This window comes from Musca autumnalis, unplaced genomic scaffold (assembly GCF_047663935.1).
Source record: "Musca autumnalis isolate F117 unplaced genomic scaffold, ASM4766393v1 scaffold_1, whole genome shotgun sequence".
In the NCBI taxonomy this organism is placed as follows: domain Eukaryota; kingdom Metazoa; phylum Arthropoda; class Insecta; order Diptera; family Muscidae; genus Musca; species Musca autumnalis.
In genome coordinates, this window is record NW_027411644.1 from 241,583,248 (window position 1) to 241,655,336 (window position 72,089).

The 72,089-nt window shown below is 35.0% G+C and overlaps 1 protein-coding gene across 1 annotated transcript; it reads left to right on the forward strand.

Annotated features, from left to right (window-relative positions):
• The first annotated feature begins 31,406 nt into the window (after nt 1–31,406).
• LOC141391136 (uncharacterized) lies at nt 31,407–41,820 on the forward strand. Its single transcript, XM_073964054.1, has 6 exons — nt 31,407–31,756; nt 31,814–32,042; nt 39,926–40,843; nt 40,898–41,122; nt 41,255–41,465; nt 41,529–41,820. The coding sequence occupies exons 1-6, from the start codon at nt 31,548–31,550 to the stop codon at nt 41,765–41,767; spliced, it is 2,031 nt and encodes a 676-aa protein (XP_073820155.1). The 5' UTR covers nt 31,407–31,547; the 3' UTR covers nt 41,768–41,820.
• The last annotated feature ends 30,269 nt before the right edge of the window (nt 41,821–72,089 follow it).

Genomic DNA, 72,089 nt, shown 5'->3' on the forward strand with positions numbered 1-72,089 from the left:
GTTTTGGCTCAATTACGCTCGGGATATTGCAGTCACCTAAATTCCAAGTGGGCGGGAATCGATCGCACCGTGCAAGGCATCTGCCCAGTATGCGGCATGAGCCCGCACGGTACTAAGCACCTATTCAACTGCTCCGCCAAACCTACTCATCTAACTCCAGTGGATCTATGGTTACATCCAATCGAAGTAGCCACTTTCCTGGAGCTGGAGATAGACTCAGAGCCAGATTGAACAGGAGAACGAACATACAAACATAAAAATAAAACACTGTTACAACAACAACAACTGACGTGGAGTGTATGTACCTAAAATGATTGATGTAGAATGAAAAAAATTTTGAGTTTTTTAAAATGGAAACCTCGATTAAAAAAAAATGTTCCCATAATAACAATAATTTTATTTGAAAATTTTGCCTATTAGGCGAAGGTCATTTTTTTATTAATTTTTAATTAATTTCTCGTTAGAGACGAGCTTACTGACCAAGATGCTTTTTGAAAAAGGAAAGCCGACGATACGAACCCACACAATCACCACTGTGTGACATGCATGTTTCGCCTTTGGTTTAGGAAGGCTCCTCAGACACATCGACTGTGGGGTGGCTTCGCTATCCTCTAACTTATTTCCTCTTTCAAATGTAAGTTGTTTTTTTACAAAGTTGAATTTTTTGTTCAAATCTTTCAGAACCAAACTCATAACTTTCAAAGGCTACGCTAAGCGTTTGTCATGAAAGCCATACAAAGATTTGAACAAAGAATTCAACTTTGTAAAAAAACAACTTACATTTGAAAGAGGAAATAAGTTAGAGGATAGCGAAGCCGCCCCACAGTCGATGTGTCTGAGGAGCCTTCCTAAACCAAAGGCGAAACATGCATGTCACACAGTGGTGATTGTGTGGGTTCGTATCGTCGGCTTTCCTTTTTCAAAAAGCATCTTTGTCAGTAAGCTCGTCTCTAACGAGAAATTAATTATAAACAATAACTTTATTTTAAAAACCATCCATCAATTTAAGCTTAATTGTTATGCCTCGTATCATAGCAACAAAATACACATGCATATGTATGTACATATGAATATCCAAACTATGGTGACAGAAATGTAAATACCTAAAATCAATTGGTTTGCGTGTCGTATGACAATGAGCATTCAATATTTACTATAGATAAAAATTTTATATCGAAAACGTTTTCCCTTAAAATCCACATAGAAAAAAATTTGCATTTGGTAATTCCTACTAACCATAAACCGAATTAATATGAATAAATATGTATATTTGGGTGTGTGTGTAAAACAATTTTTAGTTGTGGTCTACTAACATACATATATGTATACTAAATGTCAGACCATTAGTAAACTCTTGGTACCTTCCCCAAATTGGATGGATTCAAACAATCAGCTGGGTGGGTTGGTGTGTAGTCCGGTTGGATGGTTCATTGGATGCTTTGGGTATCCAGCAAACATGATTTTTACTCTGTGGTTTGACATGGATGATTGGATTTCAACTGGATTGCGGTTTTGCACTACAACATACGAAATGAACGGACGAATAATACCGCTTTGGTTGTCCAATGATGGTGCATCATGTACGATGGGTGCAATTTCATTAGTTTTGTGGTATTTGCGGCATTGGTCATGCCATCAACGGAGCATTCAACACCAAAAAAAGTGAAAAAACACATTTGAAAAAATCGAATCATAATAAAACACAGCAAATGGAATACATGAAACATAGAATTGTATAACCTAACACTTGTGCAATTAGATACGGGAATATGTTATACTCCATCCACCAACCCGCCAACGAGGTAGTTTTCACTACACTCCCACAGCTTGGCTTTCGAATGTTTGGTAACAGTGATGCTGCTTTTGCCTTTTGTATTGATGATAACCAAGTTCATATGTTTGAGATTTGAATCAATCATTCGCTACGTGGAGCCTTACCTCACCACCTATAATGTTTCTACTATGAATTAGTAATCGAATCTATGCACTTGATTTGATCTCAGGGTTTTTACGTATAGTTCCGTGTAGTTCTTTTTCGTTGTATTTCCAATTAAAAAACATATTGTATTGCACTTCATGACAGCAACGAGAACCAATTAGTTGGAGTTCTTTTTTTCGAACATATACCCGATTCGCATGAATGAAATTGAAGGCAACATCAATGTTGCTGGTAATAAGATTGATGAACTGAAATCAGATTGCAATTTTCATCTAAACAAGAGCAACAACTAATAGCTAATTGAAAATCTTATTCAATTATAGAATTCTATGTGTGGCATACTTGATGAGTTTGGCATTGGATGTGATATCAAATATTGGGTTTGGCAAATTGAGGTTGTGAGAATGTATTCACAAATATACAGAGTGAACAAATTTTGGCGTTTTTTGTCTGTGAAGACGACTTATACTTTTCTAATATCAGGCTTAATCCCAGTGTAGGGCCACTAGAAGTACCTTCGGTAAAATTTTCCAAAGGATCCTTGAACAGGCCTTTAATAGCACAAAAGTTTTGAACATCTATGTAGGTGGTACCCCAAGGAGTGGACCGATAGGACCCACTTTTGAGCTAAACTAAGTTTGGATAAAATATTGCGAGATCCAAGTGTGGACCTACCCAGTATTCGGTTAGAGAGTTGTCGTGCGCATCAGCCACTACACATGTTGGCCGTAGGGGTTTTTTACAGCTTCGGTTCATTTTCTCAAGAAATATTGACTTGCCATTAAAAAAACTTGAACCATCGTAAAAGGGGCTTTGAGCGCAACATATAATTGTTCCACAAACATCCCATAAGGGACAAGGGAGACTTCTCTCATATTAATGAGTGCACCCGATTCATATTCGCTTAATGATATGGGACCTACCGTTTATCGCCGAGTCCGAACGGCGTGTCTAAGACACCACTTTTGTAGAGAAAATTTACATGGCTGAAATACTCAGGAAATGTCGCCAGCATTACTGAGGGGTATTCTGCCACCATTGGAAAATGTTTTGATGTTGCCTGGCCGGGGAATCGAACCCACGACCTTGTGTGTGCACGGCGGATGTGTATACCATTGCACCACGGTGGCACCCACTTGCGCAATATGCTGCAAGAAAAACAAAACCGATTCGGGAGGAGGTGCTAAACTGCACTTTTCCGAAATTTTGTGTGGGAGGTACCCGAAAGAGTAGACATACATAGTGCGTATTCTAACCGGATCTATGCCTTGCAGAAATATCGATTACTGCCTTCGAGACTTATCACGTGCACAATTTTAGCGAAAAGTTTTGAACTTTTGTGAGGGAGGTACCCAAACGATTGGACCGATATGGCCCATCTTAGATCCTGTTTTAATTATTACGACTAACAAATTTTGGACCGAATCGGTTTATGCGTTTGAGAGTTATCGTGCGATCCACACACTACACGTGGTGCCGTAGCATAAACAGCTTTCAGTTCATTTTCTCAGGAAGTATGGGCTGGCCGCTGAAAAAAAACTTGTACTGTCGTAAAGGGGTGACGTGTACAAGTTGATACAACAAAAATCAAATCGATTCAAGAGGTCTTAAAGTACACTTTTTCGAAAATTTGTGTGATGGGTACCCCAAGCAGTGGACCAATATAGTCCATATTCGAACTTGATCTATTTCTGGTAGAATATTACGATGTCAAAGTATGGATCAAATCGGCAAGGCCCTTCTAGAGTTATGGTGCGCATAAATATTGCGAAAAAATTTGAACTTTGGTGGGCGTGGTACCCTAGGGCCCATCTTCGATATGATTTGATTCGATACAATTTGTTGAGCTACTTTAACAACATATAACGTTTTTTTCTCCAAATAATTTTTGTTTTTGGAAATTTCAACAATGTACCGAAAATTTACTTTATTAAAAAGTTGTCTATAGACAACTTTCTTATAAGAAATATGTAATGACCTGTTTTACTAAGACGACAAAGACATAAATACAACAAGATAAGACATTTTTTTGCTATCATTCTTCAGTGAATGGCTTTTGAATTTAACATAATGTTATATTACGATATGGTGATATAACATTTTTTTCTTTTATAAATTTTTACGTATTTAACCGAATTTACTGATCAAATTGACATAGAATTATTCTTGAATAGATCCTTGAATTCATAAATTTCGTTTCTGATACCATTACATGAAAGGTTCCTCCTTGGTTGCGATTTTGAATTAACTGCAACCTGTTAAGGGTAATGTTTCCATACAAAGCTTCGTAAACATTTTTTGTTGCATGCATTTTGTCTAGTCTTATTTGTATTTATGTCTTTGAAGACGACTGGAATTCAAATTCGTTTGAAGTACTACCAAACTTCTTTTTTGAAAAATATTTGATTCGTTTTTTTTTGTCAAACAAACAAACATATTCTACAACAAAAGGGTTGTCTTTTTAATTACAAAATGTTGCTGAAACATTTTTTTCGGCTACTTTTCCTTTATACAACTGTCAAAATCTGCAACATTAGTAATAATTACAAAGACATAAATACAAATAAGACTAGACAAAATGCATGCAACAAAAAAATGTTTACGAAACTTTGTATAGAAACATTACCCTTAACAGGTTGCAGTTAATTCAAAATCGCAACCAAGGAGGAACCTTTCATGTAATGGTATCAGAAACGAAATTTATGAATTCAAAGATCTATTCAAGAATAATTCTATGTCAATTTGATCAGTAAATTCGGTTAAATACGTAAAAATTTATAAAAGAAAAAAATGTTATATCACCATATCGTAATATAACATTATGTTAAATTCAAAAGCCATTCACTGAAGAATGATAGCAAAAAAATGTCTTATCTTGTTGTATTTATGTCTTTGATAATTATTACAAATTATAGGTTTGTCCTTTTACGTACTGAACTTTACTGAACATTGTTTCTTCAGTAATGTTTAGCAACATTTCAATTATACAATTGTCAAAACTTTACTGAAGAAAAAATGTTCAGTAAAGTTCAGTACGTAAAAAGACAAACCATATCACGTAAAAAGACACAGCTAATAGAGAGAAACTTCCAGTAAATTGAATTACTTCCTTATCTCATGTAATTTCATTATCAAATAATAAAGAGTTTTTGGAACACTGTAATGAATATAAAAATCTTGAGGCTTTAAACTCATTTAAAAAAGTTACATGTTCAGTATTGGGCGAATTAGAAGTGCAAGAAATGAAATGTCTATTGGACAAAATGTACGACATATGAAGAGTTTTGCATGGAGCCTATCTCAAAAACCAATTAGAAATTTGTTTTAATCGCTTTAATAAACATTTTGTATTCCTAGTTTAGATAAAATTTTTTTCTAAAAAAGTTGCGCACAATAACTCTCGAAGGTCAAAATCGATTTTTTTTATACCCTACACCACTATGTGGAAAGGGTTTTATAAGTTTGTTTTGGGAAAAATTCATGTAACACCGCGAAATATCGGTCGTAGACCCCCAATGTGGTATACCAATCTTCATATCTCGACGAAATAAAGCGGTTTTGAGATGTGTGTCCGTCCGTCTGTCCATATAAATTGTAATCAAACTCCAGGCCGCAATTATGGTCCGATCGTCACAAAATTTTGCATGGAGGTGGGGTTCAGACCAGAATAGACACCTTTTGTTATTGGTGATGATCGTGAAATATTTAGCGCGTGAAATGGACCAAATACATAATTTTTATCCGATTTTGTAGCTGGTCTGTAGGTCTCAAAAATGGTCCGATTGCCTCGAAATTTTAACTAAGGTAAGAGTATATGACAAAGAAGAAGCTTGCAAGGTGAGATAGTGATTAGATAATAGTTAGCGGGTTAAATGGACCACAACTTTTGTGTGAAAATTGTGAAAATTTTTAATATACAGCTTACATATATACATTCCTGGAAGATACATTCCGCCCTCGTAGATAAAATTAGAAAGGCCATTTCTTGACCTTTCCATTGATGCCAATTATGTTGATTTACGTGTTCAGATAACAGAGTTACTGCCTAATATATCCAATCATTTGTTTGTAGTGTAATCAGTAGTGTTGGGCAATCTCGTTCATTGAGCGGATCGATCTTTTTCATTCCGCTCACCAAAAAGATCCGGGTCGTTTACTTCGTTCGTTGGCTCTTTTTCGTTTAACAATACATTTGACTGTATTATTTTCTTTTGAAGTCGTTCGTTCTCTGCTGCATATGACTCCGTCGTTCTTTTCACCGAATCGTTCTTTTGAAAATGTTCGTTCACGAATGACACATTGTGTGCTAATGGGGGTGGTTTTTGTTTCTGAACGTAGTGGTGGTGGTTTTGATATGAAAGAACCAGATGAACGAATGATGCAAAAGAAAGATATGATCGAGATGTGTTACTGAATGAGGTGAGTTACTGAGCGAGAGTAGCTCTCTGAATCATTGTTTGCTGCTTGCGCTAAGCAGCGCTTGTTTAGAGTTTGACTGCAAAACCAATGCTGTTAATTTTGTAAGCAGCAATGACTCGTCCATCGGGGATCTAATGAACGATATAAAAGAATGAGCTGGATACGAATCCGTTCGTTCTTTTCACGGAATCGTTCCTTTGAGCCGGTTCGTTCATGAACGACGCAACTCTAGTAATCAGAAGCACGTTAGAGGTCGCAGTTATAAATCAATAGTCACGAGATTTTGCACGATGTAAGAGTTTAGGTCGAAGAACATACCTACAATTTTGGATGATGATCTCATATTATCTAGTGGGTTAAATGGACCATTACTTTTGCATGAAAAACATAAAAGTTTAAGATTTGGTCCATATTTTACTTCCTGGAGGGCATGTACCAGCAAAGTAGCCTACATATGGAAAATTAACTACTGACCTTTCTCCTGATGCAAATTGCAATAATGTGTCTCCTGGGTAACTAACGGGCCTACTGCCTAATATATAATAGGTTTTGTGTAGAATACAACATTTTCTTCCCATGCTACAATTTGTCTCTACCATGATAGATAAATTCCCAGCATCGCCGAGTCCAAACGACGTGTCCTAAGACACCTCATGTAGAGAAGTTTTTCATGGATGAAATACTCAGAAAATGTCACCATCATTACTGAGAGGTATTTTGTCACCATTGAAAATTTCATGTGGCCTGGCCTAGGAACTGAAACCGGGCATTCATCGTGAAAGCGGGTGTGCATGCCTTTGCACCACTGTTGCACCCTATTAGATATGTCAAAAAATGTTTTGATTTTTCAAAAATAGACTTCGGAGACATTTAACTTCACATCAGCCTTGTACACAGATTGTCGTCTGTTCGATTCCTCGGCGAGGTAACATCAAACTTTCAACGGTGGCAAAATACACCTCAGTAATGTTGGCGACATTTTCTGAGTATTTCAGCCATATAAAACTTCTCTAAAAGTGGTGTCTTAGGACACGCCCCTCGGATAAACTGTAGGTCCCAAGCTTAATGTGATAAGGTGGCAGAATCCAAAAAAAGTATTTCTTACAATAAGCTTATTAGTTCCATAAACGTTTGATTTACTGAAAGCTAATTCCCAGGGACTGTGGTGTAGGGTATCACATGGTCGGCGCCGTCCCACTATAACCTTTGCTTACTTGTTTAGACATAGTTATGGTTCGAATATGGATTACATCGATTCATTACTTCAGGTACCTCCCACACAACATTTTATTTATCCGATTTGACCAAAACTTTGAACATCCTAAAATTACTTCCAGACGTACATATATCAAGTACCAAGAGGTTCTATAGGGGACAACATCTTCGGATACATCCCTCACAAAAGTTCAACATAAGTGTAGTTTAAGGGCTGTTCGAGGAGCCATTCCACATTTTGACCATGGTTCACCTTGCGGCCTTGTGGTATTAGATATTTTCGATATTTCATTTCAAAAAACCGATTGCTATCGACATTTTCGTTAATCGTTATTACCATTAATTTGGAAATTAAAATGGCGGAGATTTCTATGCTTTTGTTGACATTTTGCACAAGTAGTTCACGGAAATATAAATGAGAAAGAACAGTTGCTATTATTCAATAAAAATACAGTTTACTTTTCCGAAAAAATTGTACATGTGAATACGGACTTATTTTCTCACATCCACCAAACCGAAAATCCACAATGAATTTTATGTTAGGCTTTTTTAGTCCGATAATAACAATAGACAAAACTATCTATCGATATTGAATTTTTTAATTGACAGCGATATTTTTTGTTGACGGCGATATTCTCTTTTTTTTTGGATATTAATCGCAACCCTGTCGGCAAACTCGACTGATACTTTTTTACTTGTTTTCCAGAAAACAAAATTTATGAATTTTCATAAGTTTGCCTCTGTTGTGACGACAGAAGTGATTAGTCTTTGGGCATAGTCCTTGGAAAGTTTTTAATGTCTTCGAGTCCATAAACATCTGCTCGTACAATTAAGGTATCATATGGAGTTTTTCGACTTAATCTATATTTTCAGGACTTAACTAAAATTTTGCCGAGCTTTTTTAGAGGTATTTTTTCGTAGTCTCAAACAGTACTGGATTTAGAGTTTATGAGTCGTAGTTTGTATCAACTGACAAAAATGTTTTCATTTTTTCCAAATGTAATTTTTTGAATCTTAATTTCGCTTTCACGTCTGCTAAAAAAGTAAAGATTTGGTGTTTTTATGACATAAAATAACATTATTTTCTTACAATGCAACAACCATGCAACCAGTTTTGAAAAAAATGAGGCCATGACAATTTTTTATTGGAAATCTGCACCCTCGGATTCGAGTTATTCTTCTTTATACCCTCAGCATTTATGCTAACGGGGGTATATACACTTTCATACGGGCAAAATGTGCCTCATCGAAATAATGGTTTTAGACCCCAAGTATGTTTGGACGAAATGTGTTTCAGACAATTTGGAGTCGATTGAGCAATGTCCGACCGTCCGTCTGTCTGGCTGGAGCGCACGATGTTCGGAAAGTTTGCGCACGATAACTCTTAAAGGGAGTAACCGATTTGGTCCATACTTTGCACGTCGTAAAATTTGTACCAGACTTAGATAAGGTTTCAATATGGATTCAATCGGTCCACTCCTTCGGGTACCTCCCACACAAAATTTCGGAAAAGTTCTGTTTAGGGCCATATCTCGAATCGCTTTGGTTTTTGTTTTAGCAACTTGTATTCACTGCCCCCATACGACGGTACAAGTTTCATTAGCGGCAAGTCCATACTTCCTGAGAAAATAGCATGAAAGTTGCAAAAAAAAAACCCCTATGACACCGTGTGAGGTGGTTGGAGTGCAAGATAACTCTAGAACGGATCTGCCGATTCGGTCCAAAATTTGGTCTTAGTGATATTTTGTCCAAACATAGTATAAGTTCGAAGATAAGCCATATCGGTCCACTCCTTCTGGAACCTCCTCCACAAAAGATCAAAAATGTTCGGAAAAATTGTTCGTACCGTAACTCTTGAAGGGAGTGGCCGAATTGGTCCATACTTTACACATCCTAATATATCCACCAGATATAGATCAAGTTTAAATATGGACTATATTTGTCCACTCCATCCGGTACCTCCCACACAAAATTTCGGGTAAGTTCACTCTAAGGCCTGATATAGAATCACTTTGATTTTTGTTGAAGCAACTTGCATTCGCTGCCTCAATTACGATGGTAAAAGTTTTTTCAGGGCAAGTCCATACTTCTTGAGCAAACAGCCCGAAGGGTGTGGCACCATAAAGTCAATATCGATCCATTCCTTTTAGTATCTCTTCCGCAAAACTTTTGTTCTTTAATCCTAATCAACATTTTTGTCGGTTCAAATGCCCAAAATTCTTAAAACCCCCTAAATACATACGTTTTTTTGGGATATAATTGTTTCAATATATACAGGCTGAGGGTATATCTCTGTCGGCCAAGCCGACTGATAATTTTTTACTTGTTTTGTATGTATTTATTTCAAATAATTAATTAATGGTATACAAATAACATTAAAGTTTTTTGAGATAGATCTTCTTATCAGGATCAGTTCTCGTGGTCAAAAATGCGTTCAACTGAAAACCTAGTAACGCAAAAATAATACAAAACTTTTTTAATGGGTCTGAAGTTAGTGTGTGATATCTGGTTATGTACTTTAAAGAAGAAAATGTGTTATGTTCGGACCGAACTGTTTATATAATCCACCACATTAAAATACTGTTTATCTCTATTCGACATATTCAAGAATGCAAAAACGAGGATCTACACTGCCCGTCACTTGAATAGGACACCCTACCAATTTTCTTTCAACCTTAATTTTTTCCGGAATTATACAAAATATGAAGTGTTGAAGATTTTGTAGATTTAGTTTTAAGTGTTTGAAGTAAACTTAGTCATTCATTTGTATTCATATCTGATTTATATAAGAATTTTACGACGAAAGCAAAATAAAGTCAAAAAATAGATATATAGTTATGCAATTGTTTACTCGATGAGGAGAGTCCTTAATAATTATGAAGGACTTTGGCTTCAATTCTATTCACCTTAAATGCGTACGATATCTTACAAAGGAATTCTAAAAAAGTCTTTTCCAGTAGTGGAAAGCATTTTCGGATGTCCGGAGCGGAAATTTCATCACGATATTGGTCCATTTTAAACACTTCGAGCAGCGAATACTAGGATTTCTCAGAAGAAATTCGGATATCCTGAAGGGACCGCCATATTTTGTAGTGGTAAATATTCTCTAAAATGTATAGGAAAGACTTCTGTGTAAAATCTACGACTCTGACAGACAGTACGCTTCCAAAAATAAACTTATTGAAGGAATAGTGCAAGCATTGTTAGACATACACGTGATTATGAAAGGAAATTGTGCGATTCCTTGCCAAAGCAGGATATAGGGGTGTATCCTTAATCTGGAGGGATATACTTTTACTGAATATTACTGAAATTATTTCGTTTTTAATATAGAGTGAATGTGCATCGATATTCTACTACAATCTTTATGTATACCCAAGTTTTCAAGGGGGGTCCTATTCAAATGACGCAATTTTTTTACATGAATTTTTGACTTTATTTTGCTTTCGTCGTAAAATTCTTATATAAATCAGATATGAATACAAATGAATGACTAAGTTTACTCCAAACACTTAAAACTAAATATACAAAATCTTCAACACTTCATATTTTGCATAATTCCGGAAAAAATTAAGGTTGAAAAAAAATTGGTAGGGTGTCCTATTCAAGTGACGGGCAGTGTATTTTCACCACTTCCTGCATGGAGTTTTCCCACCAAAAGGATTTTCAAAATCCATATTTCAGACATATTTTTACAAATTATGCTAAAAGCTTGTGGTTGAAAATTCTGGCATACACCAAAACGTAAACCTATATGGGTTATATTCATTTGAAAGATTTTTTAGCTATAGCTTCAATTCCGTTGAACGTGATCTGATAAGGTTCATTTTCAATTCTAAACTTCCAAGAAATAATGTATTATACTCTGTTCCAAATTTCAAACTTGTCTCTAAAATATTGTGGTCTCTGTTGCTATGCATGCTGTGAAGGCTCAGATAGACAGACCTATTAATGTTTTTATATATTTATCAGTCCAAATATAATACTAACGGTCACGGTACATGACAGTAAGTAAAATTAAAGCTAATTGTGAATAATTTAATATTGACCCCAAAAAACAAGACAGAAAATTAAAATTCCTTTCGGGAATTGAATTAATCTTCGATATATAAGTGAAGCACAAATGTGACAACAGCGTCAAATTGCATTACAAATATTTATATATGTACATACATTCATCAACATCTATTCCCTACATTTAGGAAACGACTTCCCTGTACATCATCCACGCATTCGTTGCCGTCGCCGTTGCTGTCCTTCCCTATGTCATATTATGTCAACCTTGTGTTCCAACATTCCAACACTGTTGAGATGAGATTAAATGGATTGCACCACAAAGGGAAAAGTGTTAGGATTTATGTACTTTTGTGTGCAGTGATTTAATAATAATTCTGACAGCTGTGCATTCCGCACATTACAGCTAGCTGAATGATGATGGTATGAAGTAAACTTCAGAAACAAAAATATACACTACAAATGAAAAATGTGAAGTTCAAGAATGATTCATGTAATTTGCTATTTGGGGTTGACAGTTTGTTGCATGCCCCGCTATCACCGACGCAACATCATTATCATCAGCGGCAGCAGCATAAACGTCATCGTCATCATCGTTATCATTCCCTGTGATATATACATACATACATATTTTGTATGTGAGTTCATGTGTTTGATTCCATGGTGATAAGTGCATTCAGACTACTGACGATTGGACAGGCAGCGAGCATGAGTACTTGCATGTTGGGAATTTATAATCTACGCCATCCTCTACGTTGTCATCTATTATGTTGAATGAGGGGTCGTTCATTACATTTTTTCTTCCCTGCATTATACGAGGACACTTCTAATGGAGAAATGTAATTAATTTTGACATTTATGGTATTTAAGCTGCTTTAAGCCACTCAAATTCTACGGTTAAAGCATTTCTTTGCCAGCCCTTTTAACATGAGATTAGATAATAAATTGAATGTTTATGAGAAGATGATGGTGGTGGTGAATGAGTGCATGTAAATGATTTTAATTAAGATTCTTAAAAAGATTTAACTTGTGACATGTTAGAAAATATGAATGTGGTAGAGTTTGAATTACCTAACTTGTGCAGGGGTGAAACGGTGCAGTTTTTATACCCTCAGCCTTTTTGCTATACACTTCGATAAGGACAACAATGTGCCTCATCGAACTAATGGATTTAGACCCCAAGTATATTTGGACGAAGTATCCCAGCAAAATGTTCGATGCCAAACATGACATTCAATCATGGGTGCAAGTGATCTAGCATGTCATCTTTTTAGCATCTTCATCGATGAATTTTATATGAGCGTACGAGCTAAGCATGCCATGTTAACCAATGCGATGACATGTCATTTCCACCAATGCTTTGGCATGTCATTTCCACCAATGATTTGACATGTCATTTTCACCAATGCTTTGACACGTCATTTTCACCCATGCTTTGACATGTCATTTTAACCAATGCTTTGGCATGTCATTTTCACCAACCCCTTGGCATGAAATTTTCATGTATTGTTTGGAAAATGGAAATGCTGTATTGAAATATGGTTTTCATGTAAAACAAAACTCCTTATTAATTCAAACGAATTCATGAAATAACTACAATTAATTTATCAGTTTAGTTTTTCAAAAGTTTACATCCAAAATTGCCATGTAATCACCACCGCTGCAACGCAAAAGATTACTTCCTCCGTTCTCCGCAACTGATATTCTTTCATCTTACAAAAGGTTTTTTCAATTATCTTCCCATCACCAGTTCAGATTTCGACATGGACTCCAAATGCACTCCTTTAAGTATTTTTATTTCGTAAATTACTTTTATTTTATAATTTTGTTATTTTATAACAATATTTTGGTAATTTATACTCTTTTGTTTAGTGACGAAAATATGTAGGGATCTACAACCCGGCAAAGACGTATAGCAATAAAGACTCGAACAAATGCATTTTCCAAAAACATATGAAAATAGTTCCACATTTTGGTTTCAGATGGCTACACAACTCACTGGAATTGATAACAGCAATGCCAATCGTTTTTGATTCCCATTTCTCGCGGCAGAAAACATTAACGTTGTGTTTTGTGGCTAAAATTTGTTTCTTCGCTATTTTTTATTTTTTATTTAATAAAAAAACAAAAGTCAACGCCGTAAAATTTGAGTTTTAATGTTTTTCTTGTCAATATTCCAATGAGTAACATTTTTCGTTTAACAGAATGTTGCTATGATATCGTAGCAACAGAGGTTAACTCCCTCTACAGTTAATTTTTAACAATTGACTTTTCCTATCTTATAATATTGACATCTTTAAACCCGGCTTGCTTAGGGATCTCTAAGAACAAAATGTAACGAACGGGGAGGAGAGACTTTTTATGGAAAATACCATTTATGCTTAATTAATTTATTTTTAATTGTTTCTTTCCAAAAGTAGTTTCTTCTTTATTTTCAGATTCTTGTTCCTTTTCGTTTCGTACTTTTTTTCAAATTCCAAGAAGCGAGATTTGATTGATTTCATTCTATGTCAGATTTAGAACAGACAAGGGAACTTTTAAAATAGCAATGTGTGCAGTCCGATTCTATTTTTAGCTCGATGGTTGGGACTTCATATAATACCAATTGTTTAGAAGTTTTAGTTGTTTGATATGCAGGAAATGTAAGACAACATCACGACGACAGTTCTAACAACTTTGGTCTGTTCCAGAAACTGCAAGAATCTACTTATTTTTACTACGATAACAATTTTTCCTTTATGTTATCGGAAAAAATAAAAAAAATTAGTAGATTTTTGCAGTACTGGAACATACCAAAATGAAAATAAACAGGTGTGTAAATAAAAAACACTAACATCATCTCTATTGGATCGATGGAATGGGTACAAATGCTGATGAAAAGATCGGATCTTTCACGACTTCCTTTGCATTGGTTCAAATCCTAATGAAAAGATCGGATCTTCCACGACTTCCTTCGAACCAATGCAAAAGATGACATGAAATCACGTCATCGCAAAGAACCCCTTCCGTCAAATTTTGCTGGTATTATATAGCTGAAATACTTAGAAAATGTCGCCAGCATTACTGAGGTGTATTTTGCCACCGTTGAAAGTTTGATGTTACCTCGCCGAGGAATCGAACCCACAACATTCTGCGTACAAGGCGGATGTGAAATTGAAATATAGCTCCACTCTATGGAATAATATTAGAAACGAAGATACGTATTAAATGTATCCGAAGTCTATTCTTCAAAAATCAAAATATTTAAAATTTCCACGTTTTGACATATCTAATAGGTGCCACCGTGGTGCAATGGTATGCACACCCGCCTTCTACGCTGTTTACCCTGGTTCGGTTCCTAGGCCAGGCCAAATGCAATTTTCAACGGTGGCTAAATACCCCTTAGTAATGATGGTGACATTTCCGGAGTATTTCAGCCATGAAGAAACTAATCATTGAGCTAGTACGAATCGGGGTGCACTCATTCATATGAGAGAAGCCTTCCTTGTCCCAAATGGCATGTTTGTGGAACAATTATGTATATCATTATACATTTCTAATAAAAGTTCCAAAATTGGAAAATTGACATATACATTTTCTTTGAATATTAGGTTCCTTTTTGGAATACACCTAATAAAATATATAAGCCGCTGCAAATATACACAATTACAATGCAATTTGCCATTTCTGACCATGCAATTTTAGACAGACGGACACTGCACCTATTTTATTGAACTCTACAAATGCTATATACAAATTTTCAAAGGGAACATTGTGAGTTTATTGAAGATCTATCATCCAAAAAATTTCACATGTACCATACATATGCTTGGAAATGCTTGCGATTTTTTGCTTTTTAGGTTATTTCGAAAATAGTTCATTGTGGATATAAATTGTGATATCAAAAATATATTTTAACCGGTAAAAAACAACTAATAATGAGTAGAAATTCAAATAATTTCCATGCAAACATTTTATTTCAACAAAACTTTAACGGTAGCGACACAGAGTGCATTCTGCAATATACATATAAATAAACCAGTAAGGAAAGGATCAAAGTCGGGCGGGGCCGACTATATAATACCCTACACCACTGTGAATATGTAAAATATATATGGGAGCTAAATCCAAATCAGAACAGATTTTGATATAATTGTTCACATATATTTGTAGACCAAATTTCATCAAAATTGGACATATGTATATAGCGTGTTTTGTGCATCAAATACCTCAAATCGGTCGAAAATATATATGGGAGTTATATCCAAATTTTAACCGATTTCTATATAATTTGGCACACTTATTTCTAGACTAAATACCGTCGCACGATCCAAATTTAATTGAAATCGGACATATATAGCGGGTTTAGTGCACAAAATAGCTTAAATCGGGCGAAAATATATATGGGGGCTATATCCAAATCTGAACCGATTTCTATATAATTTGGCACACTTATTTCTAGACTAAATTGAGTCGCACATTCCAAATTTCATTGAAATCGGACATATATAGCGTGTTTCGTGTACTAAATGCCTTATGTCGGGCGAAAATATATATGGGGGCTATATCCAAATCTGAACCGATTTTTACCAAAGTAAATAGCGTTCGTCCTTTGACCAAAAAAAACTATCCTCCCCAATTTCATGCGACTCGGACAATAAATGCGACCAGTACTTTGTTTACAAAAATACGTGGACAGACGGTCAGACAGACGGACATGCGTAAATCGGCTCAGAAAGTGATTCTATGTATATCCCTAAAAGGAACTATGGGTCTATCTCGTTTCCTTTTGCATGTTACAAACTAATGCACAAAGACATAATACCCCTTACCACAAGGTGGTGTAGGGTATACGAGTAAAAATTCAGTTGGACAATTAATATGCTAGGGCTCCACGTAATTTGCAATAATGCTGGGAATTTCTCTATCATAATAGAGACAAACTGTAGCATGGGAGGAAAATGTTGTATTCTACACAAAACCTATTATATATTAGGCAGTAGGCCCGTTAGTTACCCAGGAGAAATATTATTGCAATTTGCATCAGGGGAAAGGTCAATAGTTCTTTTTCTATATGTAGGCTACTTTGCTGGTATATGCTGCTGGAAGTAAAATATGGACCAAATTTTAAATTTGTATAATTTTCATACAAAAGTAATGGTCCATTTAACCCACTAGGTAATATGAGATCATCATCCAAAATTGTAGGCATGTTCTTCGACCTAAACTGTTTCATCGTGCAAAATCTCGTGACTATTGATCAATAATTGCGACCTCTAGCGTGCTTCTGATTACACTACAAACAAATAACTCTGTTATCTGAGCACGTAAATCAACGTAATTGGCATCAATGGAAAGGTCAAGCGTTCCTCTTCCATGTATATCTTACTTGCCCGGAATGTCTCTTCCAAGAATAAAGATATAAGCAGTATATTAAAAATTTTCACAATTTTCACACAAAAGTTGTGGTCCATTTAACCCTCTAAATATTATCTGATCGTCATATCAAATTGAAAGCTTCTTCTTTGTCACATACTCTTACCTTATTTAAAATGTAGTGTTGATCGAACTATTATTTCAACCTACAGAGCCGCTACAAAATTGGATAAATATTATGTTTTTGGTTTATTATGTTTTCACCCGCTAAATATTTTATAGCATCACCAATTAAAATATGGATCTATTCTGGTCTGAACCCGACCTCCATAAAAAATTTCGTGACGATCGGACAGACGGACACACATCTCAAAATCGCTTTATCTCGTCGAGGTATAAAGATTGGTATACCACATTCAGGTCTCCGACGAATATTTCGCGGTGTTACATGAATTTTTAACAAAACAAACTTATAATTATTATAATATAATTATTATTATTAAAAGTTGCAAAATCGACTTTTTGCCTCAAAAACTGGGCAAAATACCTATAGTGCATAGTGGTGTAGGTTATAAAAAGAAGCGTATAAATATTTTGAAATATGTATTTGTTTTAGATCTCACATATTTTTAAACTACATCTCCCGTATTTTCCTCAGGCCGTCATTCTCGTTTTCTATAAAATGAAATATTGCAATCCTTTAACTAAGATGCCTTCTACATAATTCCTACTTGTATTTTATAGAAGAGGATCAGCTGGTTTTCTATGAAAAGAGCTACTGTCTTTCTACATACCTCCATCCATTATCCTATCCAATTTTTATACCCTCAGCATTTATGCTAACGAGGGTATATACACTTTCATACGGGCAAATGTGCCTTATCGAAATAATGGTTTTAGACCCCAAGTGTGTTTGGACGAAATGTGTTTCAGACAATTTGGAGTTGATTTAGCCATGTCCGTCCGTCTGTCTGGCTGGAGCGCACGATAACTCTCGAACGGATCAACCGATTCGGTCCAAAATTTGGCTTTCGTAATATTTTGTCCAAACTTAGTTTAAGTTCGAAGACGGCTTATATCGGTCCACTCCTTCCGGTACATCCCTCACAAAAGTTTGAAAATGTTCGGAAAATTTTTGCGCACGATAACTCTTGAAGTGAGTAAAGGATTTAGTCCATACTTTGCACATTCTGAAATTTCTACCAAACTTAGATGAGGTTCCAATATGGACTCAATCGGTCCACTTCTTCCGGTAACTCCCACACAAATTTTCGGATAAGTTCAGTTTACGACTTGCTCTCGAATCGCTTCGATATTTGTTGTTGCAACTTGTATTCACTGCCCGCCATACGTCGGTACAAGTTTCATCAGGGGCAAGTCCATACTTCCTGAGAAAATATCCTGAAAGGTGCACAAAAACCCTATGACACCGTCTGTAGTGGTTGAAGCGCAAGATAACTCTCGAACGGATCTGCCGATTCTGTCAAAATTTTGGCTTTCGTAATATTTTGCCAAAACTTAGTTTAAGTTCGAAGATAAGCCATATCGGTCCACTCCTTCAGTTACTTCCCCCATAAAAATTCAGAAATGTTCTTGATAAAACAGTCCGAAAGGTGTAATAAATACCTATGGCACCATACGTAGGTAAATACTCGAAATCGGGGTACCCATGTATGGGGGCTATAAGAAAGCGTGGACCTACGTTCACAAATGTTTGCAAGGATATTTTATACTCATTGAGGACTCACTGTGCCAATTTACAGCCAATTTGGTTGTAAAATGTGGCTAATAGATGAAAAATACCTTAAATCGGGAGGTACGGCTATATGGGGGTTATATCAAAACATGGGCCCAGAGACCCCATGTTCAGTACCAGAAGTTCTTTTGATATAAGAAAGATTTATGCCAAGTTTTGTCAGCTTACGTCAAGTGGTTCGGCAGTTAAAGAGTTTTTACCCAAAATGTGGGTAAATACTCGAAATCGGGGTACCCTTATATGGGGGCTACTAGAAAACGTGGACGTATGTTGACAAATTTTTGCAAGGATATTTTCTACATATTGAGAACTCACTGTGCCAAATTTCAGCCACTATGATTGTACCATGAGGCAAATAGACAAAAAATACCTTAAATCGGGAGGTACGGTTATATGGGGGCTATATCAAAACATGGACCCAGAGACCCCATTTTCAATGCTAGATATTCTCGTGACATAAGAAAGATGTAATCCAAATTTTGTCAGCCTACGTCAAGTGGTTCGGCAGTTAATGAGTTTTTACCCAACACTTGGGTAAATACTCGGGTATTTTCCCAAGTATTTACCCACTAGTTTAAAGTATTGTAAAACTATCCATTTTGAAACGAATTTACAACCTAAACCCAGGAATAGGGTTAAAATGTTGTATTTGCCATTCAATATAGTAAATACCCAAATAAATACCCACAAATGGGTATTTAACCGGTATTTACCCACCGTGTGGGTATTTACCGGGTAAATACCCGGTAAATACCATCTCTAGGACGGACAGACATGCATAGATCGACTAAGAATTTTATCATGAATATATACTTTATGATTAGTTCAATGCGCTACAAACGTAAAAACCAACCTTATATACCTTCTATACTGTGGTGGAGGGTATATTTTATTAAAAGATAACGTTTTTTAATTTAGCATTATTTTTTGGCATTTTAATATTTATTTTAGCATTTTTTAGCATTATTTTAATGCTGATTTAGCTGCAACACTTTTTCAAATCTGGTCACACTGGCACTGAGTTGCTTTACATATAGCACGATATATTTGAAAAACAGAAAAACAAATAAGAAACTTTGGATATTCCAATATTTCCGTTTAACGTTGTCTTTCCTTTTGAGTACTAAGACCACATTAAGGCAGCCTTATTTTGGGTTTCCGATTAAAGCCTTTCAATAGTGTGTCCAAATAGTGTATCAAATAGATAAAACTAAATAAGTTTTCTAAAAACACAAAATCAGCATAACCATCCTCAATGGTATACGCTCTTAAAATGTCAAATAGTGTCTAATTTATGCATCATACATTTATGTTTTTCTATTGGTTTTGCCTACAACTGGCATACAAATTAACAATTCAATGGAAGTAATGCTTAGTTGGCATATTTTCTTTTCGCCTATAGAAAACTTATGGTAATTTTCTAACTGTCCCATTGCGTGTCTGGCTGTATCTTTGTAATTTTTCTAATGGCAAAAGAATTTAAATGGAAATACAAAATAACGATTGTTTGCCATTTATTCTGTAGCCTCCCACTACTCTATTCATTTTATTGATTGGAAATTGTATCAAATGAATTATTAAAATATTTTGTCTACAGTATAAAATCTGCTTTGATTGTAAAAATAATTTTTCCACAAACAGATTACAGATTGTTCATATTTGAATATTTTATAGCAACGGAACTTATCATTTGTTGTCCACTTTTAAGTTTATTTTTATTTATTTACTTATTCTTATTTATTTATGTATTTTTTTTTATTAAATGTTAGAAATGTTCGGTATTTTTTCTAAGTCATTGCTTTACATTAAAAATGGCATTTACCTACACGGTGAATAAACACCGTGTAAATAATTATTTTTTTGTATTTATTTGGCTCTTTACTATTTGTTTAAGACGTTTGGTTAACAAATTTGTGCTACATTTTCTAATACATATCGCAAATTAAAAGAACGATCTTAATACCTAAGGAAATAGGTAAAAAAAAATAATATTTACCCAAATTTTAAGTTACGTACTTACTTATTTACTTAGTTAGCCTTCTGCAGAACATTTCGCTCATTTACTCAAAGAGTGACACATTTCAAAAAAACAAGTTTCGACAAAAACGCGTTTTAAGTTGTCGTTTGAAATTTGACTTCCCAACTTAAAAAGATTATTACACAAAAACTAAAAAAACTTTTTGGACCATATTTTGCAGAGAACTAGCCATATATCAGTGCTAAATTTTTGTGTAAGATCAAGCATGATTTGAAGTGTTTTAGTGCTTCATAAATGCAAAAAACTTTGTTTATGATTTATGCCAAACTCCTAGAAAATAAGCTGTAACTCGTTGAGTTTTAGAGATATCAACATGAAAATTTGACACAAGATAAAGTAGAATTCGTAGAAAAAATAGAAATTGCTAACTCAAAAACCCCATTTTTTGAGTTATGCCACTCTTTGAGTAAATGAGCGATTTGTTCTATAAGCCGAACTGGAAAAAATCCATACATCTCAATTTGTTGCTTTACTTTTCCAATTTCGAATAGCATATATTTCGATCTCGTTTTCTACTACTTTACTCCATCGAAGCCTTGGCCTTCCAGTTCTGCGTGTACCACCTTGCGGTTCGCATTTATAAGCCTTTTTTAGATTCTCATTCTTAGGACATGACCTAGCCAACGCAATCGTTATTTAACGATACGTTTAACTACACTGTAGTGGGATTCTGTAACGCATTTTTGCTTTTATCGATAATTGTCGGTAAAATTAAAATGCTTATAATTTCGATAATTAATGAAATTTTTCGGTAAGTTAACGATGAATAAAATGTAGTCGCTAGCCTCTACCGACACAAACAGTGACGCCTAATATTCTTTATGTTTTTAGTCATAATTTTGCGATTTAATTTTACCGATTTTTGTCGGTAGCAGCAAAAATGAGTTACAGAATCCCACTACTGATGTCGTTGTATAGCCGATACGTGGTCCATACGATGTCGATATTCGCCTTCTATGCTTATTGCCCCGTCGATCTTTCTGAGAATTTTTCTATCAAACACACCGAGCACTGCCTTATCTGCTTGCGCATGGCACTTTACTATTTTTGTTCGAGGGGTGTGAATTTGTTTTTAAACTCACTACTTAAGCACTCATACGGGCAAAATGTGCCTCATCGAAATAATGGTTTTAGACCCCAAGTATGTTTGGACGAAATCCGTTTCAGAAAACTTGGATTCGATTTGGCAATGTCCGTCTGTCTGGCTGGCTAGAGCGCACGATAACTCTCGAACGGATGAAAGCGGTTTGGTCCATAGTTTGGCCTTCGTAGTACTTTTCCCAAACTTAGTTTAAGTTCGATCATGAGACATATACGTCCACTATACCAGGTACCCCCCACCAAAAAATAAAAAATGTGCCGGAAAATGTTGTGCACGATAATTCTCGAAGACTGTAACCGAATTTACACATCGTGAAATTTACAGCGATATTATGTTTTTCATGGGCAAGTCCATGCTTCCTGACGTAGTAGTCCAAAACGTTTAAGTTATACGGTGACCAGCTGAAGTGTCTGAAGGGCGCGCTATCTATCGAAACGAAATGACTACCAAAATAAAATTTACTTCCAAAATGTGTCATGTTAAGTTGGTTTTTCGGTTTGTAACGCATTGAAATACTTATTTGCAACCCTATAAAGTATACATATTTTTGATCTTTTTTGTTTTTTCAAAATAGTCTGGCTTAATCCCATTGTTGTTGTTTTAATATTTTAAAACAACTATTTTATTATACATACTTCGAGCTGACGATTGATGTTTGGGTATAAAAAGTTTCTTGTTGAAGAAGTTATTGAAAAATAACTTCGGTGGAGAATATCCACAAACAAGAAACAAGGGAACTGATGAGATCCAGTGGCGTGGATCGAAACTATAGTATTCCCTGCCTTACCCCTTGGCGAACAATGCCAAATCTTTTCCACTAATAAAATAGTTGTTTTAAAATATTAAAACAACAACAATGGGATTAAGCCAGACTATTTTGAAAAAACAAAATTGCAAACGCTATCCCAATAAAAAAAACGCCACAATGCTTCATATTTTTGATCAGTATAAAACTCTGAGTCCATATAGTCATGTCAGTCAGTCTGTCGAAATCAAGATACAGCTTTAAATTTTTAAGATAGAGCTTTATAATTTGGTGTGGAAGTTTTTATTATATCGGTCCAAACTTAATTTAAGTTCGAAGAGGTCCACCTCATAATTATTTGTGATGTCAAAATGTGTTGTGCCGGTTTTAAATAGATATTTTGGTTTAATAGGTTTTATTCAATAAGGCATAGATGATGTACATATGTTTGGACGATCGATGCCTCGTAGAAATATTACGGGTCCAGAGTTGTCGTGCGTGGCATTTTAGCGAAAAGTTTTGAATATTTATTGGGGAGGTTACTGAAGGAGGGGACCAAATATGGCTAATCTTCGAACTTAAAATAGATGTAGATAAAATCTTGAAAATAACTGAAATCGGGCGGTACCGTTATATGGGGGCTATACTTACATATCGACGCCTCCAAACAATAGTATGCTAAGTCGACTTAGCATGTTTTCAAGTTCTTTACATTTTTATATTTAACGTCCTTTAACTTATATTCCGTCAAATTTTGGTAATGATCGGACAATCCGAACCGAAGTTATAAACAAATATTTACTTAGCATAGTACTGAAGGTCAAAGAAATTTCCAAACTTTTAGAGATTGTCCTGCAAAACTCGCTTTTCAGAATAGACAAACTATTATTTGGAGGTGTCGAACGTCCTTTAACTTAAATTCTGTCTAATTTTGGTAATGATCGAAGAAGTTATAAACAAATATTGACTTAGCATAGTACTGAAGTTCAAAAAAATTTTCAAACTTTGAGAGCTTCTCCTGCAAAACTCACTTTTTAGACTTAGCATACTATTATTTGGAGGTGTCGATATGTCCATAATTTTTGGTGCAGATTTGGTCACCACAAATGCCAAATAATAGTTAATTCGGTCTTTCCAAAACTTCAGTGTCCTTTCTCAATTTTTGTGGATGATCAATTTGACCATAGTATAGAGAGTGAAATGGAAACTGTTTTCGAAATTTCGAACACTGGCGCGAACACTATATGTGTAGAAGTAAAAAAATGATTTATGTGCTTATATTGATTTATTTTATCATTTTTGAACGAAAAAAATGTTTAAAGAGTGGTATTGAGTCTTTTGTGGGCCTACAAAACTTTTTCCCGGAAATGTGTCAGTACTGGTCCACGTTTGGATTACCCCCATAGAACGGTGCCGCCCGATTTTCGGGGTTTTTCAGAGATTTAGCTGCATTATCCTATAGAAATGGTTGTAATTTAAATACGTAGTTAGTCTTCTATGGGGCTACTAAACTTCCCTCCGGAAATTTGTCAGCACTGGTCCATGTTTTATATAGCCCAAGTAGAACGTTACGGTACGGGGTTTCAGGTTTTTAGCCGTACTATTCTATAGAAATAGCTGAAATTTAGTATTTAGTCTTGTATGGGGCTATAATAATATTTCCCCCTAATTTATCAGTACATTTCCACGATTTGATATAGCTACTGAATTTTATGATAAGTACCAGTGTTTGAAATTTCCAACAGTCAACTTTGTGCTTGCGCATCTAAATAATCGTTTTTATATTTTGTGAAACGGTTACATACACTCCACGTCAGTAGAATAGAACACCTACATTTTTGTTAATGTTAGTTCATTTATCCCAAAACGAAGGAATCTGCGTTTTTAATCTTGTGGGGATTTAAAGTCTATGACGTTCCGTTTCAAACACAGAAAAAAATGTGTTTCTAGCTCTTCGCGAAATGATTTTCTGATCAATTTTCCGATAGTTCTACGAAAAATAGGCATTTATTTTTGGTCATCAGGATAGAACAGTTACATTATTTTCGCGAATTTTTCAGATATTAACGCGAATTTTCTTTCAGTCGATAAAGCAAGGCTTTCTTATCATTTTTACCAAAGAAAACCTTTAAATTATTCCGCGGGCACCGAAATAACAGCGTTAAAGGGTTTAAATTGACAGATATTTGAAACATTTCGGAATATCAATAGGAGTCGCTCAGTTTTGTCATATTTCTTCACAATAAGATAGAATATGACACAGACAACCTCGACGCATACAATCGAGTGCTTTCGGATGCTGATAAGATGGAACATTATAAAAATAATTATGAAAAACGTCAAAATTGCTTATAAAAACCATGATGTTTTGTTCCATAAAATGGGTTTTCCGCGGAAAAAAGTCTGCCGTTTAAAGGTTAGGAAATATGCTCCAGATTTAGAGGAAAATAATCTGATATGAAAACAACCGCTATTTTAATACACTGAGGAAATTTTAGCACATTTTTCAAATTGAACACACCCTTTGGACTTCGAGTTTTATATGTGTTCTTTTTTCGGTGTCCGCGACTGTTATCAACAGTGTTATGCTCCAATATAAATGGATCAGGTTATGCTCTTTATACCGGATTTTACGAATTAGTTGTTTTTTTAACTGAACTCGCAAATGTAAAAGCCCCGTTTTCGCGGGAAAACACAGTCATTGATATTGAAGTTTTAAGTTTCGTAGGTTGTTTTAAAAAGTACTAAAATTTTCCTCAGTGTATTAAAATAACGGTTGTTTTCGTATCAGATTATCTTCCTCCAAATCTGGAGCATATTTCCTAACCTTTAAACGGCAGACTTTTTCGCGGAAAACCCATTTTATTGAACAAAACATCATGGTTTTTATAAGAAATTTTGACGTTTTTCATAATTATTTTGATAATGTTCCATCTTATCAGCATTAGAAGCACTCGATTGTATCCGTCGAGGTTGTCTGTGTCATAATCTATCTTATTGTGAAGAAATATGACAAAACTGAGCGACTCCTATTGATATTCCGAGATGTTTCAAATATCTGTCAATTTAAACCCTTTAACGCTGTTATTTCGGTGCCCGCGGAATAATTTAAAGGTTTTCTTTGGTAAAAATGATAAGAAAGCCTTGCTTTATCGACTGAAAGAAAATTCGGCGTTAATATCTGAAAAATTCGCGAAAATAATGTAACTGTTCTATCCTGATGACCAAAATAAATGCCTATTTTTCGTAGAACTATCGGAAAATTGATCAGAAAATCATTTCGCGAAGAACTAGAAACACATTTTTTCTGTGTTTGAAACGGAACGTCATAGACTTTAAATCCCCACAAGATTAAAAACGCAGATTCCTTCGTTTTGGGATAAATAAGCAAACATTAACAAAAACTTAGGTGTTCTATTCTACTGACGTGGAGTGTATATTGCCAATAATTTACCATGATTAATTTTTAATTTCTTTTTTTTTAATTTTTTAAAATTAATTTCAAAAGTATCCAAAGATATAGGAGGAGGGGGAGTTTTCAAGGGAAGATTTTTTTATTTACCGACAGATGAGACTTAATATAATACTAAAACTTTTTTAAAATTTTAATTTTTTCATCCATAATTTTTTTTTACTGTTCGACAAATCGAACACCAAGCGCGAAAGGGTTAAACAGATAAACAGAGACATCAGGCATTCTTAGGGAATTCCGATTCAAATCATCTTTTGGATAACGACATTACCTTATAAAGTATGTCGTTATAAGCTATTTCGTGTGAATTTAAATTACGTAATATTAACATATTCTAGGTATGCTATATGTACCTGTTAAGAAATTACTATGCTCAAACCACAAGATGATGTGCATCCAATGTCATTAGCTGTAAATTTCGCTTGTTTCGGAATATATTCTGTAAAATGCTGTTAACGATAACTCTCGAAGGGAGTAATCGATTTTGTCCAAAATTTGCAAATCGTATTATTTGATCTAGTCATGTATCAAGTCGGATCCATAGCCCATTCAAGAATTTTATTTAGATTTACAGTTTCTCTTTAAATTAGGTGCAATTCAACATAAAGGGTTCGTAGTGATCAAAAGACTTTTCCGCCAATAGTTGTGGACATAGGTACACGGTTTGGTATAATCCCTAAACAACGATACCGCCCAATTTCAAGTATGGTACAAAATTTTAGCTGACCAGATAAAGTTAGGTGCTAGGTAATTGCTATACGCAGTGGTCAAGAAAATTCTCCTAAAATTGTGGGCGATAGTACCTTCATAACGGAAAGCAAACTAATTATTCCATATTAGTTCAGAATATTTCATGTTGCACGTTTTTTACTTGTTTTTCATTAGGTAAGTATCTAAATAAAGATTTTAAAATTTTGTATGTAAAAACTATACAAATCATTAAAAAAGAAGTTGCCCAACCCTAGATTTGATCCTGGCTACGCCCTTGTGTATATGTACTGTGTCACTAATTTTTGCCTTTGCAGCGGAATAGGTCACGTCTTTGTTTGACAGCTATTTTGGTACAAAACAGTTCGCAGAGGTTCTCTTTTATTTTAACTGGAGACCGGTTATCAGCTAAGCCATCTTACAGAGCTGAATGAGCTTTGCTGGGATACCAAATTTAGACATGGCTTAGAATGCCTTTGAAAGTAAGGGGCCGTCGAAGGCTGCTTTAATATCGAATTTCTTTCTAACTTTTGCGTACACCTTATCAGTGTGTCGTCTAAGGATTTGAATATCTCGGCTGGTAACCTATCGACTCCTGCTGCTTCATTATTCTCCAGACAGTTTATTGCTGTCCTTACCTCATCTTGGCCGAGCGGTATGCATTCCATACCCTCTTCAGGGATTGGATCTGTGGTATTTCCGTCGTTTACGCTAGTATTGGATACCTGCAGTTTGAAAAAAGGCTCTCTCCATGTCCTGAGCATCCTATCAATATCAGTTACAAAATAACATTGCTGGTCTCTACAAGAGGTTGTGCCTGTGTCAAAGCCATTAGCTTGATGTATTAGCCTTTGATAGAACTTTCTGACTTCATTCTGGCTGCTGTACATTTTTTCACACTCCCGTTTTTACATTACTCCCTATTTTCCTGCAAAAATATTTTCTCCTCTCTACTTTTCTTCCAATACCTCACTTTTCTCTTCGGTTGTAGCACTATACTCCTTGTCATACCATGGTTTCCTTGGTGGAGGTCTCTGGTATCCATGTATCGATTTTGCGGCTGTTTGTATGGAGTAGGCAATGCTTTGTCACTGTGCTTATATGCTATAGGAACTAGTGGAATATGCTGTGGCTATCGGTTGTGATTGTAGCTTACCGATGTCCAATTTCCGTGTTGTGTCTGTTCCTACTTTATATGCTTCGTTTAATCTGGTACGTGTCTTTTCAACAAGGTGGTGATCTGAGTCGATGTTAGCTCCTCGGAACGATCCAACATCCAACACGCTCGATGTATGGAAATCTATCACAACGTGATAAATTTGATTTCCTTCTTTGGTCTGAAGACAGTCAAGTGCCATTATGAATGTCGGGATGCTTAACTACATGTGTGTTTGCCGGTGCGAGATCTATCAGTCTTATACCATTGTCAGATTTTTCGCTGTGGATACTGAATTTCCCGACTGTTGGGCCAAAGATCAAATTCCAAATTTTTTTAAGCGCTCGTAGAATATATCTTTGTTCGGTTCGTCTTTTTCTTAAGCGCAAAAAATTGATTTTGAAAAATGTAGCTATTATTGGTATTGTAGCAAGTCATTCATCCACTGAGGTGAAGCTGGAGACCACATGTTTTAACCTCCCATCAACTAGAAATCCGCAACCAATCTTATGCTTTATGTCATGGCAGTTTTAATAAAGTGCGTCACCCTTAGGTGTTGGTGTGACGTCTGAACCCATCCATCGTATTACCAGTGGACGAACATCACCTTTTCTAAAAAGATTCCAAACATTCCACATGCAAATTCGCAGATCACGGTCCTCTAAACGTCTGTGGAGTTCGTCAACTTTAGGGGTTTGTTTTTTGTTTTTCGTTTTCTTTGTTTGTGTTTTCATAGGACGATGTTTCTTGGAGGCATTACTACCCCAAACGAAGTTTTTAGCGTTCTTAAGGGTGAACACGCAGGTACATATTAGCTCACTATCTTTAACCTGTATTAAAAGCAACTCTCCAAGTGACACCCTTCGTGGTGTCCATGTCTTAAGATGAACGAAGGACTAAGATAAGTAATGGGCTTTGCCATGTTAAAGCCGGTCAATAGTCAAATTCTGTAACTCATTTTTGACTTACCGACAAAAATCGGTAAAATTAAAATTCTTATAGTTTCGGTAATTAACGAAATTTTTCGGTAATTTAACAGCCAAAATAAAGCTGTCGCTAACAGGGTCGTCGCTTGATATCGAAATAATTTCATTACTTGTCTATATTCCCACATGTGACTTTAGTTGTTGGAAATGTGTTATATAGTTACGTCTTTATAAGAAGAATATGAAGATAAAAGTAATTAAAACAAGTGAGCCAAGGCTATAGTCGGGTCGGGGCCGACAATGTGATACCCTACACCACTACCCCTGTTCATAAGCTTTTGACTAATAAAATTCAAAATATTAAAATTGGGATAGCTTAGCGCCTTTGCTCTGAATGTCTACATTAACACAGGTCAATTTTTTTGAAATGGAAAAGTGGGATGTATGCCAACCATCAATAGGCTTCTTTCTGTGTTAGACCCCCATCAACCCCCAAAATTTCGGAGGATCCGATCAAAATTTCGTAGTGTGATTGCACAAAAATGAAAAAGGGATGCATTAGCGACTAATGCTATATCTCTGTTGTTTGACCACCTATGACAACCTACTTCACATCGTTGTAAAGGTGATATTTTCTACTTTCCTTGCCAGGTTTTGCTTTCGATATACCTCCTACAGAAGGGAGATATTAACTTTGAAATAAAACGTTGGCCTTTTTTCCAAATATTTTTGTTTATCACATTCCGACCCCTGAATAATATCCGACAATTATCAAAAATCAAAAGGTTTTTTCCTCTGTGGGACCCCCAATAACACCCAAAATTTTGTGACGATCCAATTAAAATTGCGACATGTAATTGTAGTTGCGACCGACTATTGCGATATCTCCGTTATTTGGATACCTACGCCAACCTGCTTTACATCATTGTAATGATGGGATTTTTTACTTTCATTGTCAGACTTTGCTTTTGGAAGGTCCGGAACCAAAGCTGTGATATTCGTCATTATTATTAAAATCGCAAAAATGAAAAGTTGTGTTCTATTAGCGGCTTTTGCGATATCTTCGTTGTTTGACCACCTACGACAACTTACGTAACATCGTTGCAAAGGTGATATTTTCTACTTTCATCAGCAAGTTTTGCTTTTGATATACCCCTTTTAGAAGCAGAGATATTCGCTTTGAAATAAAACGCTGAATATTATCCGACCATCACCAAAATCAATAGGCTTCTTTCTCTGTAGGATCCCCATTAGCCCCCAAAATCCGATTAAAATTGCGACCTGTAGCGTGATTACAAAAAAATGAAAAAATGGGATGCATTGCCGACTATTGTGATATCTCCGTTATGTGGCCACCTACGCCAACCTACTTTGCATCACTGTAAAGATGGGATTTTCTACTTTTATAGTCAGACTTTGTTTTTGGAAGATCCCCAACCGTAGCTGTGATATTAGTCATGATTATTAAAATCGCAAAAATAAAAAGTTGGGTTCTATTAGCGGCTATTGCGATATATTCGTTGTTTGATCACCTACGAGAACCTACTTTACATCATTAGAAAGGCGATATTTTCTACTTTCATGGCCATGTTCTGCTTTTGGTATACCCCATATTGAAGCTGAGATATTCGCTTTGGAAAAAACGTTGTCTTTTTCTCCAAATAAGTTTTTTGCCCATTACGACCCCTAAATATTATCCGACCATCACCAAAATAAATAGGCTTCTTCATCTGTGTGACCCCCATTAACCCTTAAAATTTCGTGACGATCCGATCAAAATTGAGACCTGTAGCGTGATTTCCAAAAAAGTGGAAAAATGGGATGTATTACCTACTATTGCAATATCTCCGTTATTTGGTCACCTACGCCGACCTAGTTTACATCATTGTAAAGATGGGATCTTCTACTTTCACAGCCAGGCTTTGCTTTTGGAAAGTCCCCAACCAAAGCTGTGATATTCGTCATTATAATAAAAATTGCAAAAATGGAAATTTGGGTTTTATTTGCTACTATTGTGATATCTTCGTTGTTTGATCACCTACGAGAACCTACTTTACATCATTAGAAAGGCGATATTTTTTACTTTTATTGTCAGGTTTTTCTTTTGGTATACCCCGTATAGAAGCTGAGATATTCGCTTTGAAAAAAAACGTTGTCTTTTTATGCACATAAGTTTTTTGCCCATTCCGACCCCTAAATATTATCCGACCATCACCAAAATCAATAGGCTTCTTCACCTCCGGGACCCCCATCAACATCCAAAATTTCGTGATGATCCGATCAAAATTGCGACCTGTAGCGTGATTACAAAGTTTAGATGGACAGACGGACAGACGGACAGACGGACGGACGGACGGACTGACGGACGGACACACATAGCCAGATCGACTCAGCTCGTCGAGACATTCATTTTGGTATATATAAATATGGGTCTACGACCATTATTTCGATGCGTTACAAACTTTTTGGCCAAAACCAACTTATAATACCCTCCCCACATAGTGGTGTAGGGTATAATTATTTTTGATTTGTACCTGAACTAGCAGGGTATGCTCTGAATGTTTTTTTTAATTTGCTTTAAAAATTGTATGTCAAATATTTTTTATTTCCAATATTTGTTTTCTTGTTTTTAATTACGTATTTTTAAGCTTTTTATTCGACATAGCATTTTGGTCCTTAATTGTGTTTCGTCAATATTCAAAATGCTTGAAATTTTATCATTGCCACGAAGACCAAAGGAAACAGGAGTTGACATTTCAAAATTAAAATTAAGATCCGGTCTACCGCTTAACAGTTTACCAGGATGGGAGCATATACCATTGAATTGTAAACTACCAATGGTGAAATGTCCTGGCAACCAGGTCATATTTTCAATAAATAAAATTGGTCAAGTTATCAAGAAGAAAGAAAAGTAAGTTTTTGCAAGGATGGCCACATATCGGGATTTAATTTAAGATTATTTTTTCAGACACGAATTTGATGTGTCCACCAGTGAAAGTTTGCCCGAATATAATCCGTTGCAAGATTCTAATTTGAGATCGTTTTATGCCAACGAAAGGAATTTGAAACGTCTGCGAGAAAATGGCGAGATTACGGAAAAAAATGATGTGATATGCAACCTAAAGGATTTCAATAAGTATCGCCAAGAACTGCATAAGGCAAAGGTCTATTACATTCTACAGGAATTGAATAGAATGGTATGATCGAATACTTTATACACTATCAGACAATGAATTCTTATTTGTGGATTGGGTCCTTGGTCCTTGGTACAGGTCCTCTAATTTTGGACAAATGCAATATAGTGTTAGCCTAAAAAATATTCTGTAACATTTTATTCGACGTACTCACGTTCTAGGCAAGGGGGATAGTATTTATAGTGGATCAATAATATCGGACCTACTTTTTATCGGCGAGTCCGTTTTACGACCCCACTTGTCAAGACGTTTTTCATGGTTGAAATACTCAGGAAATGTAAGAAAACATTACACTGAGGGGATTTACCACAGCCAAAAATGTTGATGTTCTGGCCGGGGATTAACGGCAGATCTTCTGAGTGCGAGGCGAACGTGCTTATCACTGCATCACGGTGGCTCTTCGATGACCTATAGCTCTTTTTTTAAGAAAGCCTACAGGCCTTTCATGCCAAGACCAACAGACCCTCTTTAATCAGACCTATATAATTTAGAGTTGGGTAATCTAGTTCCTAGTCCACAGAAATAGTTCCAAAGCGTATGAGTAACGTCATAAAATCTAACGTGCGATATAACGTATACGCAGTTTGTTCATACAAATGATGTGGACCATTGGAATTGCGTTATGAACTAGATAGTTCCACAACCCTAGTAGGATCATCTTATCCACAGGACTTCTTAAAAAGTCCCACAGGTTTTCTATAAGAGGACCTACATGTCTTCTATATGAAGACTTCTGTCTCGATTCCTGTTTTAGTCCTACTCGCCTTCAATATTTTCGAAAGAAACAAGAAGAAAATATCTGTCGGCTTTGCCGAAAAAGATATTTCCTCAACCTATGTGAATTGATACTTTCACATATGTACAATAGTGAATCGAATACAGGATACGCAACCAAAATTCTTTTTCTTCAGTCATTCCAGTGGTCACTTCATAACTTACGGCTTTTGGACTAATATGTCAGGAAGCATGGACTTGCCACACGAAAAACAAATTAAAGCTGTAAACAGGATCACAAGGAGTAGCATCGATATAAATTGCCAAATGATCTTCAAACAGACCCTAAACTACGCTTAAAAAAACTGTTGAACCCAGGAGGAGCGATATGGACCATTTTCGAACTAAACCTAAGTTTGGAATTGAATCTGCTGATCCGTTCGAGAGTAACAGATTTCGGGCTATTTTGAATTTGGATGGATTTGCCCCTGAAAAAATATACGACGGTAATGGTGACTTGTTACAACAAAATTCAGTACGATTCGAGGGCAGGCATTAAACTGCACTTTTGTGCTATTTTGTATGGGAGGTACCCAAAGATCGGATCGATGTAGTCCTTGACCTATGTCTCGCAGAAATAGTACGATGTACAAGGTAGGAACCAACTTGGTTACTGGCTTCGAGAGTTATCGTGAGTACCATTTTAGCGAAACATTTTAAATTTTTGAGAGATATCCGAATGAGTGAATCAACATTACCCATCTTCGAAACTAAACTAACTTTGGACAAACTACGAGTATTATGAAGGCCAAATCTTGGACCAAATCGGATCACCCGTTTCAGAGGTATCATGCGCTCCAGCCACTGCACTTGGTGCGGTATGGGTTTTTTATAGCTTTCGGTAATTTTTTTCAGGAAGTCAGGACTTGTCCCAGAAGAAAGTTGTACCTTCGCAATGGGGGCAGAAAAAACAATTTGTTGCGAAAAGTTCCAAATGATTCGAGAGCAGGTCTTAAGCAGCACTTTTTTTGATATTTGTGTAGGAGGTACCCAAGGAGCGTAACGATGTGGTTCATATTCGAACTTGACATATGTCTAGTAGAAATATTATGATGTGGAAAGTATGGACCAAATCGGTTAGTCTTTCGGGGTTATCGTGGGCATAATTTTTGCGAAAAATTGTGAACTCTTGTGGGGATGGTACAAAAGAGAGTGGACCAATATGGCCCATCATCGAACTTGATCTATGTTTGGACAACATATTACGAGAACCAAATTTTGAAGCAAATCGGTTGTTGCGTTCGAGAGTTATCGTGTTGTGCGCACGACAGACGGACGGAGAGACATGGCTAAATGGTCTCTAAATCATCTGAAAAAGATTTCGTGCACACACATATTTGGAGTCTAAAATCATTATTTCGATGAGGATATTTTTATACCTTCCACCATAATATGGAGGGTATAATTAAATTTGTCATTCTGGCTTGTAACACATCGAAATATTCGTCGGACGGACACAGTCGATTTAACTGTGTCCGTCCGTCTGTTGAAATCAAGATACAGCTCGCAAATTTTAAGATAGAGATTTGTTATTGGTATGGAATTTTTTATCTTTCCAAGGATATTTCGGTATTTTGATGGGTTTAGCCTCATTATGACACCGAAATGCCTGAAATTTTGGCAACGAAGACTACTTCGTTAGTGGTATAACACTTTCCACCTGAAATTTCTCGGTATAGGTCTACGCTTTCATATAGCCATAGAACAGTACCTTTGATTTTCCGTATTTTGAAGATTTCCAACCGAAATTTTGGATTTTGGCTCCAAAATCCCACCCAAATTATTTAAATTTGGTATTTAATCATCGTTGTGATCATAAAACTTTCACCAGCCCCCCGATTTTAAGTATTTTGAATGTTGTATCCACATTATTCAACCGGAATAACTGAAATTTGGGATTTAGTCTTCGCTGAACGTACAAGCCATTTATGCAGGGCAGACAGTATAGGTTCACGTTTTGGTAGGGCCCCATATAGGCGTAGCCACCAGATTTCAGGTATTTTGAGGATTTTTCATCATTTTTGCCCGAATTAGCTTTCATTCGGCATTTGGGATTTCCTATGATACAGATATTTTCCCACCAAAAATTGTGAATTGTGCATTTCTAAATAAAACACTAAAACTTACCGCCTGTTCATGTATGTCGCACGGAAAGCTGTACGAAAGGAAAGCAGTTACTCACATCCGTCTAAAAATGCGTTCATGTATTTCGCATCCTATGCGAAATACTACTAACTTGAATGTATATTTGTACAACTACTCGCTTGCAATGAAAATTCAAATTGCTGTGATTTAAGTAGTCCAGAACTAGTTCTATGCGGTACTAGTACACAATTGACCACTAAGTAATGCGAAGGGAACCAATTGACACCTTTTTATTATACCCTCAGCATTTATGCTAACGAGGGTATATGGTAATATTCAAAAAAGTTTTACAATCGTTGAAGTTGAGGTTCACCATTTAATAAGTCGCGAACTGTTAATATATTTTATAAAATATGAATATATTTATATTAATTGAAGTGTTTTAGCCACGATCTCATAATATGGACCATAACAAATAATTTTCGTGGAAGCTGCGTTGGTGGTAATATAAAAAAATGGGAAAAATGTGTTGAAGTTTACAAGTTTTTTTGTGTTCTTTCTTGATTTCTGTCCAAACCACGCAAAACTCAAACCTGTGCTCAAAGAGAGAACTAAAGAATACCCCTTGGGCAACATGGTTCTAGTGTATGACTTTTCGATATATACACTGCATCCCCCTAAAATTGATGCTGACATTTTGAAGTTTTGATTTCAGTGTTTTTCGAATTTTTTATATAATTAGAGGGTGCAACTCGATAATAATCGAAACTAGTATATAGGATTGTAGAACTCGCGATTCCACGTCGTTCGATGTATATCTCATGAGTGTGCTCAGTACAGCTTCCTAGTAATAGGAGTCCAAAGGCGAAAATTTGGTGCGTAAATTTTTGTAAAAAACCTATTTTTTGGCTTTAAAATTTACAACTGTCGTACAGGTACCCCTGAACCCCGCGTGATTTTAGTTTTTTTACGTGTCGGATCTAATAAGCCCTTCCGCGTTCGAATGCATCCACTAAAACGCCAGATACAGATACCCTGAAAGTAGGAAAATCTGCAAAAATTTATTTTGAGAATTCCGCGAATCGAACCGCGATTTTCTTTGATTATTTTTACATAAATGTAATCCTTTATACGCGATTATAATATTTGCCAAAAAGGTGTGTCACAAATTACAAAGATTCGGGAGTAATATCCGTATTTATCCCAAAATAGAATGTGGTGGCACATCCGCAGTCCTTGGCGAATCTGTCTAAAATAAGTTATATTGACGTATTTTTAATAGGCGACCATTGAAATCGGATGCACCTTATACTCATATGCACATCGCGTAATTTTTGCCCACTTGAAGGTTTTTTCAATAGTAAGATGCAACTGGTGGCACATTTAGGCCGCTGAATGAAACATGGGAAAATCCATGCATATTGATAGACATGGACTCCCTGTATCCGAAAATCACGTGCACCTCAACTGATTTAAAGGGATTCGCGAATTATACGGTTTTTAACTTCTATGTTTTTTCTTTGATTGTAATTTCAATATTACTCTCTACTTCTTATTTCTATTGCTTATCATAGAAAGCAAATATACTTTCACGATGACTAATTACTTTTCTTGTAGAAGTTTAAGCAAAATACTTCAGAATTTGTATGGAAATTTAGCGAAATCATAGAATAACTCCCAAAATTTTTTTTTCAAATTTTTCGTACTTAACCAAAAAATATATTTTTGAAATAATTCCCAACAACATGTTTCCGTTCTTTGTCGTTGCTGTAATATGCAAGTTATAAACGCTATCTTTATAACTTTGGTCTCACATTTTTCTACGCGTTGTCTAGATTATGTACGTATTTTTAAATTATTTGTTTAGAGATTTTTATGGACTCTGAGTTAGAATAAATAAAATTTACTCCATGATTTATTCATTATTTGTTGATTTTCCGCGAAAATAAAAATAAATTTAACAACTATTTTAGCATCTACGCATAGATATCAAATGCTGTTAACGATTCATATATACATGTTCTTATTACAACACAATAGGAATTTTCAAATATTTTTTCTTTACAAGAGAGTAAAACCGCATATAACTTTTGAGTGCAGCATCCAATTTAGTGAACGCGAACAGATTTGAAACCACGATTTTTTTCGTAACCCATGTACCAAAAATGGCGGATGTGCTCGCCAAAAAAATATTTAATTTTTTTTTCTATGGAATTTTAAAAGAAATTTGAAAATTACCATATACACTTTCATACGGGCAAAATGTGCCTCATCGAAATAATGGTTTTAGACCCCAAGTATGTTTGGACGAAATGTGTTTCAGACAATTTGGAGTCGATTGAGCAATGTCCGTCCGTCTGTCTGTCTGGCTGGCTGGAGCGCACGATAACTCTCGAACGGATGAACCGATTTGGTCCATACTATGCCTATCGTGGAGCATGTACCAGACTTAGATCAGGTTTTAATATGGACTCAATTGGTCCACTCCGTCGGGTACCTCCCACACAAAAATTTGGAAAAGTTCAGTTTAGGACCATCTCTCGAATCGCTTTGATTTTTGCTTTATCAACTTGTATTCGCTGCCCTCCATACGACGGTATAAGTTTCATCAGGGGCAAGTCCATACTTCCTGAGAAAATAGCCTGAAAGTTGCAAAAAACCCGTATGACACCGTGTGAGGAGGTTGGAGGGCAAAATAACTCTCGAACAGGTCTGCCGATTCGGTCCAAAGTTTGGCCTTAGTAATATTTTGTCCAAACATAGTTCAAGTTCGAAGATAAGCCATATCGGTCCACTCCTTCAGGTACCTCCGCCACAAAAGTTCAAAAATGTTCGGAAAAATTGTGCTCCCGATTTTCGGTATTTTGAACGTTGTGGCCTCAATACTCCACCGAAATGGCTGAAATTTGGTATTTAGACTTCATTAGGGGTACCCCTTTAAATTTGTCGGTATAGGTCCACGCCTTCATATAGCCCCCATGGAAAGGTACCTCCCGATTTTTCGTATTTTGAAGGTTGTGTCTTCAATATTCCACCAAAAATGGCTAAAATTTGGTATTTAGTCTTCAATTTGATATAAAAATGTTCGCCAGAAATATGTCTGTACAGGTCCACGCTTTCATATTGCCCCATTTCTGACTAAAATTCGTCGGTATAGGTCCACGTTCCGATATAGCCCTTTTATAACGGTAACTCCCGATTTTCGTAATACTGAAGATTGTGACGTCAATATCCAACCGAAATGGCTGAATTTCGTTATTTCGTCTTCCAAGAGTTATAAAATATTCCAGAAGAGTATTATCAGTATAGGTCCACGTCTTCATATATCCTCATAGAAGCGTACTTCTTGATTTTCGGTATTTTTTAAGTTTTAGCCACATTCTCTTACCGAAATATAGGAAATTTGGTATTTAGTCTTCTTTGAGCCTAAAAACTTTCCGTCAGAAATTTGTCGGTATAGAAATTGCTGAAATTTAATATTAACCCCCTGTTTTTGTAAATATTTTTTGTTCGTTCGTCTATATTCGTAATAATTTGGGCATCCATAATTCTGCCCCTAAATGACATACAGATCTAATTCTTCGTAAACACGTTCTATATATAGTTAAGAATTCCTCATTCAAAAATCAGCGTTCCACATTTGCGCTAAGGCGAGTAAATCTATCTACAAAATTTGACAATTCGTGTGAGAACATAAAATTTTTTTACAAAAACTGGGGGTAAGTCTTCTTCATACACAAAAGGAAACTAATTATTCCATTTTACTTCAATACAACTTGTGGTGGAGGGTATAACAAGTTCGGCCCGGCCGAACTTAACGCCGTTCTTACTTATTTTTTTGCCAATGGGTGGATCCACTGTGCATTGTTTCAAACAAAAAAAAAAAATGTATGTCAAAAAACCAGTGAGGAAAGGATCATAGTCAGTCGGGGTCGACTACATGATACCCTACACCACTGTGAATATGTAAAATATAGTAGATATATGCATATCAATTTGAACTGAGTTCTATATAATATTTCAAAGTTCATCAAAATTGGCAGATATAGGGTGTTTGGTGCAGCAAATACGTCAAATCGGCCGAAAATATATATAGGAGCTATATCCAAATCTGAACCGATTTCAATATTATTTGGCACATTTATCTATAGACCGAATTCTGTCACGCATTCCAAATTTCAACTAAATCGGGCAGATATGGCGTTTTTGGTGCATCAAATACCTCAAATCGGCCGAAAATATATATGGGAGCTATATCCAAATCTGAACCGATTTTCACCAAAAGCAATAGCGTTCTTCCGACGGCTAAAAAAATGATCTTGCCCAATTTTCAGCCAAATCAGACAACAAATGCGACCTGTACGTTGCGAACGGACGGACGGACGGACATGCATAAATCGACTCAGAAAGTGATCCTGTGCATATCCCTAGAAGGAACTATGGGCCTATCTCTTTTCCTTATGCATGTTACATACAAATGCACTAACACATAATACCCCTTACCACAGTGTGGTGTAGAGTATAATAAAGTAAAGTACATATGTATGTCAAAGAATAAACCTTACTTGGATAAATATAAACACTTTAAGACAAACGCGGAACAAATCGGTTGAAAATATTTATAAAACTAAAACATAAAATAGCCATTTACACTTTTCGCTAAAAAATTGAAAGAATGTGGAAATAAATAGGTCGACAACAAAAGCCTCCAACGAAATGTGGGGAAACAATTAACTTTCTTCAAAATATAGTTTTGCAAATTTTCTCGAATTTTTCGCGATATCTCAAAAATAAAAAACGTCAGATCCTTCCTTGGATAAATACGAATATTTTAAGACAAACGTGAAACAAATCGATTGTAAATTGGTCGAGTTTTTCATTAACGTACAAACGCCATTTGAGCTTTATATAATAGATTAGCGGATTTATATGAATGATATTTATTTTATTTATGGGAAATTTATTTACGTAACTTAAATTCTAAAATTCCATTCGCATTTATTATCACATATCTATATCTCAAATAGGACTTAGAACTTCGAGATCGTATTCTTGTTAACAATGCTGAATATATTACAAGTTGTGATCATGGAAATTTGGCTGCTCGCCAACACACCTACAGCCAAGTTCTGGAAAGAAAATACAAGGCAGACGCACAGCGTTGGGAGCGTTTCAAGAAATTATGGGAATCTAAAGAAGATAAAATCAATTATATTAAAGCATCGAAAGCAATGGAAGCAACTACAATAGAACATCAAAGAATACTGCGGCAATTGAATATGAAACGACATTGGGATCAATGCAACGATATTCAACGTAAAAAATTAATAAAATTCAAAAAGCTGATACAATTTAAAAGTGATCGTTTCCATAAAAACTTAAAACGTTTGACTATAGCACGATCACAGCAGAGTGGTGAAAAAGAATTGGAATCTTGGAAACAACGACTAACGGAGCGTGTAAGAACTCAAGAAAGAATTCGGACACTCTTGAAAGAAATTGAAAATCAAAAGAAAACCTATATTGAAAATCACAAAAATAAATATAAAGGAAAATGGCTGCTAATACAAAAGGAAATAAGAAACCGTTCTTTGCATAATCGCAGAAAATTGCAAGGGACATTAGGCAACAGCAAAGATTCCAATAATAAAACACCATGTCCCCAAATTGCCGCTAATCCCTCATACTGTGCTGAATTCCAAGCAAGTTTTGATAAACTACTTGATACTGATATTTGCAAAGCTTTAAATGCTGCACTGGATTTGGAAGCTAACTTGCAGGTACCATTTGAAGCCAACGATCCCATATACAAGGCTGCCCAATTTATTATGCAACATATTTTAAAGAAGCTTAACAAAGATTTATCCGGTGATAAGGAGGCTTCGGATAGTCTGTGCTGTCGTATTGAGACTTTCTTTGATGAGGCCAAGAAATTTGTTATATTTGTAAGTATTCATGATTGGTTTTGGAATTGTTGCTGAAATATAGTTTTCTTTTAGAGATCTACTCAAATTATTTCCGCCATACGAAAAGCCCTAATGGAAGGCCAGTGTCCCAAAGGTATTGCTACTGCAAATGGTTCCATGCCACGACCCTATATAAAACGCACTTCTGCTGGCCGGGTTTCTTTTAATAATATATCCAGTACCATTGGTATATCTAGCTATGAAATACATCCCCTAATTGAAGTTAGAGATGTTGGTGATAGGAGACCAACACCTGCTGTAAGTAATTCACTTAGCTCTAGAGCCGAATTTATATGTGTTAATCTTCTCTTTGTCCACTCAAGAACTAGTGACCATTGTCCACTTGTTTTTTTGTTAAACATTTTTATTACGCCTAATGGTTTCTTACAGGGCTCCCTGGACTCCATAGTCCTCGACTCAACGACAAGTTTACTGGAGAAAACCAACACCACTCAACTTTGCCGCAATGAATTGGTATTTATCGAACATTATTTGACAAAATTCAAACGGGATCTATTAGTTGGCATTGGTCGTCGAGTATTTTCAGCCATACAATGTCATTTTGAGAATAAAATGATGAATGTTAGGCAAGAGCTGTTGGGTATGTATAGAGCTATGAACGATTAATGATTTTTTTTAAATTATTCATTCACATCTCATTCAGATATTGATCGAAAATTTTTGGTTAAACAATCAACAAAATCCATTTTGAGATATGCCATAAACCCACTCGATTTCGAATCCAATTTACGCCTCTGCATAAGTGCCATTTCAAGTGATATCATTGCATCTCTGCAAAAAGTTTTGCTCAAAATACCCACAGATCCACGGCGTCCCATTAAGCCCAGGGCAAATTGCCAATGCATGCAAGAGAAACAGAGAGGAGGGGATGAGTGTACATAATTTTTGCAATATTTGTTGTTATAGTAATAAATAAATTTATGGTTTTGAGAAAATATTTAATTTTTATAAAACAATTAAAAACAAGTAAGAACGACGTTAAGTTTGGCCGGGCCGAACTTGTTATACCCTCCACCACGACTTGTATTGAAGTAAAATTGAACAATTAGTTTCTTTTCGTTTATGAAGAAGACTAAATACCAAATTTCAGCTATTTTGGTAAAACAATGTTGCTAACCTTCAAAATACCGAAATTTGGAAGGTACCGTTCTATGGAAGCTATATCAAAACGTCGATCTATACCTACAAATTTCTGGCGGAAAGTTTTTGGATTCAAAGAAGACTAAATACCAAAATTCCGATATTTCGGTAAGATAATGTGGCTAAAACCTTCAAAATACCGAATATCAAGAGGTACGCTTCTATGGGGGATATAAGAAGACGTAGACCTATACTGATAATTCTCTTCTGGAATATTTTATAACCCCATGGAAGAAAAAATATCAAATTTCAACCGATTCGGTAGGTTTTTGTAGCCACAACCTTCAAAATATTGAAAATCGGAGGCTATATAAAGGCGTGGACCTATACCGATAAATTTCTGGGAGAAAGCTTTATACCATTAACGAAAACTAGACACCATATTGTTAGGTACCGTTCTATGGGGGCTACCGACAAATTTGGAGGAGAGATTTGAATTCCACTAACGAAGACCAAATACCAAATTGCACAACCTTCAAAATACCGAAAATCGGGAAGAACCATTCTGTGGGGCTATATGAAGGCGTGGACCTATAACGACAAATTTCATACGGAAACTTTTATACCCCAAATGAATACAAAATAAAAAATTTTGGCCATTTCGGTGGAATATTGAGGCCACAACCTTCAAAATACCTAAAATCGGGAAGAACCATTCTATGGGGGATATCTGAAGGTGTGGACATATACCGAAGAATTTTATATGGAAAGTTTTATACGCCAAATGTAGACTTACTACCAAATTTCAGCCATTTCGGTGGATTGTTGGGGCACAACCTTCAAAATACCGAAAATGTGGAGCTACCGTTCTATGGGGGCTATAAGAAGGCGGGAACCCATACTGAAAAATTGCTGGAGAATTTTTTTTTATTCCCCCAACACAAAGACCAAGTGCCAAATTTCATCCATTGCGGTGTGATAATGAAGGCAAAACCTTCAAAATACCGAAAATCGGGTTGTACCGTTCAATAGGGGCTATATCAAAACGTGGAACGATATAGCCCTTTTGCAATTCCAAACATCCTAGGAGCAATAGAAACTTCTATACCAAATTACAAAGCTCTATCTTAACAGGTAAAAGGTATCAGTCGGCCTTGCCGACAGAGGTATAGCCTCAGCCTATGTGAACTTAAACTTTCAGAACGACAATAAAATGTGTCCCATCTCTAACAAATGAGAGAATTTATCGAAATAAATTAATTATGACAGGAAAAATAAAAAATTAAAAATGTATTAAAAATTCAAAACTTTTTAGAAAAACTGCAAAATATGAATGAAAAGTAAACGGTTTAACGACTAGTATACATTTAAATCATAGCAAATTTTGTCATCTCTTTCATTGCAGTTACATTTCTTGTCCATCGTTCCAAATTCGCGTACAAATTTAGAAACAAAAATCAAATGCTTGCCGGAAAGTCTGTATAACCAAAAAGTTACTTTGGCAGGTCTCTCTCTCTCGTTAATTTTTAAAATAGAACAAAATCCCTTCAGTAACAATTATAAGTTCTCAGTAATAAAAATGTCAAAACAAGTTTCTCAATTAATTCTCTTTTACTGAACATTTGTGTAAAAAAAACAACATTCAGTAATAATTTGTAATAATTATTACAAATTATCGAATACGCAGACACACTTAAGGTAGAGTTACATTAGGCAAATATTTGCTCCAGCGACCGGCAGTGTGCGCTTACTGAGAGCAAGTTTGCATAAATTCAATGTATTATTAACACTCACTTGATCTCAGTAAGCGCACAATGCCGGTCGCTAGAGCAAATATTTGCCTAATGTGACCTTACCTTTATTATTTCATTCATGTTTTCTATTTTTTCTCAAAAATGTTTATGTTTTCAGTATGTCCATATTTACATTTGGCCATTTCCTTGCGGCAATTGTCAGTTTTTTGGTGAGAGAGGGTGCTGAGAGGCAAAGGGTTACCATATGCCTCACCACTCTCTCTCCATCAAACTGACAATTGCCGCAAGGAAAATTGCCTAATATAAATATGGACATACTGAAAACATAAAAATTTTTAAGAAAAAATAGAAAACATGAATGAAATAATAAGTGTGTCTGCGTACTCGATAATTTGTAATAATTATTACAAACTAGCGGACCCGGCGAACTTCGTCTCGCTATTAAGGAATAAAATTTCATACAAAAACTCAATTTTCGATTTTTCCAATTTTTCGACTTTTCCGACTTTTCCAGAGAGATTTTCCAAAATTTTCTTCCGTAAAGACCTTCTCCTCGAAAATACGAATAACTGACAAAAAATTTTACAGAAATCGGCCTAGCCGTTCTCATTTTATGAATTACTATACATTTTTTACACCATTTTTATATATATAAGATTATTACTGTAAATGTGGTTTTTTTACACAAATGTTCAGTAAAAGAGAATTACCCCCATTATTATAAGTCTTCTTTTGTTATAGTTTGGATTTTCCGAACAGATTTATAGCGTTTCGGTTAACTTAAAGTTAAAAGTGATGATTGAATTTCAAGGAGGAGCTTCTTGGAATTAACTTTCAATATAAAAATTACATTTTTAATGACACCAAATTGGTTTATTTTGCGTTTTTAAATCCATCAGATAGTAAAAGAACACATGTAATAATGGCCCTTAGAGAATTAATTATTACTGACAACTTATAATTTTTACTGAAGGAATTTTGTTCAGTAACATTTTGTAGCTTTATGCAGTTGTCAAAAGTTTAAATATTCAAATATCATAATCGTAAATATTAATCAAATTGAAAATTTTTAATTAATGTTGTCTTTTTACTTTTTACTTTTTAAATTTTTTCCTTTGAAAGAGTATAAAATGCTTTACTCTCTAAAAGGACAAGGACAAACCTAATATAATTTAATATTGAATAGATATCTGTAAGAAGGACAAATATTTTTCAGTTCATATCAATTAGTTTTACCCGTCTTTTGGCTGAAACTTTCTTTAAAATCAGTAAACAAAAACTATGAAAATATGAATCATGTTGCTATGAATTGTGTACCATGTCGTATGAACGGGTTAATTCGTGTACTTAATTATGAGCACGAACGACGTGATTCAAATGCTGGTATGAACATGGCATTAGACACAAATGTTGTATTTTTGTGGGGGAACCGATATGGGCCATTTTAGAAGTTAAACTTAATTTGGTCAAAATATAAGGAGATTCGAGAACAGCTCCTAAACTGAACTTTCCCCCCCCGAAGGAGTGAACCGATTGAGTCCATATTGAAACCTCTTCTAAGTCTGGTAGAAATTTTACGATATGCAAAATATGGGCCAAATAGGTCCCTCCCATCAAGAGTCATCGTGCGTACACATTTTCCGGACTTTTGTGCGGGAGGTACCGGAAGGAGTGGACCGATATAACCCATCTTCGAACTTAAACTAAATTTAGACAAAATATTACGGAAGCCAAAATTTGAAATCATTTTTTATTTTAAAGGAAATGTATAAGAAAACATATATGCAAACGGTACATTATACTAAGCTAAGGGACGATTCACAGGATATTTACTATTCTCTGAAGTGTAGTCTATTCATCACTATTTTGTTGATCCAATTGATTCTTTACATTATTGCAAACAAAAGTAATGCTCTATGACAATCGAATTAAGATTGGACCTGTAACCTCTTTCGTCAGAAGTCTTACTTTTCTTCTAAGAAGGTCTATTGGTATTCTCATCCAGTTTTTTTATGAGAAGTCATCCTTGTCTTCTATTAAAGACAGTGTGGTCTCTATGGGAAATCTTATTGAATACCTGTGGCTACAAATGGAATTCAAGATCTAGAGGTGGAAAAATTCCTTTTCGGAATGAAAGCCCCAGTTGAGAACCCCAAAGGATCCCATAGCTGAAATTTCTGAGTTATGACATAATGAATTTTTGACCCCAACCATCATTGAGAAAATAGCTTTATATCTCAGTTTGGAGACATTGTTTCATCATTTTTAGATGACATGTTTTCAGTGAGGAACCTTTCTTTCTATATACTCGATGAGGGCTTTATATGTAGACATTCAAATAACCGGATCTGTCCGCCAGGATGAGATATAGTTCATGTGTATCCGACTTTTCTACACAATCACATACGAAATTCAATGAAATATATAATCACAGTTTTCATGAGAAAGGATCAGAAAAAGTGATAAAGAAGTGAAAACATGGCAATATTTCTTGTCCCAGTGGACCGACCCTGCATAAAATTTTCCTAGCAACATTCTTCAAGAATATTTTCATGCACGAAATCTCATCGTGTGCTAATTTTTCAGTTCCCGAAAACTTCCATCTGCCTACGTGCTGGGTAGAATCCACACTATATCTCAAATATTTCCACACCAATGCACAATGGTCCCAAATCCAAATTTTCTGGCCAACACTATTTTAACGTCCATTTTGTATTGAAATTAATTATTATTTATAATAAATGTGCACAAACAGCAATTTTTACGTTTTATCGACCAAAATTACCAAAAACTGCCAAAATTTGTTGAAAAGGGTGGTCCCGTTGTGTGGGGTCTAAACCAAAACATTCACCTATGTATATTAATAATTTTTGGTATGAAGGATTCATATCTTCCAAGAGATCAAAATACCAAATTTCAGCCGAATTGGTCATAAAGTGTCGCTAATATGCACAAAATATCTAAAATCGGACGGTACTTTTATTTGGGGGCTATGACAAAAAATGGACCTATTTTGAAAGCCTTAAATATGAATTTTAAGGAAAATCGGTTGATAGATGTGGGTATTACCGTTCTATTTCAATTGGATACTACGTACAGTCACAACGGGTATTTACAAAAAATTCTCCCATCTTAAAATAGAAAAATCCACTTTATGTTAACTGTGGCAAATTTCAGCACGATTTGACTTCTGAATTTATTAGTCCAGACCCCCTGCTATCTTTCAAATTCGATTTGGCGGTGGACATATTTGGACATTTTTTTAAAAGTTTAAGTATATTTAAAAAATATTTGTAAAAATAATTTTTAATATATATAAAAACATAGATTTTTTTACGCTAATTTTACAAATTTCATCGTTCTTTTTGTAAATATTATGAAAGTACTCATTAACAGCTTCCCGATTCATAATAACTTTGGTCGCACTTCTGTATATTTATGCAGCGACGCAATACAACAAAAATTGTATATTTTACAGCACAAAGTCTGTTTTATTTTTATATAAAAAGTGTCAACTTTGGTACTGCGCCAATCAACGAATACTAACGTTATTTACAAAAACTAATTATTTTCAGATGACTTGATGTGTTTTTTATTATTGTGTGCAAAAAAAAAAAAATTATAATTTCGAAACTTCACAAATAGGGTTTTGGCCAAAAATTTCCTGATTGAAACCTATGTGCAATGTTCAAAATGTGTATAAATTTCAGAAAAAAGTAGAATGTATAAATATCATAGAATAGGTAGTCACATTTTAAGTCGATCGGAACAATATTGCCTTAGTGTGAGCGTTGGATTGGAACAATTTATTTTATTTTGTTTGCAGCATAATCTGTGTTTTTCTCGAAATCGGCCACAAAAATGTATGACAATTGGTTTATTAGTTTTCGAGCTAAAGTTGGCACCCCACAATGCTTTAATAAAAAAGGGGTTTCGTAGACGGCCCCAAAACTTCGTAATATTTTTCTCTTTCAGATGAAGAAAACAAAACTGCCAAAAAGTTACGTAGTTATCTCGGAAAAAATCAAGAAAAATGGCTGTTATTGAACTTTACAACTGGGGGTCTCACACTAAAATGTTGGCTTACATCCAGTTTTAAACTTGGTCATGAATTGCCTATAATTGTTTTGCATGTAGTCCTTATGATTTGTATTCTCCTTCATTTTCACTTATTTTGAAAGCTTAACGATTTTCTCACGCGGAAGAATTCCGTCCAGAATATACTCGTGCAAAAAAAGAAAACCGACAAAAACGTTCTAACTTTGCTATTTTTATACCCTCCACCATAGTATGGAGGGTATATTAAGTTTGTTTTTCCGTTAGTAACGCATTGAAATACTCATTTGCGACCCTATAAAGTATATATATTCTTGATCAGGGTAAAATTCTGAGTCGATCTGTGCACGTCCGTCCGTCCGTCCGTCCGTCTGTGGTAATCACTCTAGCATCCACAAAAATGGAGATAGGACGTTGACATTTTGGGAAAATGCGTCTTTTGTTTGCAGGCAGGTCAAGTTCGTTGATGGGCTATATCGGTCCACGTTTTGGTATAGCCCCCATATAACGGTACGCCCCGATTTACGGTATTTTGACGTTTTTAGCTACATTTTCAGACCGATTTAGCTATAATTTGACATTTAGGGTTCTTAAGTGTCAATGAACCTATATAACAAAAGTTGTGGACATAGGTCCACGTTTTGGTATAGCCCCCATATAACGGTACCCCCGATTTACGGTATTTTGACGGTTTTAACTACATTTTTAAACCGATTTAGCTATAATTTGACATTTTGGGTTCTTAAGTGTAATAAACTTATATAACAAAACTTGTGGACATAGGTCCACGTTTTGGTATAGCCCCCATATAACGGTACCCCCCCGATTTACGGTATTTTGACGTTTTTAGCTACATTTTCAGACCGATTTAGCTATAATTTGACTTTTAGGGTTCTTAAGTGTCAATAAACTTATATAACAAAAGTTGTGGACATAGGTCCACGTTTTGGTATAGCCCCCATATAACGGTACCCCCCGATTTACGGTATTTTGACGTTTTTAGCTACATTTTCAGACCGATTCAATAAACTTATATAACAAAACTAGTGGACATAGGTCAATGTTTTGACGTTTTAAGTCACATTTCTTGACCGAATTAGCTATAATTTGATATTTAGGGCTCTTAGTGACCAAAAAACTTATATTCGAAAAAATTATGAACATAGGTCCATGTTTTGGTATAGCCTCATATAACGGTACCTCCCGATTTTCGGTATTTTGAGAATTTTACCTACAAGTTTTAACCGAATTATCTGTAATTTGAGCATTTGACACAAATTGTCAAGAAAGGTCGATGTATTGATAAAGCCCCACGGTGCTTTTGAAACAATTTTAAATGGAAGGTGCTTACACCTCGGAAGTTTTTGCGGATTCTGAAACTACAATGTTTACAGATGAGAAAAATCCAAAAACAAAAAAAAAATCGCCGGAGCGCTTTTTAAATAAATCGCGATTTATGTTGACATTTTTAAGGGTTGTTTAGGTTTTCACGATTTTGCTTAGAAACCGCAAGTCCTATCAAAATGGGACTTAAAAAATATTGTAGCTATGAAAATTCTCTACAAGATTGACCTCTAAGGTATTCTCGCCGGTTTTACCGTTTTTGAGATATAGAAGTTCAAATTGGGACAATTCAAATTCAATTCAATTCTGTATCGCCCCCTTATAAAACAATGTCATGACTGCAAATTCCCAACTTAAACTTATATATCTAAAAAATGGTACAACTTAGGATAAGTTACTTAAGCCAGTCTTGTAGAGAATTTTCACAGCTTTAAGATTTTCTCAGGTCCCATATCAATAAAACTTACCGTATTCAAGCAAAATCGCGAAACCCTAACAAAAAAACATAAAAATGTAAACTGAGCTTCTTTATCTCAAAAATGGTACAGGCTGGCAACAAATGATAAACGTCAATCCCGTAGAAAATTTTCACAGCTACAACATTTTCTTTAGCTCCATTTCGATTGGACTTGCGGTTTCCAAGCAAAATCGTGAAAAAATAAAATACACCTAAAAATTTGAATTTTGACCGCGATTTATTTAAAAATCCCTACAGCGATTTTTTCTTGTTTTTGGATTTTTCTCATCTGTGAACATTGCTGTTTCAGAATTCACAAAAACTTCCCATGTGTAAGCGGTTTTCATCAAAAGTTAGTTAAGGCGCACCCTTCATGACATTGTTTTATAAGGGGGCGATACAGAATTGAATGGTGAATGGTGAGCAAAACAGAATTTAAGAGAATATAAGAGAATTTAACATTTGTCGTTTTTCATGGTTTTTCTAAATGGTTTTTTAATTGTGAAAACACAATTTTAATCTAAAATCGTGGATGAAATTATTTATTAAATAATAATTACAAAAAATACTTAAACGTCTGAGTTTTGCTGAATTAATAAAAGTAAGAGTATTTTACAGCAGCCACCAGTGGATGCCCGTGCACACCTATGGATTAGAACGATCTACAACAGAGCTGAGCAAAATCGAGAGAGAGGCAAATTTAAGGGAGAATTAATATTTAGTTTTTCTTGATGTTTCATTGCTTATTTCAACATTTTTTAAACATTACTGTTGTCTAAAATCGTCCACAATGCAAATTATTAAAAAATATAAATAAAAAATTGCACAAACTGTTAATTGTTTATGGTTCGCAAAAAATTAAGAGTATGTTTTCACAATTTGCCTATGTGCTAGCACACAGCCGTGCTCACCCCTAATCTACAAGCAATGCATATACGCACATATGTACAAACGTACATACATACGTTTGAGTGCAGATTTTTTATGTTGGTTTCTCTGCTTCTGTTGTTCTCTCTGCTGCGGCCTATTGCAAAAAATATGTATGTACATATTATCCCGCTAGCCCTTTTGGTTTGTAACACACAAAATTAGAGGAATAAATCATTATTCTTGTGACATTGAAAGCGAGTGTGGTTTCTTTAATTTGGTGACGACAGTAAGGGCAAAGTAAAACCAGTCAACCAGAGTAGCCAACGAACATAAAAACAAATTATTAGTTTGTGAAAAAATTAAACTTTAAATAACTTAATTGCCTTATTCATTGGGAAAATTTGTATTGGCTCACTAAATACTTGTACGAAGATACAACCATTCTGAGGAAGATTACGTGGAGGTATTCACACGAGAAGTTGTGGTGTGTTGTCCCAGGGACATAAAAAAATCTTACCCGCAGAGTAAGGAGCTGCCCCAGAGACATTGTACGAATCGTGTGCGCACAGTAAGTAGAACTTACATATACAGTTTACATACTCAAGTCGGACCCTTGAGTCTGGAGTTTGGCCCATTGCATATAGGACTTTCTCCGGGGTTGTCAAAACAGGCAATCCTCAAACATACCGATTTTCGGTATTTTGAGGATTCTAGCTGCAATTTTTAACCGAATTAGGAGTAATTTGATATTAAAGGCTCCCTTCAAAAACTGTCAACATAGGTCCATGTTTTTTTATTATAACCCTCCCAATTTCTAGTCCACCAAAAATTTTCAACATACATAGTTAGATAAAGGCACCATAAAAAAGGGCCTCCCTAATGAGGGCCTCCCTAACGTACTTACTTAAAGTTGGGGACAGGAATGAAAACTAATTATTCCATATTAGTTCAGAATATTTTATGGTGGAGGGTATAAAAAGTTCGGCCCGGCCGAACTTAATGCTTTTTTACTTGTTCAATGTAAGATCCGACAGAAACAATATTGATATGCTCGAATGTATTCGAACGAATGTCCTTTCTAATGAATATGTAAGGAAAAACTAACACATTAGCCTATGTAGGCCAAAATATAGGAAAAAGTTAACAATTTGTGCAAATGTTATTCATTTTAGTGGTATAGGATTTTACTCTCGGAGTCGACCCGGAGTCGGAGCCGGAGTCGTGAAAAAAACTCGTCTGGAGTCGGAGTCGGAGTCGAGCCAAAGATACCTTGACTCCGAAACCCTGTTTTGCACGACACGACTAAACACGATCTGCACTATGTGACACGATCGTGCTAAATTTTTGGTCTCCCTTTACTAGGCGTTTACACCAGACAGTTTGTCTTCAACTACAACTCTGATTTACTAACACATACATATATTTGTCGTTTGTCTCCCAGCTGTTCATCATTTTTTTCAAAGACTGTCGGGTTAACAAATTTTTGACATTTTTGTGAAAAAGAAGTGAGATGATAATTCAAATGTGCTGAAAACAAAAGAATATGTACAAAAACTGAATAAGTGAACGGAAAACGAAAAGAAATCGATCATTTTTATTCATAATTTTATAATTGTTTTTGCAGTTGTCTGGACGCCTACGTCACACAGGCAAGTTTTGGGTTGTTGACAATCAATACATGAACTCAATTGTCCTGTCATTTGTAAATGCAGGGTTAGAAGTCGTGCAAGAGACCATATAAAACACGAAAATCGAACAAGAATATAAAACCGACCAAAAATGCCTAAAATTATTTGCTTCGTTTTTGTAGTCTGTTACTTATTGCCGTTTTGTTATGGAGAGGCAATAGTATGAGTAAAAAAGAAAAGAAAATGACGTTTGTTTGCAATTTGTTTTGTTCATGAGAGAAGCAAACACAAAAACTACTCAGAGGGTCAACGCAATATACTCTCTTTGCAAATCAGATGTTTATCTAACTGTATTATCTGTAAGGGATGATGTTATTGAAAAACATCCTCTTCCCGAATTGGGAAAACTGATTGACTGCCCAAAAAACGTTGTAAGATATTTTAAACACTCGTAGCTAAACAACAAATTGTAGAAAATGTTAAAACAAGATATAAGAACACGTTGGTTGTGAGCATACACCAAGTCCAGAATGAGATTAAGAGTATTTTGCAACAAAAGAATGAGTTGAATCGTATATCTGACTTATACCCCGTTTATATATAACCGGATTTAACAAACCGACTGGGTTTCAAATGTCAATTCCATTGCTTATATTTCAAACAAATCCTCATAGAGAAGGTTAACCCTGCAAAAAGCTCTAATATAAACAGCATATTAACGTTTACTAGAACCTCTATTGGGTTTTCATAAAATATTCAAAGAGTGTTCCGAAAAATTAAAAAAACTTTTGAAAATCTGCTCAATTGATACCATTGACTCAATTCATGAAAGATTTGAAAGCTAAAACTAAACAATCATTTCAAACCTCCTGTTTTGTAAATATTTTTTATTCGTTCGTCTATATTCGAAATAATTCGGGCATCCATAGCTCAGCACCTAGATGACATACAAACCTAATTCTTCGTAACTACGTTTTATTTATAGTTAAGAATTCCTCATTCGCTAAGGCGAGTAAATCGATCAACAAAATTTGACAATTCGTGTGAGAACAATATTTTTTTTTACAAAAACAGGGGGTTAGTTCATGGGCGTAGCCAGCTATGGGCAGGGGGGGGGGTCAGCTGCCCACTTTAAAAAAAAATGTAGCTTATGGTATATATAGTACTAGCTTAACCCGGTGCGCTTCGCTACCCCGACTAAGTGAAAAATAAATGAATGAGTCCTACGTAGGTCACATTTACAAATTTTATATACTCTAACACTCCTGAGTCCACTCTCTCCTTTAAAGAAGATAATTAAATTAGGAACAACACTAAAATTATGTACCTTAAGTTTGAGGATACTTGTAATTTATTCAGCCTATTGGGACATCTTAAATTACTCTTAGGATAACTGATTCTGTTATTGATAATTTTTACTCCAATATTGATATAGATATGTCAATAATGATACAAATTTCATTGAAATGGGACGTATATATCAAATCAAATACATGAAATCGGCCGAAAATATACATGGGAGCTATATCTAAATCTGAACCGATTTCGAAATATTTTGGAACAATTATTTCTAGGCCAAATTCCGTCGCACATTACGAATGTCATTGTAATCGGACATATACAGCGTGATTGGTGCATCAAATAAATGAAATCGGCCGAAAATATATATGGGCGCTATATCCAAATCTGAACCGATTTCAATATAATTTTGAACATCTATTTCCAGGCCAATATTCGTCATAAATTTCAAATGTCATTGAAATCGTACTTATACAGCGTTTTTGGTGCATTAAGTTCATCAAATCGGTCGAAAATATATATGGGAGCTATACCTAAATCTAAACCGATTTCGATTTCATTCGGCACATATATTTCTAGGCTAATATCCGTCACACGTTAAAAATTTCATTGAAATCAGACATATATAGCGTGTTTGGAGCATCATATACATGAAATCGGCCGAAAATATATATGAGCGCTATATCCAAATCTGAACCGATTTCGATATAATTTGGAACATCTATTTCTAGGCCAATATCCGTCACATATTCCAAATTTCAACGAAATTGGACATAAAATATAGGAAATCGGCCGGAAATATATATTGGAGCTATATCCATATCTGAACCGATTTCGATATAATTTGGCACATTTATTTCTAGAACAAATTCCGTCAGACCCTCCAAATTTCAGCGAAATTGGGCATGTATAGCATGTTTGGCATCAAATGTGGAAAATCGGCCGAAAATATATATTGGAGCTATATCCAAATCTGAACCGATTTCGATATAATTTGGCACATTTATTTCTAGACCAAGTTCTGTAACACATTCCAAATTTCAGCGAATTTGGATATATATAGCGTGTTTGGTGCATCAAATGCGGAAAATCGCCCGAAAATATATATGGGAGCTACATCCAAATCTGAACCGATTTCGATATAATTTGGCACATGTATTTCTAGACCAAGTTCAGTCACACGTTCCAAATTTTATTGAAATTGGATATAAATAGCGTGTTTGGTGCCTCAAACACATGAAATCGGTAGAAAATATATATAGGAGCTATATCCAAATCCGAACCGATTTCTATATAAATTGTCACATATATTTCTAGGCCAATATCCATCACACATTCTAAATTTCAGCGAAATTAGACATATATAGCGTGTTTGGTGCATAAAATAAAGAAATCGGCCGAAAATGTCGGTATATGGGAGCTATATCCAAATCTGAACCAAACTCGATATAATTTGGCACATATATTTCTACAACAAATTCCGACACATATTCCAAATTTCATTGAAATTGGACATAAATAGCATGTTTGGTACATAAAATAAGGAAATCGGCCGAAAATATATATAGGAGCAATATCCAAATCTGAACCGATTTCGATATAATTTGGCACATGTATTTCTAGACAAAGTTCAGTCACACGTTCCAAATTTTATTGAAATTGGATATAAATACCGTGTTTGGTGCCTCAAATACATGAAATCGGCAGAAAATATGTATAGGAGATATATCCAAATCTGAACCGATTTCGATATAAATTGGCACATATAAATCAAATCAAATTTCAGCGCAATTGGATATATATAGCGTGCTTGGCGCATAAAATACAGGAAATCGGCCGAAAATATATATGGGAGCTATATTCAAATCTGAACCGATCTCGATATAATTTAGCACATTTATTTCTAGAACAAATTCCGTCAGACCTTCCAAATTTCAGCGAAATTGGGCATATATAGCATGTTTGGTGCATCAAATGTGGAAAATCGGCCGAAAATATATATTGGAGCTATATCCAAATCTGAACCGATTTCGATATAATTCGGCACATTTATGTCTAGACCAAATTCCGTTACACATTCCAAATTTCAGCGAAATTGGACAGATATAGCGTGTTTGGTGCATCAAATGCAGAAAATCTGCCGAAAATATATATGGGAGCTATATCCAAATCTGAACCGATTTCAATATAGTTTGGCACATTTATTTCTAGACCAAGTTCTGTAACACATTCCAAATTTCAGTGAATTTGGACATATATAGTGTGTTTGGTGCATCAAATACATGAAATCGGCAAAAAAATATATAGGAGCTATATCCAAATCTGAACCGATTTCAAAATAAATTTGCACATATATTTCAAGGCCAATATCAATCACACATTCTAAATTTCAGCGAAATTGGACATATATAGCGTGTTTGGTGCATAAAAAAGAAATCGGCCGAAAATATATGTAGATGGGAGCTATATCCAAATCTGAACCAAACTCGATATAATTTGGCACATTTATTTCTAAAACAATTTCCGCAACACATTCCAAATTTCATTGAAATTGGACATAAATAGCATGTTTGGTACATAAAATAAGGAAATCGGCCGAAAATATATGTATGTGGGAGCTATATCCAAATCTGAACCGATTTGAATAAAATCTAGTAAATTTATTTCTACACCAAATTCCGTCACACACACAAAATTTGGAGATTGTATCTGTAATAGATCTAAAGATATTTGCATACAAAATCTAATTTTTTTGGTGGTACCTCCGGTTTTGATGCTATATCTCCAGATCAACGCGAAATTTCAAAAAATGATATTTTCATTCCAGGCCATGCAGCAATGTACCCTAAACATTTTAGTAAAATCTGTTCAGGGGTTTTCGAGTCTATAAGGCACAAACAAACAAACAAACAAACAGACAAACAAATTTCAATTTTATATATATAGATGGTGATTAAAGTTTAAAAACGCATAAAAACACGAAAATGCTGTTCCTCGAGCTCTAGGCTACTTAGAAGATACCAAACAGTATAATTTATTTCTTACTTTATAATATTTCATTTATTATTTGCAAGTAAGCTTTCGAAAATTGGAAGAACCAATCAATTCGGTTGAAAAATAGATGAGATGTGTAATTTTTATTCACACCACCATAGTATGGAGGGTATATTAAGTTTGTCATTCTGCTTGTAACACATCGAACTAATCATTTGCGACCCCATAAAGTATATATATTCTTGATCAGGATAAAATTCACGGTGCTCTTGAATAAAATTTAAATGGAAGGTGCTTACACCTGGGAAGTTTTTGCGGATTCTGAAACTGCAATGTTCATAGATGAGAAAAATCAAAAAACTACAAAAATCGCCGGAGCTCGTTTATAAATAAATCGCGGTTCAAGTTGACATTTTTAAGGGTTTTTTAGGTTTTCACAATTTTGCTTCGAAACCGCAAGTCCTATTGAAGTGGGACTAAAAAGAATGTTGTAGCTATGAAAATTAATTTTTATGATATCTTCGTAGTTTTTACCGTTATTGATATATAGAAGTTCAAATTAGGACAATGGATTTACTTTATCGCCTCCTTATAAAACAATGTCATAACTGCAATTTCCCAACATAAACTTATATATAAAATTACGAAAGCCAATCTTGTAGGCAGTTTCTGCAGCAACAACATATTCTTTAGTCCCATTTCGAAAGGATTTGCAGTTTTTAAGCTAAATCCTGAAATCCTACGAAAAAAATTTGAACGTTTGATCTGAACCTTAATATTTCGATAAGACTTGCAGTTTCCAAGCAAATTCGTGAAAACCTAAAAACCCCTAAAAATGCCAACTTAAATAGCGATTTATTTAAAAAGCGCTCCAGCGATTTTTTTTTATTTTTCTCATCTATGAACATTGTAGTTTCAGAATCTACAAAAACTTCCCAGGTGTAAGCACCTTCGATTTAAATTTGATTCAAGAGCACCGTAATTTTTGAACGAAAAAATGATTAAAGTAAAGTGGTATTGAGTCTTCTTTCGGGGGTTTTCGGGGATTTAGCTGCATTATCCTATAGAAATGGTTGTAATTTAATACATATTTAGTCTTCTTTGGGGCTACTTAACTTCCCTTCAGAAATTTGTCAGCACTGGTCCATCTTTTATATAGCCTATAGCGATTTTAGTAATTTTCAGGATTTTAGCCGTACTCTCCTACAGAAATGGCTGAAATTTAGTATTTAGTCTTCTATGGGGCTATAATAACTAATTTCAAGTATTATACAAAAATTTTAGCTGACCAGATAAGGTTAGGTAGTAGGTAATTGGTTTATGAAGTGGTTAAACAAATTCGCCTAAAACTTGGGGCAATGACACTTTCGTAACGGAAGAAAAACTATCTACTCTATATTAGTTCAGAATACTTCATGGTGGACGTTTTTTACTTGTTTTTCATTAGGTAAGTACCTAAAATAAAGGTTTTAAAATTTTGTATGTAAAAACTCTACACATCACAAAAAAAAGAAGTTGCCTGCCCCCCCCTTGATTTGATCCTGGCTACGCCCTTGGGTTAGTTTTCTAATGATAAGCCAATGCCACATTTACACGAATTTTCAGAGTTTTTGGATTAAAATGGCAAAAAGACGAAAAATGAAAAAGTCTCCAATTGATACAGAAATTGATACATATTATCGAGTGCCTTATCTAGCCAGACGGATGTTTTAAACTTTTGGAAACAGACTTTTGAGTTGTAACTTGGACAAAATAATGTTATTAAATAAGAATAGAAATGAAATAAGATTAGGAAAATTAGAAGAACATATGTGGATTTCTGATTGAAATCGGACACTTTTTCAATAAGAAGTTTTTTATTTTCTATATTTTTTGCTGTGGTGATGCTGATCATCAACAAAACATATCAGTATATTTTCTGATTTTTTTCGACCAACGGCTCCGAGGATTTCGCGCCTTGAAAAGGTCGAATTCTGTGAAAACTATATGCAAAGAAATACTCATAACTTCTTTAATATTGGTCCAATTTGAAAAAAAATTTTATTAGTAAGTTTTGTTGTTTTATCACCTATTTAATAAAAAATGGAAAAACATTTGGCACAGTTGGCTTGGATGCAATTTTCGCGATTCAATATTTAAAATTAATTTTTAACGTTGTTGGCGTTTTTTATTGTTGGACTGCAGAATTTTACATCTTTGTGTTTATTTCAGCTTTAGTCCATATTTTGTTGTATTCAAGTATTTGAATAACAACAAAATGTTTTACAGTGGATATGAAATTGATTAGTTGCGGGCGGAGGGTCGGGAATACTATAGTTTCAGTTGTCACCAAACAACTTCATCAGTTCCCTTTTCCGCCGACTCTGTATCGATAAACAGGTCAATAAGCCCATCCAGCAAATTAAACAAAATGAGAAATTTGCTATATGGCCCTAAAACTGATTACCCTACAATTTGAGTCGAACTAAAGAATTTTATATCCACCACTGTTTTTATGTCGTCTTTGCATTGCAAAGAATACGAACATAGTGTGTTGCTTCAATAAGCGGGGGTAAAACAACGAGAAAGTTGTTGTTTTTGCATTACGCATTGATCAACAAGGCCGTGCTGATGCCTATTATTGTTGTTGGCGTTTTTTATTGTTGGACTGCAGAATTTTACATCTTTGTGTTTATTTCAGCTTTAGTCCATATTTTGTTGTATTCAAGTATTTGAATAACAACAAAATGTTTTACAGTGGATATGAAATTGATTAGTTGCGGGCGGAGGGTCGGGAATACTATAGTTTCAGTTGTCACCAAACAACTTCATCAGTTCCCTTCCCATCAGCACGGCCTTGTTGATCAATGCGTAATGCAAAAACAACAACTTTCTCGTTGTTTTACCCCCGCTTATTGAAGCAACACACTATGTTCGTATTCTTTGCAATGCAAAGACGACATAAAAACAGTGGTGGATATAAAATTCTTTAGTTCGACTCAAATTGTAGGGTAATCAGTTTTAGGGCCATATAGCAAATTTCTCATTTTGTTTAATTTGCTGGATGGGCTTATTGACCTGTTTATCGATACAGAGTCGGCGGAAAAGGGAACTGATGAAGTTGTTTGGTGACAACTGAAACTATAGTATTTCCGACCCTCCGCCCGCAACTAATCAATTTCATATCCACTGTAAAACATTTTGTTGTTATTCAAATACTTGAATACAACAAAATATGGACTAAAGCTGAAATAAACACAAAGATGTATTAATTTTTAACAATGATTGACCCCTTCGATTTTTTTTTGAAAATTTTTTGTATAAAACTACGATCAGTTACAAAAATTTTAGGCGTCGCGTCGCACGAACAACGAGCTTTACCAGCCGACAGACTTCCACATAGTAAAACGTATCGAGTTACAAGGATTGCGTTGTCTGGGCCATGTCAGCAGGATGGATAAGGAAGCCCCCAGCAGAAAGAAGATCGATGTGTTTGTTAATCTATTCTTAGTTCGGCTAATGTAACAAACAATTTTGCTTAAAATAAAAGCCAGCTAAGAAGGTAATATTATTTCTATTTATTTTATCAATGGAAATAATAAATAAACATATTTTCCTGATTTCTTCCGGCGATCTTATAATTAATAGTAAAATTGCGTGTTTAGCTTTCGTTTACGTTTAGCCAAAGACTAAACATTAATGTTTATATTATCCTCGATTAGTAAACTTTTTAAATGATGAAACTATTTCATTACAGTTTATTGCCATGTTATAGGTAGGGTTATACCTAGTATGTATATCCTTGTCTATATTACGTGTCAAAACAATCCATGATAACGAAATCCAAGAAGAAATATTCTGTTAATATCTTTGGAACACGCACATAGTAGTGAAAATTAACACACATTTGTGTAAGCTGCAAAAAAATGTTGTTAATACTAATTGAGTTATAAATTAAGTCAATATTTGTGATTTTGAAAATGTAGGTGTTATGTAGAAACTTAACTAATGACAAGCAAATTTAATTAACAGGATAGAAGGGACAATAAAATTAAAATCGTAATTTAAAATTCGTATTACTGGTAGACATGAGAATTAAAAAAGTGTCATAATATTTGTTACAATGATAATTATAATTAATTGTAATTTTTGTAAAAAATAAAAATAATCAGTTAGGCCATCAGCGTAAAGCAGCAAAATAACCTTAAATATATTGTTACGGAATTAGGTTTATCATAATACCGTATATACACTGTCGCTCACTTGAATAGAACCGCCTACAATTTTTTTTTCAACCTCCATTTTTACGTTTTTTGCATGATATGAAGTGTTTAAGTTTTATTCTATTTTTTTTTATGTGTTTGGAGTAAATTTAGTCATTCATTCCTATTCAAATCCAATTTATGTACGAATTATACAACGAAAGCAAAATAAAGTCAAACAAATTTATAATATGGCTGTCCCTTCAGAATATCCGCATCTTCTGAAAAATTTAAGGTTTGAAGACTCGAAGTGTACACAAGCTTATAAAATCATAATGAAATTTCCACTCCGGACATTCGGAAATGCTTCTCACTACTGGAAATGCCTGTTTTAGAGCTCCTTTGTAATTTGTCGTGCACATTTAGGGTGCAAGACATGACCAAAAATTATGAACTTGGCCAAAAATCTTGAAAAATTCAAATTTTGTGTAGCGTTACGTAAAGCTATTTTAAGAGGTTATGGTCACTTATAAGTATCAGAAAAGCCATGTTCATGCATATTTATAAGAAATCTATTAAACCTTGAGTTACCTTCTATTTTTTTAATAATCTTTCTGAGAAATGCCCGCCTATAAAGCACTGTTTTTACTAAAGCAGTTTGCGGTACCCACTGTAGTTTGAAAAAGAATAAACCGATCAGCATATATTTTTGTCCATTATCGAAACGAAATTAAATAAATCAATTTTTAAAAATTTTAAATTGGTGAACTTAATTATTCCATAAAAGTTCAGAACATTTCATGGTGGAGGGTATAAAATGTTCGGCTCGGCCGAATTTAATGCTTCTTTACTCTTTGTTGTATTTTCTCCCAAATTGATTTCGATTGTTCAGTTTCAGCTTAATTTTGACATCAGTCATTCAATTTGTACGAATTTGTACAAGTCCAGTAACTTCTAGTAATCGGCTAAGGCCTTTTGCTTTGTACCGTAGAGTAAACGAACAACATCCAGTAACAATTTGTACAAATTTTGAGTGAACGAACACACATATTATTACCCCTTCTACTTTCTCGTATTTATTACCTCTGCCCCATTTCTTTTCTGTTTGAATGTATGTGTGGATATGTATATTTGCGAATCGATTGTCATTTACCTTTACCATTGTAGAATATCTTAAATTGAGGAGAATAGCTGGTGGGTAGTGAGTTGTAATTCAGACCTCGAATTAAAACCGCCATTAAGTAATGTAAAGAGGAATCTATGCTGTGTGGTTAGTACAGTAAAGTCTTGTGTGAAAAATTGAATATCGTTAATAAAGAATTGTAGTATCGTAATCCGAAGGAACGTGCTTTTATTTGGTACATATAGTACGCGAGGTTAAGTTAAACCTAATTCGTTAACAAGATATATTTTTACTTAAACCATAACTCTTTTATCTGACCATGTACATGAATATAATTGACTTCAATGGAAAAGTCAAGAGTTCCTAAATATAATGTACGAGGTTGAAACGTGTCTTTTATAATAAAAAATGGTAATTGCATAAAAACCCAGCAACATTTTATGGAAGTGGTTCCATGAGATGCCATGATTTCAATGGATCTTTTGCATTGGTTTAAATGAAGTCATGATAGATCCGATATTTGATCAGCATTTGAACCCATTCCATCGATCCAATAGAGATGCATTTTGTGTGTTTTTCCCATGTATATTTCCTTATATTTATCTAAACACGTTTAAAGTTATATAAGATTTATTATGCTAGGAAATCCCAATCAGTCGGACTGCACTCTTTGGTATTATAAAAGTTTCCTTACCTGGTCTAGAGAACCCTGCTCTACAGAACCTTATAAGCAAATCGATGTATAGATCCCTACAAAACAAAAGAGTATACATTTCCAAGTGTTGTAAAATAAAATTCACGAAATAGTAATTTGCAGTTGGAGTCCATGTCGAAATCTGCACTGGTGATGGGAACTAAAAAACCTTTTGTAAGACGAATCAAAATCAATTGCTGATGAGGTCAACTCTGTTACGAGCAGCGGCGGTGCTAAAACTGCAACAGCTGGACGACCGAAAGTAGAGTATCTCACTAAATTCTCAACTTGTCGCTAGCATCCACATCGTTCCCGAAGTCTGGCAAATTTCCCAGCTACTGAAGCCTGGCAAGGATGCCAGCAAATTGGATTGTACAGACCGATTTCGCTTTTGTCGCCCGTAGCAAAGACCCTTCGGGCATTAGTCCTCACCAGCATTAGAAATAACTGTCCAATTGCCGATCATGAGATCCGTAAGCAGCACAAAACTGCGCTGCACGCCATCTCCACACAATCAGAGCAAGCCGTGCGATACAACAGTGATAGTGGCGCTTGATTTATCAAAACCCTTTGATACTGTCAAGCACTCCACGCAGTTTGAGGTCATCGAGAAGACAACGCACCGGCCAAGTTTGAAACGTTGAATAATAAATTATATGTGTGGACGCCAGTCGTACGTAGAATTTATGATCAAGAAGTCCAAGAGCCGCAGAGTAAAACAGGGAGTTGTCCAAGGTGGGGTGATATTGCCGGAACTATCTAACCTATACTTCTCCTGAGTTCCAACCGCTGCAGACAGCATTGAGATCGCAAATTCCTATATGGCACTTGCTCGCACGACACACTGCACCTTTTCGACTGCCCTACTAAACCTACTAACAAACTTAAGTACGTAGCTTTTGGGTTACAAACCATCGAAATAGCCACATTCTTACAATTGACATACAAACATATAAACTATTGTTACAACTACAAACTGCAATTATGGATGTAAACTGTTTGATGATAATTAAATAATAGTTATTTCACATATTTCTATGAATTAATAAAAAATCATGAAAATCATATTTCAATACCAAAGCACGATGGGGCCGATGACAGGTTTTTGAGGCAAAAAATCACAGGGGAAAGCTGGACCTTCAAAATTTCGTGCAGATGTTTATAATCGGCCTAGAAACTAAACTGCCAAATTTGGTTGATATCGGTTCATTTATAGATATAGCTCTCATATATATGTTCGCCCGATTTCGATTAATTGATGGACCAAACACGAAAATTCTGTCCAATTATGATGAAATTTGGAATATGTAGCGGAATTCGGACTGGAAATAAGTTTGCCAAATTATATCGAAATCGGTTCAGATTTGGATATATGTAGCTCCCATATATATTTTCGCCCGATTTGAGGTATTTGGCGCAACAAACACGCAATTTCTCTCCAATTTCGATGAAATTTGAAACGTGTGACAGGATTCGGTGTAGAAATATGTTTGCCAAATTATATTGAAATCGGGTCAGATTTGGATATAGCTCCCATATATATTTACACCCGATTTTAGGTATTTCGTGCAGCAATCACGCTATATATGTGCAATTGTGATGAAATTTAAAGCGTATGATGGAATCTAGAAAACATTATTGATACATCATATTGAAATCGGTTCAGATTTGTATATATCGTTCATACATTTTCTCTGTCGAAGTTAATTGTTTTCTCATTTTAGTTGGTTGATACCGAGCTTCCTTGAGAACATAGTTTAAATATTTTTCTTTTGACAAATTGGCCGAAACAGAGGCGGCATGAATCAAGAGCTTATTATTGTTGCCGTGTTCATAGGAGACTTCCGAAGCAAGTTTTCTTCCTTCACTATAATCCACATTAGGGCGCCCTCTCTTCTTTGTATCATTACCTTGTTCTAGCGTAAATACTGTGTCGCTAGTTAACCATAAGCTTTCAAATTGTAATACACGATTTTTTAACCTCCAATTTGTTATCCATTTTTGGTTAAGGCGTTCACAAATGTTATAAACTTGTTTTTTTAACTCCCGTCACGAAGTTGTCTTTGGCACCTCGATTAAATTTCGCAGAAATCCAGTCTATAACGTGTTTAGGTTTTCGCTGATTTTCCAACCAAAAATTAAAAATATCCAAATTTTTAAGTTTTATGAAATCTGGAAATTGATAATTTTTTATTCGCCAGTATACGCAAAATTTCTTTTCAAAATCTGTTAGCCGGCATTGTCACCTTTCACCAGATGCATATTTTTACGAGAATACACCCCGATACCGAAAGTTCTACTCCAAAGAACACATGGACGATACCACAGACTACATCAAAAAACATCACTTACTGACACAACAAATTATTGACCACATCTAATATTACATTTACATTTTTAATAATAATCTTTATTCACATACTATTAGCCATATTTTCCATTTAAAAAAAAAAAATATATAATATCAACAGATCAGGTTTTGGCGCCAATATACTTAAATTATTTAATTACGACTGAATGTCAGAAATAAACGGAATGAAAATTATAACATCTTTGGCAGCATTGCATGTCGCCGGGGGCCGTTGCCAGATTGTAATTTTTATACCCTCCACCATAGTATGGAGGGTATATTAAGTTTGTTTTTTCCGTTTGTAACGCATTGAAATACTCATTTGCGACCCTATAAAGTATATATATTCTTGATCAGGGTAAAATTCGATCTGTGCAGGTCAAGTTCGATGATGGGCTATATCGGTCCACGTTTTTGTATAGCCCCCATATAACGGTACCCCCCGATTTACGGTATTTTACGGAACACAATAAATGTTTCCCTTCGAAAGCTAATATCTCGGTAAATTTTTGTCCGATGGACTGGAAAATTGTGAAACATATTCTATTCTCCATGTACTTTAAAATGAGCCAAAAAATTTCGATTTTTCGAATTTCATATAAAATATTGGTACAAAGTATATAAATTCAATAGAAAGAATTCATAATATTTAGGATACAATTTTAAATATTTACAGAGTAGGATATTTAGAATTGAAAATAGACAATATCGGGCCACGTTCGGTAAAGTCGCCATGTAAAATTTAAGCCCCGTTTTCAGTATAAAGAAGTTTTTAATCATACAGGCCCACGTTATAGTTTATCGCAGAATTTTACAACCACAAAGGATTGCCGTTGTCTTTGCTATAGCAAGATTTTTACTATTTCGATGATCTTAGCCTAATCTTTAAGAATATCGGCTGTCGTTGTCTTTGATGTGTTTCCAAATGAAAACATTACGAAAAATTTAACAGTTTTGGAGATATGGTGCGAAATCTATACAAATTATGGAATTTTTAAATATATTATAAAATTTGAGGTAATAAATGTAGTTTTTCTAGTTCAATATTTGTCCAAATATTTTATTCTGACCCTTATCTACAAATTTGCTTCAGAGGTCAGAAGAAGATTTGCATTGGTTTCAGAGATATATCCCCGTGTTGCTTAAAAAGTCGATAATTAACTATGTTTAGAGGGGGCCATAAAATCCAAGTTGGATCTGACTCAACAAAACGCAACTAGGGCTTTTGGGTCTGTACTTTCAAAAAATCCTCACTTCAAATTGATTGCACAAGATTACCTTAAAAATTAAAAAATATTTACCGGAAGAGATAGAGTCTGATTCAGGATTATTTTTTACTTTTAATATAATGTTAAAAAAGATGCATTATAATTTTGTTTATTAATTGTACGATTGTTTATTAATTGTACGACTCGATGACAAACACTATGATGGACTTAGTTCTATATAGTTTTGACAAATAACAATCGATCCTTATTGAACCCCACTTGATTATTCGCTAATAATAAGCTAATTAATTTTAGAAATGGATCTTAATTTGAGAGACTCTCCTCTCGATAGTTAGCGCTCCCATAAGCTATTTTAGTTGGTCACCGTAGCATTTAGAGCTTTGTCAGGAAGCATGAACTTGTCCACGAAAAATAGGATATCGCTGTAAACAAGACTACAAAATGTCCAAAGGATCCTCGAAAAGTCTTTAAACTGCAGTTATGTTAGACTTGTACGAGTGACCTGAAGATGTTGTCCAAACATATTCTCTTGGAACTTGATGTACTTTTGGAAGTAATTTTGCTAGTGGACCGAGATAGTCCATATTAGGTTTGACTTTAGACTGAATCGGTTAGTCCCTTAGACCATTTTAGTGAAAATTGTTGAACTTTAATGGCGGAGTTACCGATATGACTTAAATTTAATTTGGACAAAACATTACGAGATCCATAACTGGGACCAAATCGGTTGATCCGTTCGAGAGTTATCATGAGTTCCAACCTGCCAGACAAACAGAGATACAGACGGATGGACGGTGGTAAGTACTTCCATCATGTCCAAACATATTTATGCGGAGTCTAAAATCATTATTTTGATGAGACCTATTTGGTAAGGAAAAAAAACAAGTGACGCACAAAAATTCATTTGTCTTCATTATTTTCTCATACTCTTTAGCAGCAAATTTGTCTAAAATAGAATAAAACAAGTAAAAAAGCATTCAGTTCGGCCGGGCCGAACTTTTCATATCCTCCACCATAAAATATTCATTCCTGTCCCCAACTTTAAGTGAGTACGTTAAAATGTCAGATAATGTACATAAAATGCTTCATTCGGGAGGCCCTTTTTTATGGTGCCTATATCTAACTGTTGACAATTTTTGGTGGGCTAGAAATTGGGAGGTACTGTTATATAGGGGTTATAATAAAACATGGGTCTATGTTGAGAGTTTTTGATGGGAGCCTTTAATGTCAAATAACTCCTAATTCGGTTAAAAAATTTAGCTAGAATCCTCAAAATATCGAAAATCGGTACATAACGTGGGAACTTCAAATGTCATTAACAGCTATTTCGGAGGTATCTGGGCTATACGAAAATATGAACTTAAATGAACAATTTTTGTTGCAGAATTTTTGTTGACTTTTAAATTTCAAATTACTGAAAGTTCGTCCAAAACTAAAGCTAAGGTACGGAAAATCGGGAGGTTTGTTTTGGGGCTATACAAAAACATGGACCTACGTTCGGTTAAACATTTTAAGTAAAATCCTCAAAGTACCGAAAATCGGGAAGTATCGTTATATTGGGGCTATGTTGAAAATTGTTGATGCAGATGCGTGGTGACCACTACAACCTTCAAATGTCAAATTACAGTTAGTTCTGTTAAAAATTGTAGCTAAAATGGCCAAATTACTGAAAATTGGGAGGTACCGTTACATGGGAGCTATATCCGAACATGGACCTATGTTGACAATTCTTGATGGAGAGGTGTTGTGACCACTAAGAACTTCAAATGTCAAATTACTGCTAGTTCGGTTTAATATTGTAGCTAAAATCATCAAATTACTGAAAATCGGGAGGTACCGTTATATGGGGGCTTTCTTGACAATTTTTGGTGGAGAGGTGTGGTGACCACTGAGAATTTCAAATGTCAAATGTTCAAATTACAGATAATTCGGTTAAAACTTGTTGGTAAAATTCTCAAAATACCTGAAATCGGGCGGTAACGTTATATGGGGGCTATTCCAAAACATGGACCTATGTCCACTAGTTGTATAAGTTTATTGACATTTAAGAACCCTAAATGTCAATTGATAGCTAAATCGGTCTGAAAACGTCAAAATGTCGTAAATCGGGGGTACCGTTATATGGGGGCTATACCAACACGTGGACCTAGGTCCACAACTTTTGTTATATAAATTTAGTTACACTTAAGAACCCTAAATGTCAAATTATAGCTAAATCGGTCTGAAAATGTAGCTACAAACGTCAAAATACCGCAAATCGGGGGGTACAGTTATATGGGGGCTATACCAAAACTTGGACCTATGTCCACAACTTTTGTTATATAAGTTTATTGACATTTAAGAACCCTAAATGTCAAATTATAGCTACATCGGTCTGAAAATGTAGCTAAAAACGTCAAAATATCGCAAATCGGGGGGTACCGTTATATGGGGGCTATACCAAAACGTGGACCTATGTCCACAACTTTTATTATATAAGTTTATTAACACTTAAGAACCCTAAATGCCAAATTATAGGTACATCGGTCTGATAATGTAGCTAAAAACGTCAAAATACCGTATATCGGGGGGTACCGTTATATGGGGGCTATACCAAATCGTGGACTTATGTTCACAACTTTTGTCATATATGTTTATTGATACTTAAGAACCCTAAATGTCAAATTATAGCTAAATCGGTCTAAAAATGTTGCTAAAAACGTCAAAATACCGCAAATCGGGGGGTACCGTTATATGGGGGCTGTACCAAAACGTGGACCTATGTCCACAAGTTTTGTTATGTATGTTTATTGACAATTAAGAACCCTAAATGTCAAATTATAGCTAAATCGGTCTGAAAATGTAGCTAAAACCGTCAAAATACCGTAAATCGGGGGGTACCGTTATATGGGGTTATACCAAAACGTGGACCTATGTCCACAACTTTTGTTATATAAGTTTATTGACACTTAAGAACCCTAAATGTCAAATTATAGCTACATCGGTCTGAAAATGTAGCTAAAAACGTCAAAATACCGTATGTCTGAGGGTACCGTTATATGGGGGCTATACCAAAACGTGGACCTATGTCCACAACTTTTGTTATATAAGTTTATTGATACTTAAGAACCCTAAATGTCAAATTATAGCTAAATCGGTCTAAAAATGTAGCTAAAAACGTCAAAATACCGCAAATCGGGGGGAACCGTTATATGGGGGCTATACCAAAACGTGGACCTATGTCCACAAGTTTTGTTATATATGTTTATTGATACTTAAGAACCTTAAATTTCAAATTATAGCCAAATCGGTCTGAAAATGTAGCTAAAAACGTCAAAATACCGTAAATCGTGGGGTACCGTTATATGGGGGCTATACCAAAACGTGGACCGATATAGCCCATCATCAAACTTGACCTGCCTGCAAACAAAAGACGCTCTTTCCCAAAATTGCAGCGTCCTATCTAAATTTTTTGTGGATGCTAGAGTGATTACCACAGACGGACGGACGGACGTGCTCAGATCGACTTAGAATTTTACCCTGATCAAGAATATATATACTTTATAGGGTCGCAAATGAGTATTTCAATGCGTTACAAACGGAAAAACAAACTTAATATACCCTCCATACTATGGTGGAGGGTATAAAAATGTTGGCGATGGCAGTAAAACAAATTGGCTTTCAAGATGTAGTCCACGAAGGACCGACTCTTCATACTTTGTATCCAAAAGACATTTTTTCATTTACTTCCATTCCCACAATACTGAACTTGTTATGTTTGTTGTTGCAGGATGAGTTTTAAGCCTCGAGAGCTCTATATAGTTCGAATATGACATTAACTTGGAGTAGTATGATCAGAAACTTAAGAAAATATAAGTTTTAATTTGAAATCTGCAAAAATACAAACATTTTTATGAGAAAAAATATAATAAATAATTACAGCAGCTTAACACACAAACCATTTCGGGGGGTGGGGGGGCCCGGACCCCCCTGAAGATCTCTCCTGGCGTGCCAGAAGGGGCCGCCTGTCCAATTAACCGTGACAGGGTTGCTCACAACGTTAACCCCCATGCAGGTACCTCATGGTAAAACCTTCGTCTCCTCATGAAGATAGTCTACTGGTGTCTTTAGGAGGCACGCCATGCAGGGCGGTTTTCTGGCAGGTTTAAATATTCTTCAACTGTATAGCACTAATATAGTATATCACGCTGGCATATGCATATCACAACAGGCCGGCCTATTGCTTTGTAAAAGGTCAACAAGATTTCTTTGTCAGCATGCCCAGTGCTGTCGGCCAGCGACTTCTGATCACATCACAAATGGCTTAAAATGCTATTAAACGTTTCAGTCAATTTTTTGGGGTAGTTAGTGTTGGGACTAAGTACATCATCGACTACGACTGTTCAGTTGGATTCTCATTTCAGCATTCCAAGTGATGAACATTGGCAGTGGATTTAGCGGCGGATATTTTCATATTCCTCAGACGGAAGAACTGCACTAGATCAGTTATGTAGACATTTAACCTATCACAATGCATTTGCAACAAAATTGCTTTTAGAGAAATGTCTCTAAAATATTTTTTTTTGAAAATGAAATTTGGTATTTTTGCAATTATTTATAGTTTAATGTACGGCTGCTCAATTGGGGGCAGACGTGCTGTCGGGGTGTGTCAATTTGCTCATTCACACAATTAAAAACAGAGCTTTTGTTTTTGAAATGAAAATTTTCAATATGCGGCCCATGCACTGTGGGCATGAAGGACAGCATTTGTAAATTAGTAAATTTTGAAGCATTTGTCAATGTATGTGTGAATATTTTTTGCAGCATCCCAGATAGCATTTGGAAGACTGTTCTTTCAAAAATCACATAGCGGAGTCTTTTTGGAGTCCTTTTGGTGATCAAAAACTGATTAAGTCGCTTGTATGATCAGAAAGGGACTCGAAAGTGAGTCCCTGTAATGATTAAAAAAAGTACAATTTATAATACAACAACAAATGTTTAGCAATCACAAATAAATCATTGATGTGTTTAAAATGTGACCATTTTTTATATTTATTGTCACATATTAATCATCTGGAAGATTGAAAAATGCTTAATCAAAAAAGGGTCATGCAGGTGTTTGAAAAGTGATTATAATTATGTATCTTCTGATCATATTTTGAACTGTTAGGTGATTCAAATCTGATTGTTTTGTTTTATTTTTGTTTGGTTGTAAATAATTCTCATATACACTTTCTACAAAACTTTGATATAAATGAAACGTAAAATATTAAGGGTACAGACAAACACAACACAACAGGTTTTGCCAAGTGAAATGAAGAAGCAGTATACTAACCACCTCGCAACATAAAGGAAATTAAAAAACATAACAAAGCAGAAAAGACAACAAAACAAAGGAAAGAAACAAAAAAGAATAAAAAGAAAATTTTATTAATTTATTTCGTCTAATAAAATGGCTCATAAATGACTCCCTAAAGACTCAAAAATGATTATAAACATGACTCTAAAAAGACTCGAAAAGGGTTCCAAATTAATCAACAAAACACCAATAAATGATTGAAATACGACTCGAGAAAGACTTATATACCATCAGAAAATGGGCAAAAATGACTCGAAACTAATGCAGAGGAAGACTCATTTGTGATTTGTTTAGAAGAGTCGCCTGAGGTTACGATTTCCTCCCGACAAAGGAGTTATTTATGATCAGAAAATGAGCTCATATTCTAGCTTTTTAATCGTGCAGTCGGATCAAAAAAGACTCGAATTTGATTAAAATTTTCAAAAAATGCTGGCTGGGATAGAAATTAAAACTATTTTGATTTTGGAAATGAAACACTGATTGAAAATAATAAATATTGGTTGGGGGAAATTAACAATTTTTGAAAACTTCAACTAAAAACCGTGTTTTGGAGGAAAATTTATCATTTCTGGAATGTGGATTGAAGGAATGCCACACAATACTCAATCTTACACGTACACAAAGGGTTCATCGGCAGCAGCAGTTTGGCAGTAAATGTAAGGCCGCAATACACAACTTTTTTCCATTACACAAGACAACCCAACAAACCAACATTACTCGAAAAAACATTATATTATAGTATGTTTATATATAGGAGGATTTAACAAACCCATTGGGTTTTAAATGTCAATTCCATCGGTTATGTGT

Bases quoted from the DNA above. Each gene is read 5' to 3' on its own strand.
- LOC141391136 (XM_073964054.1), top strand. From the start codon at position 31,548: ATGCTTGAAATTTTATCATTGCCACGAAGACCAAAGGAAACAGGAGTT. The intron at 32,043-39,925 runs GTATGATCGAAT...TATCTCAAATAG, and splicing joins TACAGGAATTGAATAGAATG to GACTTAGAACTTCGAGATCG. The intron at 41,123-41,254 runs GTAAGTAATTCA...GGTTTCTTACAG, and splicing joins ATAGGAGACCAACACCTGCT to GGCTCCCTGGACTCCATAGT.